The following is a 72089-nucleotide window of genomic DNA, read 5'->3' as shown; positions in this document are numbered from 1 at the left end:
CTTAAAGCGGGGGACCACCAACAAGGACTGGGAAGAAGAGCAAAGCTCTCGAGTGGGGATATACTCCCTGATCATGGAAGAAATAAAGGCGGGAGCAGAGCCCCGCCGTGAATGAAAAACCATGCAACCCAACTTAAACAAGGCCCTCTCTTTAACCGGCAACCAATGAAGTGCCTTCAGAAGAGGAGTGCAATGATGCGAGCGAGAAAGGCCATGAATAAGTCGGGCTGCCTGGTTTTGAACCAACTGGAGTTTCCGTAGGCTGTACGCTGGAATGCCATTGTACAGGGCATTTGCGTAGTCCAGCCGGGAGACAACAAGAGCGGACATAATCAGCTTGAGTGCCAGAGGAGAAAAAAAGCGAGAAACAGTGCGAATAGTGCGGAGAGTGAGAAAACAAGAGGAAACAACATGACTGACTTGAGAATGAAGAGTGAGTTGATTATTGAGTTTGACACCTAATGTCTTGACTGAGGCAGAAGGAGAAGGAGGGGGCCCAAAAGAAGGCCAAAATAAAGAATTCCAGGGACTGGAGCAACCACCCGTAAGAACCAGCTCGGTCTTATCCAGGTTCAACTTTAGGTGGTTGTGATTCATCCAGTCCCTGATGAAAACCATAACTGACTGAAAATTAGAAATAGAATGAGGAGAGGAAGAGAGATTAAAGATAAGCTGGAGGTCATCCGCATAGTTAAAAACTGTGACCTCCAGCTGCTGGAGAGCAAAAATCAAAGGACAGATGTAGAGATTAAACAAAAGAGGAGAAAAAGAAGAACCCTGAGGAACACCACAAGTGACAGGTAATGAGGCAGCCGAAAAGTCTCCCAGCCGGACCGCCTGGGTGCGGTCCCTTAAAAAGGAGGAGAGCCAGACCAAGGCCGAGCCCCCGATTCCCGCCGCTCCGACACGGGACAACAAGATGGAATGGTCCACCGTGTCGAAGGCGGCGGAGAGATCGAGGAGCACCAAGGCCTGATGATGGTTTTGGTCTGCTCCCTCCCTAAGGTTGTTGAGGACCGACACCACAACGGACTCCGTGGAGTGTCTTGGCCGAAATCCTGCTTGTCGGGGTGCTAAGCCCCCATTCTCCTCAATGAAGGAGCTGAAAACCGTTGTTACATGCCGCTCCAGCACCTTGCCCAAATAGGGCAGCAGCAAAATTGGACGATAATTGGCTGGAGCGGAAGGGTCAGCCCCCGCTTTCTTGCGGATAGGCACTATAGTAGCGGACTTTAGGGAAGGAGTCACCACCCCTTGTGTAAGGGAATTATTAAGAAAAATAAGGGGGGGCAAAGGACAGGCAGTGTAAATGTGTTTGAGGATGCGGGCTGGACAAACATCCATCGGGGAACCCGACTTAACTTTTGGGAGAATGGCCAGAAACACATCCTCAGTGAGCAGTGGAATAGAAGTGAGGGAGGAACGGGCAGTAGGGGGAAAGGGATCGACAAAAGCCGGGGAAGGGAAAGGAATATTTAGTTTAATATTGGTTATTTTATCCAACAAATAAGAGTTAAGGGAATCACATAGATGCTGAGTGGGCAGGGGTTTAGGGGATGCCCTGTCCGAGTAGGCCAGATGCTGGACTATGGAGAAAATCTCTCTGGGTTTATTTTCTGCCACCAAAATTTTGGCGGAAAGATAAGCAGTCTTTACGTCGAGTATAGCTCTCTTATACTCGCCCAGGAGGGTGGTGTATCTAACTTTCAGTGTAGGGCAGTAGTCCCTTCTCCACAGCCTCTCCGCTCGCCTAAGAGCAAGCTTCTTCTCCTTTAACTCCTCGTTAAACCAACGATTGGATTCGTTGGGGCGTCTGGTTGATATCCGACGTAAGGGAGCTACCAAGTCGCATCCCCTGGCGAGCCAGGTGTTAAGGGTGGCGGCTTGGGATGAGGAGGAAAGGCCTGCCAACTTAGGCGAGGAGTCCAGCAGGGAGGATGACAAGGACTGGAGGTCGACACGGCCCCAGTTACGTGCCCAGGTGTTTTTGGCTAATGGAACTTTCACCGCTGACCTGTAATTAAGAGAACAGGTGACTAAGAAGTGATCCGACCACGGACATGGGGAAACAGAGATGGATGAAATAGAGCAATTGAGGACCAGACCTGGTCCAACACATGACCATGTTTGTGTGTAGGAACCTGGACATGGGAAACCAAGTTCAAGGCCAAAAGAAGTTCAGAGAACTGTTTAGAAGAGGTACATTCGTGGGCGTCAGTAGGCCAATAGTTAAAGTCCCCAAGTACAAGGACCGAGGCATAATTGACCACTAAAGTGGCCAAAAGATCCTGTATGGCGGGCAAAAATAAAGGTGACAGCTGGGGCGGACGATATACCAATAAACAGGTAAGAGGAGGAGATAGAGTAGGGAAGGAAACTACAAGATGGTCTATGGGCGCAATCGGGGGTGATGGGAGTAGTTGCATATTAAGGTCAGACCGGGCAATAATAGCCACTCCACCCCCCGCCTTGCTAGCCGGGCGATCTGAGCGTAGGGCAACATAGGATGGGGGAAGGGTAGCCAATAAAGAGGGCAGGGACGATTCGCTAAACCAAGTCTCGGTCAGAAATAATATATCTGGCTTCTGTACCTCAAGCAGGACAAACAAGTCCTGACAATGCCTAACCACCGACCTAGTATTAAGTAAAAAAATTGATAAAGGGCAGGGTAGCGAGGCAGTAAGGCCAGAATGCAGCTGAATCGAACAACTAGTAGAAGGGGCCAGGTGGGCAGGGACTACCTCGTAAGTAGAGGGGCCTAAACCAAGAGAAGCGATATAAGCAATGGTAGCATCCGCCAGGGGCCACTGGCCCTGTAATGCCACGAGGTCATTAGCTGAATAGATGAATCGGCGGGCATAAGGACGCGCCCCTAGCCCCGTCTGGCCGCGGACAGGCGCAGACGGGCTTGCCTTAGGCGCGCCTTTGGCGCGCCACTGGCGCGCCCGCTACGCTTCCGAAAACACATTGCCAATTGTAGGCTTTCACACGCGAGCACTGGACCGCTAACTCCGGCCAGGCTCATGGGACACCCCTCCCCAAGATGGCGGCTGGCCCTCACCTCTCGGCCCCGAGAGACCGGCTGGGATTCACGAGGGAGGGCAATGGAGGAGCGGGGGTGTTAGTGGGACCCTGCACAACAAAAAGCAGGTTAGTGCAGTTTAAAATAGCAATTTCGGCAAATTCGCCGCTTTTCTAAAAATACAGTGAAGTAAAATCACACACTCCCAACACGTAACAGCTCTCCAACACAATGACCGGGACCCTCCAAACCGACCCCAGGCGCTGCCACCAGCCTGAGAGTCAGCTCGGAGCCCCTGGTCAGTTGGTCCAATTGAAGGCTTTCCCACGCGAGCCCTGGACCGCTAACTCCGGCCAGGCTCGTGGGACACCCTTCCCCAAGATGGCGGCTCGCCCTCACCTCTCGGCCCCGAGAGACCGGCTGGGATTCACGAGGGAGGGCAATGGAGGAGCGGGGGTGTTAGTGGGACCCTGCACAACAAAAAGCAGGTTAGTGCAGTTTAAAATAGCAATTTCGGCAAATTCGCCGCTTTTCTAAAAATACAGTGAAGTAAAATCACACACTCCCAACACGTAACAGCTCTCCAACACAATGACCAGGACCCTCCAAACCGACCCCAGGCGCTGCCACCAGCCTGAGAGTCAGCTCGGAGCCCCTGGTCAGTTGGTCCAATTGAAGGCTTTCCCACGCGAGCACTGGACCGCTAACTCCGGCCAGGCTCGTGGGACACCCCTCCCCAAGATGGCGGCTCGCCCTCACCTCTCGGCCCCGAGAGACCAGCTGGGATTCACGAGGGAGGGCAATGGAGGAGCGGGGGTGTTAGTGGGACCCTGCACAACAAAAAGCAGGTTAGTGCAGTTTAAAATAGCAATTTCGGCAAATTCGCCCCTTTTCTAAAAATACAGTGAATTAAAATCCCTTGTAGGGATTGTTGTATCCTGTTTTGCTTAGCTATACACATTTCTCTGATTATTTCTTCAAAGTCATCCCACAACATGCTCATGTGTTCAACAGTCTCAAAGTATTCTACAATTTCTGGTTTGATTTCACCCATAAAGGCTGCATCTAAAAGAAATTCAGGGTTTAGCCCACATCGGGATCTCACTGTAATGTCTCCTGGGATCTCAGGACATAGGAGAACCAGGGCGTGATCTGAAAGGGTGTGCTGAGAGCTTTACATAATACTTCCAAGGCCTGACATCCCTGGACACAAGCCAATAGTCCTACCTATGACCACATTCCATGCACAGTAAAGTTTAAATGTGTCCTCCCACCCAATGGTGTCTATGTCTTCTTATGTCCAAGAGGTTATGGTCTTCAATCACCTTCAAATGAACAGCAGTTAATGGAACTGCTTCCCACTTACAGCGTGATGGGATCTATCCATCTGCTTGTGTACTGGTCAAATATAGTAGTTTTCCCATATTAGACATACAAGAAAACATTCCGGATTGCCAGTGTTTGTGCCATAACAGTTGACAACAGTAAACTGGATCTCATCTACCCTTCCTCAAAGTATATTATATCTCCTATTTCATCACAAATGCAGTCCATTGCTTTACATGATGTGCCTTCTTTAACTAAGATCGCCGCCTCATAAGCATATGAGAAGTAAGATGAAGTCACACTCCAGGAAGCCCATCTACCAGCCAAAATGCAGCCTGTTCTCTGAGTGAGATGTGTCTTTTGCAGAAGCGCCACCTGGACATGGTGTCTGTCTCGGTATCTAGTACCAGTCTAATATTTGAGAAGTTATTTAGGCATCATACATTCCATATGAGGCATGTCAAGGTCAAAGAAGAGTGCAGTCTAGTCATGTGCCTTATGCACAAGAAACTTGCTGGTCATTGGTGTGCATCTGTGCAGTTCCAAAGGCTATAGTTCCTCCCTCAATTACATATCAAGGGTGCCTTGTGGTACTAGTAAGGTATCCAATGTCTCTTCAGCATAATTATCTAAATACCAATAGATGAGATCAATAAAAGAAATAGCTATGGAGTTAATCCATGGGGGTACAACAGAGGCCTGTGAAATTCCTTCTCACTATGGTAGAGTGTGTTGGAGGATCAGTGTCATTGGCACAGTCACATTAGAAAGGTACCATATCCAAGGAGATAGAAACAAGTGCTCCGTTTGCTTGCCGCTTTGAAAGCAATGTAGCATAATGTTGGACTGTGTTACATACTCCCCTCGATGGTCAATAACATGTTGAGGACAAAGACAGTGTTGGTTTATGTGACATGTATGCAGAGAGGTGTGAGTTTAGCTTTTATGGGCCTTTATTCTTCATCCTGATTGCATTGTGTTTGGCCCATCGGCGAGAAATTAAGGAGGAATTCAGATGCTTGTTGTGACGTCTGAAAGATGTATTATTTTCCTTAGTAGTGTACCATACAGCCGTGGCCGGCAGTGGGAGGAAATGCAGGGCGGTGACGTGGGGAGGGGGAGGGGAAGGTTGGGGGGTAGTAATGTATGGATTACGGAGTTTTACAGGTAAGTAAATATTTAAATAAATAAAACAAATTTCGTTGCGCGCACTGCATCGTATTTTGGGATTCAGTGTGCGCAACATGCGCTTTTCTCGTGAGAAAGGCGCATGCGCGGGCGGCCGCGCATGCGCATTAGTGTCCGAGACGGCAGCGCGATTACGAGAGGGAGCCCCGGGGACTCAGCCGACAAGGTAAGTGGTTTTTATTCTTTTTAAAAACGGTATTTAAGTATTTAGGGGGGGAGGGAGGGAGGCGGGTGGCGGGCAACTTCGCTACGCCCACGGAGTGGGCGTAGTGTTGCCTGCTACGCCTACTTTGCAAATGGCGAAGTAGGCAACACTACGCCCACTCCGTGGGCGTAGCGAAGTACTACGCCCAGGGTTAGCTAGTACCACAGACAAGCAGGTTATTGTCAGAACACAAATACCTGATTAGGCTTGCTGACTCTTGCACAGGAACAGAGATGCTTGAACCCAAATCCCTCTCAGCAATTCTGGTAGGTCTTTATTCAGAACCTCCCATCATTACCTTAAGGGACGGGGGAATTGGATAAAATAAAAAACAGAGAAGAGACTCGTCCAGCGCTGCTTCCTTCAGTCCGCTACTCTTGGGTGAACTTGTTTATGGAAACCTAAAACAACAACACAACATTACAGTTTGCCCTTATATTATCTATCTAGATCTATTCTACTATTTTCTCTTTATCTTCTCTCACCCACCCATGCGCTGCTGGACCTTAGCTCCTCTTCTGACTTTTGCTTATGATTCTCTTCACCTCTAATTAGTTGTCACTATGTAAAAGAATAAACAGAAATATTAATTTCTTTTCTAGTGGGCTAAATGCTAGTTTTATCTATGGGCTTAGAAAGTGCACATACTTCACTAATTAGCGGGCCTGCTTCTGAATGGGTTTCTGTTATTTTTTTGTATTTCCAATCTGCTCTTTAGAGGGTCTAACTCATGCCTTTACTTGTCTTTTGCAGGCAGGTGAACCATTCCCTCTTTAGTCGTTTCTTAGTGAGAATTACACATGTACTTTGCATTTACTTCCTTGCATGACTGAGAACTTTTCTACTGTTTCCTCTTAGAAAGCCTTTGACCTTTCTTTTCTTTTTTACAGGATACTGCAACTCTAGGTATCTCCTTCAAGACAGGTAAGTAACCGTGAAACTTTTATTCTGTAACTACAAACGTTCACTTAGCTTAAGTCTTCTCTATGTCTGTGTTCCAGCGCTTTACATTACTCCTCAGATAGCTCTTAAGACTCCTCCTCTTCGACCTCCTCATTGTGGATCCTATTGCTCCTCTTCTCCGACTCCCAACTCAAACGATAAAGTATTTTGAATAACGGTAATATTTATCAGGGAACTCGCGCTTGACTTCGTGCGCCGAGTTTCCCGAGTTGAATACTGCCGCTGCAAGAATACAAGACAAGCGGGTGCTCCGCTTATAATTTCTAGGATTACTTCAGGTAATTCGTGTCGCACGGGGAAATGAACCACTTCAGGCCAGGTTCTTCAGTGAAGTGCGCAGTTCCCCGGGCTCTCGCGCTCCACATCGAATTTTCAGCAGTTGCGGTCAGAAAGACTGGAACGCCTACTGCCCTCTGCTCTGGCAACGACGGCGGCCATCTTAAGTCTCCAAGACCGTACCTGATCAGTCCAAGCGTCCTCAATAGGTCTTAATCCAGACTGCACCGTAGTTGGATAGGAAAGAATGGAACCTAGGATTCGGGTCCTGACAGTACCCCCCAACAAGTAAGATTCCTTCTTTCCTGGCTTGGTAGGAAATCGTTGATGAAAGGATTTAATTAATCTTGGTGCATGAACATCCTTCTCTTGTTCCCAAGATCGTTCTTCTGGGCCATAGCCTTTCCAGTCTATTAAATAGTACAACTTTCCTCTGGATCTTTTAGAGTCCAAAATTTCTTTTACTACGTACTCAGTTCCTGTTTCCAACTGAATTGGCTTCGGGGGTGATTGATTTCTCAGGTTAGCAGAAGCCTTCTTTAACAGTGATACATGGAAAACTGGGTGTATCTTTAACTTAGGTGGCAGTTTTAGTCGATAGGTAACCTGATTGATCTGTTCCTCAATAGGATAAGGGCCAATAAATCTGGGTTGAAACTTTCTGTTTCCTTTTAGTCTCAAATTCCTGGTGCTTAGCCAGACCTGATCTCCATTAGTCAAGGCTGGCCCTGCTCGTCTCTTCCGGTCAGCATATTTCTTGTACTTTTCTTTTGCTACTTGTAGATTGTCTTTAGTCTTTTGTTGAATTTGAAGCAGGTGCGACATGACTTCCTTAACTGCTGGAACCGCCGTTTCCATTTGTCGAATGGTAGCATTCGGATTTCTGCCATAGTTGACAAAGAAAGGGGAAAACCCTGTCGAGCTGTTCTTTGCATTATTGTGAGCAAATTTCGCTGTCCACAAATAATCTGACCAATTCCCCTCTTCTTTTAAAAGGAACAACCGCAAATATTGTTCCAATTCTTGGTTTACCCTCTCCGTCTGCCCATCGGTCGGGGTGGTAACTAGTGGAGAATCTAACTTCTGTTCCCGACCCTTTCATAAAGGCCTTCCAAAAATGGGACACAAATTGGGAACCCCTATCAGAAATGACAATTTTAGGAATTCCATGTATTTTCACAATCTGGGAGCTGAAGTGGGCAGCTAACTGTTTGGCTGAAGGTACCCCCTTCAAAGCTGTAAAGTGGGCCATTTTTGAAAGGGCATCCTCTACCACCAGGATGGTGTTGTATCCTTGACTGGTAGGTAAATCTGTGATAAGATCTAATGTAACTGTGTGCCATGGATGGGGAGGTGTGGGTAGAGGTTGCAATAACCCTTTTGGAGCCTGCCGTTCTGACTTCCCCTGCGCGCAAATCTCACAAGACTTAACATACTTCTCAATATCTGACGCCATCTTAGGCCACCAATAATGTCTCTTGATCATCTCCTCCGTCTTGACTTCTCCTTTGTGACCAGCTAATTTATCATCATGACACTCTTGCATTACTTGTTGCTGCAATTCCGTTGTTGGTAGATACAAGGTATTCCGATGGTAGGGCATTTCTTGAATTATCCTTCTGTCAGCATCCTCCTCCGCCCGACTCTGCATAGCCTCGGAACTCATAACGTCTGCTATCGACTCCTGTAGTCGAACGGCTGTTGTGGCTCCTATGATCTTGTCACTGGGGATGATTGGCTGAATGTCTGTAATGTTTCTTTGAAACTCTGTGCCGATCCTGGATAATGCATCCGCTTACCCATTTTGAGCTCCAGGGCGAAACGTGATCACGAAGTCATAGTCTGCAAAATACAGAGACCACCTCAGTTGTCGTGGTGTAAGAGTTCTGTCCGTTTTCAAGAACTTTAAGTTGCGATGATCCGTGAACACAGTTACTTGATGTCGGGCTCCCATCAAATAGTGTCGCCACTCCTTAAAGGCGTCCTTAATCGCCAACAGCTCCTTCTCGGTGATCGTATAGTTTACTTCCGCTTGAGATAACTTTCTTGATCGATAGGCGACCGGATGCAGTTGGCCTGTGGTCCTGTGTCGCTGCGATAACACTCCTCCCACTGCTTGGTCTGACGCATCGGTCTCTACGTAGAAAGGCTCCGAGGGATCAGCATGCAACAAGACTGGCGCCGTGGTGAAGTCTTTTTTTAAAGATTGAAAGGCCTCCTCCGCTTCCTTTGACCACTCAAACTTGGTTCCTTTTCTCAGTAATTTGGTAAGGGGGAGAATCTTTCTGGAGAATTCGCTGATAAATCTCCGATAAAAGTTCGCGAAACCAATGAAGCTTTGGACTTCCTTCACGCTCCTCGGAGATTCCCAGTTCATCACCGCTTCCACCATGCGTTGATCCATCAAAATTCCGGAAGGTGATAGAACGAAGCCCAAAAACTCCACACGTGAGACATCAAAAGCGCATTTCTCTAGCTTCACGAACAGTTTATTCTCCTGTAACTTCTGCAACACTCCTTTCACTTGTTCATGATGTTTTGCCATGTCAGAGGAATAAATTAGAATATCGTCAATGTACACAATCGCACACTGGTCAATAAATTCCTTCAGGATGTCGTTAATGAAGTGCTGGAAGGCTGCTGGGGCATTGCACAATCCATAGGGCATCACCTGATATTCGAAAAGCCCAAATCTAGTCCGAAATGCCGTCTTCCACTCATCTCCTTCACGCATTCTAACTAGATGGTAGGCCCCCCTTAAGTCGAGCTTGGTGTAGATTTGAGCCCCCTTCACTTGGTCCAGGAGCACCGAAATCAAGGGTAAAGGATACCGGTTTTTCTTAGTTATTTTGTTGATGGCTCTGTAGTCGATGCACGTCCGCAAATCTCCCTCCTTCTTCAGTACGAAAAATAAGGGAGAAGAAACGGGTGACTGGGACGGCCGGATGAACCCATTGGCGAGATATTTATCTAAGTTCTCTTTTAGGTGTTGGTGCTCCTTCTCTGTCAAGGCATAGAGTCGGCTGCATGGCAAAGTTGACCCCGGCTCTAATTCAATCTTGCAGTCATAAACTCGATGTGGTGGTAGGTGTTCAGCTTCCACTTCATTGAACACATCCATAAATTCCTTATATTCTTCAGGAACTTCCTGAACGTTGATCACGCACATGGAGTGCCCAATGGTACACAAGGTCTGTGCCGGATTGTTCTTTACTAATCTGGTCTCAGAATTAAAACAATTCTCGTGACAATAACTCGACTTCATTATAATGGTTCTGGAACTCCAGTCGATCGTGGGGTTGTGCTCCGTAAGCCACGGGAGACCAAGGATTAGTTGGAACTGGGGGGCATCGATTAAATTAAACTGAAGTTTCTCTTGATGTCCCTCGCTGGTCGTCAATTGGATAATTTCCGTGTGGCTCACGATTGGCCCTGAAGATAGATTTGTCCCATCCACTGCTCGAACAGGCTCGCTCTTTGCCTTTCGGATGGCCTGTATTCCAGCTTGGGCGGCAAATTTTAGATCGCAGAAATTCCCTGTGGCTCCCGAATCAATCATAACTGATACTTCTGTTAGGGTAGTCTGTCCGAATTTCACTTCCATAGTTAGAACTAAATGCGGAGCCGCTGATTGTAGCGTATTCGCCACTTGATGTTCATGTGGAGTTATCTCTTGAATCGCACTCACCCGCTCAACTCCTCCCACAGGTGGTGCCATTAGTTTTCCTTCGGCTTGAAAGGGCCCTTAGGTTTCTTCGGACAATCTCGGACAAAGTGACTTCCGGATCCACAATACATACATTGGTTATTTGCTCTTCTTTTCTCCTTTTCTTCCTTGGTCAGAGGGCCTCTTATTGCTCCAATCTGCATTGGTTCGGCTCCTGCGTGAGTCTCTGAGGTTCTTGCGCCATCTGACCGAGCCCGGTCAAATTGCGGAGGTATCACCTTAAGGTCTTTCTTCTTTTCTCCACGCCTCTCTCCCTGACGGAAATCTATCTCTAACACCAAGTCTATAAGTGCTGAAATCTCGGTGGGGCGATTGGGAATCTGAGCCAAAGTGTCCTTTAATTCGTCTCTCAACCCCGAATAAAATACTGCAGCTCTCTTGCTCTCCGGCCAATCGGTTTCCACCACCAACTTATTGAATTGGGCCAGATATGCAATTAAGTCTCGATTTCCCTGCCGTAAATCTAGCAGTTCGTTATCCACCACTTGAGATATTCTCCGTCGGTCGAATATTCGTAAAAACTCTTGTTTGAAATCTTCAAAGTTCCTCAATAAAGGGTCATCTCGTGTGACTAAGGGCATGGACCACGAAGCTGCATCCCCACTTAGATATGAGAGTATGAAAGCCACTCTAGACTGCGCGTCTGGGAAGATAGAAGGGCGGCACATGAAGTGTAATGAGCACTGAGAGAGGAATATCTGCGCCTTCTGTGGATCCCCATTAAATCTCTTGGGCGCTGCCAATGGTATGACTGGTGAGAGGGAATGTATCACTTGTGTGGTAGATCTATTGGTAGTTTCTAATACTGGATTCATGGCTTCCCTCTCCAAACTACTAGGTTGGCGCAATCTTAACGTTAATTCAGAAGTTTCCTTTCTGGCACTAATTACTTCTTGTCTTAGGTTTCGATTTTCCTCCCTAACCGCTCCCAATTCCTTCTGTATTGCATCTAGAATGGTTCCTAAGGATTGGACATCAATTCCTTCCGCCATCTCTGTTCGGGTGCGAAGGCAACTTGGGAACTTCACTCTGTCAGAACACAAATACCTGATTAGGCTTGCTGACTCTTGCACAGGAACAGAGATGCTTGAACCCAAATCCCTCTCAGCAATGCTGGTAGGTCTTTATTCAGAACCTCCCATCATTACCTTAAGGGACGGGGGAATTGGATAAAAAAAAACACAGAGAAGAGACTCGTCCAGCGCTGCTTCCCTCAGTCTGCTACTCTTGGGTGAACTTGTTTATGGAAACCTAAAACAACAACACAACATTACAGTTTGCCCTTATATTATCTATCTAGATCTATTCTACTATTTTCTCTTTATCTTCTCTCACCCACCCATGCGCTGCTGGACCTTAGCTCCTCTTCTGACTTTTGGTTATGATTCTCTTCACCTCTAATTAGTTGTCACTATGTAAAAGAATAAACAGAAATATTAATTTCTTTTCTAGTGGGCTAAAAGCTAGTTTTATCTATGGGCTAAGAAAGTGCACTTACTTCACTAATTAGCGGGCCTGCTTCTGAATGGGTTTCTGTTATTTTTTTGTATTTCAAATCTGCTCTTCAGAGGGTCTAACTCATGCCTTTACTTGTCTTTTGCAGGCAGGTGAACCATTGCCTCTTTAGTCGTTTCTTAGTGAGTATTACACATGTACTTTGCATTTACTTCCTTGCATGACTGAGAACTTTTCTACTGTTTCCTCTTAGAAAGTCTTTGACCTGTCTTTTCTTTTTTACAGGATACTGCAACTCTAGGTATCTCCTTCAAGACAGGTAAGTAACCGTGAAACTTTTATTCTGTAACTACAAACGTTCACTTAGCTTAAGTCTTCTCTATGTCTGTGTTCCAGCGCTTTACTTTACTCCTCAGATAGCTCTTTAGACTCCTCCTCTTCGACCTCCTCACTGTGGATCCTATTGCTCCTCTTCTCCGACTCCCAACTCAAACGATAAAGTCTTTTGAATAACGGTAATATTTATCAGGGAACTCGCGCTTGACTTTGTGCGCCGAGTTTCCCGAGTTGAATACTGCCGCTGCAAGAATACAAGACAAGCGGGTGCTCCGCTTATAATTTCTAGGATTACTTCAGGTAATTCGTATCGCACGGGGAAATGAACCACTTCAGGCCAGGTTCTTCAGTGAAGTGCGCAGTTCCCCGGGCTCTCGCGCTCCAAATCGAATTTTCAGCAGTTGCGGTCAGAAAGGCTGGAACGCCTACTGCCCTCTGCTCTGGCAAAGACGGCGGCCATCTTACGTCTCCAAGACCGTACCTGATCAATCCAAGTGTCCTCAGTAGGTCTTAATCCAGACTGCACCGTAGTTGGATAGGAAAGAATGGGACCTAGGATTCAGGTCCTGACAGTTATTCTATGGCATAATGAATGTTAGCTTTATTCAGAAGTTGTTTAATGGGTGCAAACCTGCATCCAGCTTCTTAGACTATGATAGTAAAATCTGGGAAAAGTGATATGGCATTTGCCTCAAACTTCATATTGTTCTACCCCCATGCATAGTGCAGCACAGAATCTCTATCTAAAAAATGTAGGCAGTATGTGATGATGGGCCTTACCACTTTACCCGATGAAAGTCTTGCCGCAAGTGATATGTGTGTACTCTCTTCTACTGGTAGCCAGGAAATTGCTTCAGCTTCGAATTATGTCTGTAGTAGGCATTTTACATAGTCTTTCAGTCCGTTGTGGTGGAGTCAGGTACATCTAGTAGGCATGCATTGTTGCAACAAGACCGCACTTCTAAATCTTCATTCTTTGCTGTAATACCTTTTCCATTAAATAGACTTTCACTCTTTGCGGCAATATTGTTCTCGGATATCCTCTTTTCTGCTTCAGTCAACTGGCCTTCGTGTTTCTTGAGCTTCCCTGGAATTGAGTCCATCCTTGTATTTAAGGTACCCATCTTGTCAAGAAACGACTCAAAGCTTTCTTTCATGGCTTTCAAAAGAGATTTCATATGCTAGCCTCCATTATCTTGATGCTGCGATGAGTCGTGCCTGTTTGCAGAGTCATGATCAGTCACATTCAGTCTTGTACCACGCCTGGATTCACATGTTTGTTTAGAGTGCTTCCAATCCAGTTTTCCCATTGCTCATAAATCAAACAAACGGTGTTTGGATGTCCAGGAAATTCTCTTTTCTAGATAGGTGATGGTTAAGCTCCTCCCTACATGTCTTGCAGACAAGTTCACTTGTAGTGTGTGCATCCATCACATGTCTATCAGCTGAGGTCCCGTCAAATCTCTGTGAGACCAATATGTGTATTGTCCAGATGTTTATATTTTGTGCGGGGCATGAGCAGACCTGGGTCTCCAGGATATCATCACTATGCAACCAATTGCTACAGCTGGTGATTAGTGTTACATTTCTAGTCCGCCAAGCAAGGGCCAAGACGCACTAGTTAATAGCAGTGTGCTGGCAGAAACCAGTGCTCCCCCTGTCAGCACACAAGTCCAACAGTGTGGTTTTTCAAATATTTTTGGCATGATTAAAACGAATATACCTCAATATCCCGCATTCTTTTACACCGCATGGAATCACAACGTGATTCCGCATACCTTTACTCCGCAAGTCGGAACAACGACTTGCGGAGGGGGGTGCTGGAAGTTGGAATAGTATAATTTACTATTCCAACTCCAGTTAGTGCGGACAATAGGGAAGGTGTTGGATTTTAAATCCAACACCTCGCCCCGCAAGTCGTTGTTCTGACTTGCGGAGTAAAGGTATGCGGAATCACAACGCAGTTGTTATAACGACCGCGTTGTGATTTTCATGCAGTGTAAAAGATTTGTTGTAAACGTACATCACCGATTAAAAAGTATGTTCAAACAGTGAACTCGCTAGCTATCAGCTCTTCAATAAAGATACCACCTCTCCCCCTTGTTATTGCCTTTATCAATGATTAACTTATAGGAGGGCACGAGCAGACCTACATTCACAGGGCATCACCATCTGGACACGTATCTTAAATGTAATTCCATACCTGACCCTTCAGCTGGAGGCCCGCCAATTCAGTTACATGAGTCTAATCAGTAAGCAAATAGGGGTTTTGTTACCTAGGCTTATAAAAGGCCAAATCTAATATGGACAAGAGTATGCTGATCGCAGGAGAAGAGGGGCCTATTCAGCGTGCCCCTGTCTAATCCAGTAACATCTTGGAGTTTGATACAAATGCTATCTCCCCAGGAGCCAAGCCCCAGCCTCTCCCCAGCCATTCTCCTGTAGCCAGCGAGTACAGCTCTTGTTGTTCCTACTTTGCAGCATGTCTATGTGCATCCCCTGCTCACCTGGGTCTCCAGCATAACCTTCTATTTCTTTACCATGCAGTCCGCCTTCTCTGCCTCACAGGGTCAACCAAAGTCAGTTCCTCGATCTGGGCTGTCTGAAGAGTGATGGATGCAGTAACTCTCTTGCAGTGGGACCCACACTGGGTACTGACACTCCATGGACCGCTAGCTCAGCCCACAGCGGTACAAAGCAGGCTAATTTGGCCTGAAACCAATCAGCTTCAAACTGCACTGGCATACATTTTGTCATATGTGTCATTCAACATGTTTTGGTCTGCAGCCACTTTAGAAGGGGCATTGGTCGCAGGAAGATGTACCCTGTGGATGAAGCTATGTTACCTGGATGCAGGTTAGAGGAGTATTATCCCATGTGTACAGCTTCTGGGTACCCTAACATTTTGGCCTACAGCTGGATGAAATGGTACACTAGTCAACTGATGAGACAAAGACAGTTCAGCCTTTTACATTTTCCCAGGTAAAAAATGTTTTTTACAAAACATACTTTTTAAGAGCATAAGTGCTGCTTTTATGGCAAGGCAGGAGATCAGGGAGCTGCGTTTCAAAGCAAATCCTCACTTCAACCTACCCAACCTCAAGACCAAAAGTCAAAGGTCTAACTATATGGTTGTAGGGCAAGAATAAGGGGCCGATTATGAGTTTGGCGGTGCTGGAGTGGGCCGCCATGTCACCGCCCGCTCCCACAGTGCCAAACAGGACCACCATTTGCCGGCCAGATTATGAGTTATTTCGTGGTCTGGCCGGTGGGGGCATGGAGGTCCTGTAGTGGTGCAGTACTAAGGCTCACATGTGAGCATTAGAACTGTACCACCGTAGGCCCCCAGTGCACTTTCCTGCACAGCATGGACTGTGCAGCCCATGCCATGCAGGAACAGGGGTGTATGCACACAGCAGGGCACAACATGGGCCACCCCTGCATGCACCCCATGCACAGAGGCAAGAAGGGGGCCCTGTAGGATTCCCTTTATTTCCTCACTGCCCGAGGTTTCATGATATGAGGTCCCTCATGAGACTGCTGGCAGTGAGGAAACTCCTAATATGCTTGGCAGTGCTGCAGCGGCTCCACCAACCATATTGAGCCCCCAAGACTGCAATGCCACTGGCAGGGATCACAGCACTGCCACTGTGGGTTTTGTAGTCCCATGGACTGCCAAACGAGTAATTAGGACATACATATTTTCCTCCTTCAATGGTCAATGAAGATCCAAGAAAAAGAAAGGAAGGATACTTTTTAGAGCTGAAAAATCAACCAGGATTTTTTCTTTCAACTCCTATGCCAAAGGAAAGTTGCAAGAGGGAAGCAGTGTTTCCAAAAATAGCAGTAGCCCTAGTATCCTTTGATCATAGGGGGCAAGGACCTTATTCCATTTTATTCCTAGTCCTAAAGAAAATAGGCAACCTCGGCCCTGTTTTGCATCTGAAGTTTTTGACAAGTTTGTCATCTGTAAGCCTTTCAGACTGATTTGCCTGCAGTCGGTAATATACAGTTTGGCAATTCCTGGTGGGACCTCTTTGTCTCTCCTCTGAATGGAAGCCAGGCTGTAAGAGATTGAGAAGGTTGTTAGACATAAGATATAACGTGAATCAGTTAAAACTAGGTGCCCCAGTATCTTAGAGGAGAAAGGAAGGAGCAAAACTGAATGATAGATCAATGGAGATGGAGGGTCTGGAGTGGATATTTTAGTAAATGTAAAACTAAAGTTTTTACACCGCAGGCCACAGCAGCAGGCAGTCCTCTGAGAGTCCTTCTGCAGGTCCTGAACGTGAACTGTAGAGTGGGTCTGAAGGTCATATTTTTATACCTGGCGCCTTTTTAATGTGGTGGAAGTTTCTAAAGGTTTCTCAGTGAAGTGCCTGGAAATCCTGACTACCCTGCCTTGACTCCATGCTGGCTGCAGGAACAATACATTGGTGTCAAGTCCTTTGTATAAAGGCAGAGCACAGCCTAGTCAGTTGTAAGTGGGGCTGTATCTTTCTGCCTCAGATGGCCCATTCAAGGACACCTAATCATTCTATTGTCTGACTGTCTGGGAGGAATTCATAAAGTCTAACTGCCAGTTACACCCAGTCAGATGATCTAAGGCAGGCTTCAGGCACCAAAAGGCTGAAGGTTGGAAATTGCCAACTTTCTAAAAATGTCATTTACAAAATTGCAAAAACTCGACTTTACAATTAAAGAGGTGTTTTTACTACAATTTTATAGATACCAAACACGAAATGCTTGTCTGTTGCCACTTAAAAATACGCATTTATTAAATGTAATAAGGCAACCCAATGTTACCCTATGGGACAGATAGACCTTACAAAAGTGAAAAACGAATTTAGGAGTGTTTCACTACCACGACATGTGAAACTTACCATTCTACAAGGGACGTATAACTAAATTAAATATGTCAATCCGATGTAAAACTGTTGTACCATGTTTAGGGAAGTGAGCACAAGCACTTTAGCACTGGTTAGTAGTGGTAAAGTGCACAAAAACAAATTTGAGCAAAAATGGAGGGACACAGGCAAACAGTTTGGAGGAAGACCACCCTAAGGCAGACAGGTCTAACAGTTCCATTCTCTAGTTTAGGAGAAATTTGTTTTACAAAAAGGTGTCAGGTTGGCTCTTGGCCACTATTTCAGGGACACTGCATGCAAAGTACTTGATGATTTGATTTCAGTTGTGTCATCTGTGACATCAAGTGCGAGGTACAGGACATTGGGTTGAGCCACTATTACCCAAAAGTTATGAATTTCAGTATTTTTACAACTAACTATTATAACGAAGACATCGCTTTACCTCTAAGTTTGTCAGTTACTTAAAAAAAAAAAAACCCCAACTGCTTATATATTAAGAGCAACACTTACCATAACACTCTATTGCCAAACAAAATATATTAAAAACATAAAATGGACAACTTAATTAGGGTAGCAAAATCACTTATTCGCAAACTTTCATGATGACCGTCAATCCAGTTAAGTACGGCTCACAGCAAAATTTTAAAGTAATTTTCTTCACCTACAATGTATATATTTGCAGTATCTTGCATTCCTATCAGTGATACATAGGTTGATGTTTACTGCTACAGTTATGTGGCTTATGGGAACAAGCAATAGTCTGTTCCTTTTCAATGAGATGCTCACATGCATTTGTCAAACTATCAAATTTATCAACTATGCCAAATTTGGATTTGGAAATATATCTTACCCATAATCACACACCACACTGCAGCCATCTTGAAAGTGTAAAGCAGCAGATTGTGAATGCAGACTTTCCCCTCTACTGACGTTGCCAAAGCCAGTGCATTTTAAAAGCATCCAGCATTGGCCAAACTGATTTAGGTGGCCGGCATGGAGCAGGAAAGGTGCGGTGTGAGAAGGGTGGCAAGAGAGGGGTGTTGAGAGAAGCGCAGGGAGGAAGGGAAATCAATTGAGAGGTAAGAGAGAGCCAGAGGATTGGGGGGACCAGATACCTTCATGTCACCAGAACAGCAATTTTCCAGTCCTTGGACTTATTTAGCCAATGTGTCCATTCTGGATTGCAGTTGATTAGTTTCAGTTCATTGAGCCACCTGTACCAACACAACTAAAATTAATTATGACTGGTCAAATGAATGGACACTCGGGACACTCGGGACACTGGAGCAGGACGATAGGTCGCAGGAGCACGCTGATCGGGAATACCGGTCTTCTCTCACTCCCTGCCAAGTGACCCATGAGGCTTTAACAGCAAGTAGCAAGTTAAAGTAGAGGGAATCCCCCTCTTACACGTACGGCACCTTAGCGAGTGCAACACTTTTTCACCATACACTATCACTTAATATAGTTAATCATCACTTACACATACTCATTGGTCCTGAGGAAAGCCAGTTTTAATCAAAAGGCCTGGCTGAAACATGTAGACCACATGGACGTAGGAGCTCTTAATACACTCCATATCGTCCACAGCCTTTTTATCTTGCTAACAGGGGCCCAGGTATTAAATTTACCTTTACCCTCGGGAACTGGGACCACCTGTATAGCTTTTAACCTTTCACCCTCATTCTCACCAGCACTGCACACTCAGCAAGAATACCAGCTCCTCAGTAATCTGGAGTCGCAGCACACCCGGGACACATTCGGTGTCACTGTGGTGGGCCCGATGATGAAGCATGACACCAACTAGGTTGGTGTGTGAGGGCTTCATGTCCAAACCTAAGGGTTTGCCCGCAGATATACCTTCTGAGTTCCACTAAATACAACGTAGCTAGTCCTATATTGATATTCCTGGTCAAATGAATGCACATGACTAAAACTGGTGTCTGGTGACATGGAGTCATCTGGTTCCCCCATGGAGAAGAAAACAGAGAGGCAGACCAGGAGCATAACATCGATTCACAGATACTTTAAAGGACTGGTGGAGAGTAGCTGAGACATGGGTTGGGGAGTTTGGGGAAGTGAGAGAAAGAGCACAAGTACACTCTGGGAACATGCGAAGCCAGAGAAAGGAGCAGGACCCACACTCCCTCTACCCAAAGAAATGTTCCATGACATCATTGGCAGAAGGATATGAGTAAGCCAACCAAAAGCGAGGTAAATAAGAAATGCTCTAGGAACTGTACAAACTAAAGAACACATAAATAAACCAATCCAATAAAGAACAGGGATCTGTGAAGGACAAGGAAGCCATTCAATCATGAGCAAGAAGCTAAGTGTTACACCTAACAGCCTTAGGGTGATCTTACCCCCAACTCTTTGCCTACCTCCTCCACTTTTCCTGACCTCCTTTTCACTGGATTGAGGACTCTGTGCCCTTTACCACTCCTAACCACTACTAAATTGCATGTGCTCCCTCCCCTAAACATGGTAATATTGGCTTAGCCCCAATTGGCATATTTAATTTACTTATAGGTCCCTATTAAAGTGTTCTACATGTGCCCAGGACCAGTACATTCTATGCTACTAGTGGGCCTGCAGCACACAATGTTACACCCACTTAAGCAGCCCTCTAAGCATGACTGAGACCTGCCATTGCAGAGCCTGTATGTGCAGTTTTACACCACTATTTTGATCTGGCAACATAACCCACTTGCAAGGCCACAATATTTCCTTTATATACACATAAGTCACTTCTAAGGTAGACCCCAGACAACCCAGAGGGTAGAGTGCAATGTATTTAAATGGCAAGACATGTATGTCTAAAGTTTACATCTCTTGGTAGTGAAAAACTCTCACATTTGTTTTTCAATACTGCAAGGCCTATCTCGCACATAGGAAAACATTGGGATTACCTTATTACATATTTAGTGTAATTCTCATTTGTGAAGAGATAGACTTTTTATGTCTGGTGTCTCTGGACTCCTAATTAGGCCTGGGCGAGGTACTCAAAGTTTCAGTTACCAAAAAGTCAGCTAAATTCCACTGATTTCCGTGAGCGGGGGGAGTGGATGTGCTATAATAAACAGATTGTTTAATGCTAGGTGAAGGAACATTAAAGAACCTCGCATTAATGAAACTCACAACTAGATGGCACAGGAGACATACATATGCAATATAAAGTATAAATACAAATGACGTTTTAGATTGTTACAGATACAATTAATATTCATATTCAAATACGGAAAATAAACCGAATGGCACACATACCGATTGCCTCCAAAAAGTGGCAAAATCAGGGACACGCCAGGATTATACTTGGGCTAGGGTTGAGTGCAGTATTGGAAAGAATAAAGTAAAGGAGCTCATCTCATCTGTGAAATGCACCTAATCAGCTTTTTTCCTGGTGTTGGCCCTAGACGACGCATTGTTCCTCCCTAAACAAAGGTGCAACATAGGCAACAATATTTCATTCTGCTAATGTGGATGTGGAACACTCGCCCTAACCTTTGCGTTTTCCATCACCGATATTTGAGATAGGGACCCTCTACAACAGACAAGTGACCAAATCCTCCGAACACGACAGGTAAAGTGAGTGACCCCCTTCTAGTCGAGCAGCAGGCACCGGAGAGGGAGAGGCAAGACCTACCCTGCTGAAGTATGGGCTGTGCTGCTTCCCCACCTCTGCTTTCTCCGAATAGTAGCAGGGGAGCAAAGACAGCTGGGGCAAAACAGCATCAAATTAAAAATAGTATACTCACTGCCTTGTGCAGGGTCTGAGGCCAGCAGGACACAGAGCAGCGCGACCCCCAGGCCTGCATTGTCCTTGAAGTGCACGGAGCCCCGGCCTAGCTGTCTTCCTACTCTGCACACTGCAGTCTGCTCTTCCCCTGCTGCTGCCCCCAGAGCCAGCACATCCTAGCCCTGTTCCTGCATGGAGGAGGTGGAGTCGAACTCCGGCCTTGACCGTAAGTTTGCATACACATGAAAAAAATTACCGGGTGGGAGGCAAGCGTTTCAGTTTCACTTTTCCTGTCATAACTCGATAAACATATGCTAAAAAAAAGAGAACAAAGATTTGGCTTCCCAGACATGAGCAGCACATGCCAGTTCTGCTACTAGATACTACTGCACCCATTTGCTGCTGCTGTTGTCTTGAGCCCCGTCCACAGAGGGCAGCGCCTTGGGTAAACTCCCGGTGTTAGGCAGAGTTTTTGCTTATCTCCGTGCTCCAAGCGGAGCGTGGAGTTGCAAAACCCCTGTGAATTCCACCGGTGGAGTTGGGTTTACCCCCAGGCTTACTCTTAATTTAAAATCCTGACTTAGGGTGAAGTTGGATTTCAAATTAAAGTTCAGTAAATGACACTTTTTTTTGTTCTTTGAATTAACTGAATGTAGTATCTAGATGTAGTTCCCCTACCCAGGTGAATAGATGAACAATTCAAACAGACGATTACTATGTACATTAGCGATCTCAAAATTAAAAGGTCTATATGAGATGCATAGCTCAGGTGATAGCTCGATAATTAACTTTTCCCATTCTGGAAAATTGATTGATTGATTGTCGAAAAGATTTAATCTTGAGACCAATTTGAACGCCTAGATAAATTGACATTACTGCCCTGTCAATCATCAAATGAGGTATATCAGAAATATATTCTAGACCTTATATGCATATAGAGCATAAATACTTTACACATTGCTCCTGAGTTAAGCCTGACTGACTTGTGCCAAGCTACCGGAGGGTTAAGCACAGGCTTATTTAGTGACTGTTATGGTTCACTCTGACAGGCATTGTGTTTTTTTATTTGAGTTGTGCTTTACCCACTGTCAACTAATAATCCATTTTCTTAAAAAAATTGAAGATGCATATTCTGATTAATTTTGGAAGAAATTAATGTTTGATCATCTACGTGAGGAGTTTTATTGGGTTGAAGTTGGCTTTTATTTTTATGAAACTAATCCAGATCCCAGGAATATATTAAAAATAATCTTTTGAGGCAGAAAAGTAAGGCATTATTTTACAGTTCAGCACCTCATCAGCGACTTTTAATGATGTAACCTGGGCCTAGGTAAAAATGGGGCATCACTACAATCTAAAGTCAGGTATGCAGGAAGGAGAGAGATTGTGGCTGCATTACTTTAACTGATCACTGAATGAGAGTGAAAATACTCCTCATTATTGAATACTGCCAACCGCACTCATGAGGAGGAACAGATAATTCTCAAGCATGTTAACTCTACTGAATAGCTTGATGTGACCGTGTGCAATGATTCTTCACTACTTGTTTTGCGCTCCATATTTTACAATATGCAGGCTATTTTTAACTTACCCAGGTATTCTTCCAGGCATTTTAAATTTTACCAATAGTTCCTCCATGATCTGAGGAGTCTTTTTTCTGGCATTGCCAAGACGGTGGTAAAAATGTGATCAAGAATCAAATGACCTATTTAAGACATTATTTTAAAAAGGATCCACAAGTATTAAATATTATATGTATCATACTACATTATTTAATTCTTTGAACGTATCTATGGCAGATTTGTTTTCATACGGTCAAAAAGTAGTGTCTGATTGTCTGATTTCAAGTTTAAGAAGATGAAAATTGCTTATCCAAACACTAAATGTGATTTTCTTTTTTAAATACATTTAAGGCATATTTTGTGTACATATTGTCGAAAGGTGTTATCTGTTTTTGGGTTTGAGAGGATAAAAAATGAATTAACCAAATATTAAATGATGTTTAATTAAAAAAATATATTAACATCAGATTTTATTTACATATTGCTAAAAAGATGTGTCTGGTTCCCGGTTTTACAAGATGAAGACTGACAGCCAAACAGCTGTTTGTCTGGCAGTGCTTGAAATTGAAAAGTGTCAGCCTGCTGGTGAAGTATTTTGAAGTGTGATTTACACATCTTTCTGATGTATTTCATTTAATTCATGTGGATTTTCCGGGCTTGTAAACATTTACAGATTGGATTACAGACAAAATATTTTCACTGAAGGAAATATCTCCATGCGAACACCTCCAGCGTTTAAATAAGACAATACCTAACAACTCTGCCCAAGCAAGTTAGTCCCTGGCAGGGGAGATTCACACAGAAAACAATGAATATAGGCCTGAAATAAGTGCTATATTAAAGCTGACCAGACCGGACCGACAGAAAACTCCAATGCAACATATATAACAAAGACACAAATGAACAGAAATTCACAAAAAAAGTCTCAGCCAAGACAAAAAATGCTTGTAACTTGTATAAAGAAATGCAACAAGCACACAATATGTAGAGACACTGTTACACATCAGTAATTAATTCAATTGCATTTTCAGTGCATATAAGGTCAACAACGTTTCGATCCCATAGAAACAATATTGGGTTCGTCATCAGGACGTAAAAATTACATGCCTGAGGGATTTTTTTTTAACAATAGATTTTATTGATTTTCAACATACCACAAGGGCGAAGCCCAGTGAGCAAAGTACAATCGGAATGCAGAATGGAGAGTCCCAGGGTACTGTATAACTCCCACCCCAACAGTCTGCAGAACATCAGACCACACGAAACACCCATCCCCTCACCCCCGTGAGCGCAAATACATATTTGTTTTAGCTTTTTATGCACAAACCAAAGGATGTACCGTTTACATCTTTTTAGCACTAATACTTTAAACATGTAAATCATTCACCACAAGTCATTCAATAGGGTCCCTGGTGAGTGTCGGTGACATTAAGGACAGATCTATACCCCTATATTTGGCCCACCGAGACCAGATCTTCCCATGCTTCTGGGGACACCCCCTCACCTGGAACACAGCAATCTCTGCTGACATGCACCTATCCAGGACCTTTTTCCAATTGATTATACGTGGCGGGGACATATCCTTTCTAGTGCCGTGCTTTGTCCAGCTTAGCGAATGTGAGCCCCAAAAATAAAAGGTGTATTTTATACCTGTTCCCCCTGAAGTCTTCTGTACTGTGTAGGAGTGCCAATCTATGGTCTGTCGGGACCTCCCACGCTAGAATCCGCCCATGTAAGACAACACACTAGACCATAAGAGCTGTAATGCCCCACAGCTCCACACCGTGTGTAGGAACGACCCCTCGTCTGTGCCCCATCGGAAACAGATAGGGGACTGAATTGCCCCCATTTTCCAAAGGCAGAGACGCATGTAATATACCCTGTGGAGGTATTTAAATTGGATAAGTCTGTATTCTAGCGCGATGAGACCTATGGGTGGTATATGCTCCTAACAAATAACAATAACAATATGTGGTAGAAACGGCGGCGTACTGAGGGCTAGCCAATGCCTCGGGCCAATCGTCGTCTCTCAGAGATGGCAAGCCAGCCTCCCAAGCCAAAGGGGGAATGGTGAATAGTTGTCTAAGCGTGTGTAGTGAGGGTTTGGTAAATTTGTTGGATTCTGTGGGCCCCCAAATCTCCCATCAGTAAGCAACCTTGAAGCAGGTGGAACATCTGGTAGCGACTCTAGCCACCGAATCAGGGGGGTCAGTGAGTGTCAGAGCTGCAGATAGTAGTGGAACTGTGATTTATGTACAAAATCGTCCTGTAGTCTTTGAAAGAATTTGAGAATGGTCCCCTGCATTATGTCTCCGAGTGTGGATATACCGATATCATCCCATCTAGGAAACCCCACCAGCGACGAGATCGGCCGAAGATACATTCCCTGCCAAAGGGGAGTGGTGCGTGTCAATGTACCCCACCAATCCGTGGACCTAACCACCTGTCTCCATGTCTGAATACCTACCCTGCAAGCGCTACTGTGTAGGAGACAGAAAAACGAAGTACCCGCTATTGCCGACCGCTCCACAGCGTAGGCCGGGTCCATCTGAAAGCCATACAACCACTCATTGATCACCAGGAGATGTGAAGCCCAATAGTATGCACGGACATCTGCCGCTGCAATACCACCACAGTACGTGGACTGAGTGCACGTCGTGAGTGCCACATGAATCGCATCCCATTGCCAGAGGAACCTATTTAGGAGTGCTTTAAGTTGGCAAAACCACGACGGAGGGGTAGAGAATGGGTAGTTCTGGAGCCTGTATAACAGGCACTGCAAATTCACCATCTTAAAAATTGTGCTCCTGCCATATAACGATAGAGGCAGTTGGTGCCAGATCGTCTTTTCATCCCGGACGGTTGGGAGCAGTGGTGCTATGTTGTGCATCCAGGCATCGCCAGGAGACCGTGTTATGTAGACCCCTAGGTACTTAAGGCCTTCGCCCCCAATAATCAATGGCGATGCCCAGGCCTGACTTCGCTGTTCACCATAGATAGGGAACAGTGTAGATTTGGATGGATTGGCGCAGAGGCCAGAGGTCTCCCTGAAGACTCGAAGAATTGTGGACATGAGGCCCGGAGGCCCAGGGGTCAGACATGAAGAACAGGACGTAGTTGGTGTAAATTGCGACTCTGTCAGAGTACTGCGTTTTCCAGTCTAGCCGCCTAAGGAGCGAGTCCAGGTGCACCCACACAGCTAAGGGCTCGATCCCTAAGGCAAATAAGAGAGGGGCCTCGTGCCCAATGTGAATCGGAAAGGGGGCCAAGCAGCAACCAGCTGCGCGAACCAAGGTGGTGAGATACGTATACAGTAGTTTCACATATGCCAGGAACCTGGGTCCCAGGTTAACAGCTTTTAGGAGTTTAAAAAGGTAGGTCCAACTCCGAGAGTCAAACACCTTGTCGATGTCTGCCAGCAGCGTCGACACGGAGGGGCCCAAGCGAGGGGCCTCCGCTACGGCGTTGTGAACCCACCTGATATTGTGCCTGTGGAGCGCTGTGACATAAAGCCTGACTGATCCCGATTCACCAGGTCCTGAATGCAGGTGAGGAGGCGGTTGGCTAGGACCTTACCCAGCAGTTTGGGCTCAAAATTCAGCAAAAAGATGGGGCGATACGCGCCAGAATCTTCCGGAGGGTGACTGGTTTTAAGAAAAAGCACAATTTTGGTGTGCCGCCAGTCCGGAGGCAGAATCCACTGCTTCAAGGCTTCGTGTAATGCCACAAGCAGGTGAGGCCGCAGGGTCGCCATATGCGGGTGCAAAAACTCACAGGGAAACCCGTTTGGTGCATATATATATATAAATATATATATATATATATATATATATATATATATATATATATATATATATTACCTACTGGCGGTCGCCAGTAGGTATATATAGTTAGGATTTTTTCTCTATGGGTTTTTTGAAAATTCTATGTCTAATAACTTTGGCGTTTGTGGACGGAATTGGCTGAAATTTTCAGGAAAATGGCACATTTTGTTTCTGAGCAGCCCCTGAAAATTTTGGGGGGGTTCGTCAAGGGGGGGCCGAGAAAAAAGGGGGGTCCCAAAACGCGTTTTTCCCATGTTAATTTCCATAGGGCGGTTGGCCTCACTTTTAGCCCGAACGGCTGAATGGATTTGCACGAAACTTGGCAAAATTGTAGGGACTGGTAGCCCGATGTGCCTTTTGTAGGTCTCAATATATGTGCTCAAGTGGATTTTGAGAAATTAACGTTTAAAAAAAGATATATATCTGTAACAGCGGACCGGGCAGCGCTCTGGTTCGCGGACTTTTCGCGCAACGGAGCTTTGTGAAGCGAAGCTGATTGGTTCTCCGGCGTCTGTCAACATTCCAAACAGTCCGTAGCGGCCGCCATCTTGTCTCTCGGTAGGATCGAGAGACAAGAGGAGGTCAAAACAAAGGGGGAAATAACTATAAGGGGGCATAGTAGATCCTCGCTGACCCCCTAGGTTTGATGTGGAGGTTTTAAAAGGGCCCCGCGGGGCAAAAAAAAATAATAATAATAATAATCGAACGGCTGAATGGATTTGCACGAAACTTGGCAAAATATTAGGGACTGGTAGCCCGATGTGCCTTTGCTAGGTCTCAATATATGTGCTCCAGTGGATTTTGAGAAATTAACGTTCAAAAAAAGATATATATCTGTAACAGCGCTCCGCTTCGCGTAACGGAGGTTTGCGAAGCTGATTGGTCATTCTGTCACTGGGCTATAGTTGGGCTACATCTGGCTGATATTTGGGCTACATTTGTTTTTTTGTGTGTCTGGCGGCCATCTTTGGGCTACATTGGGCTACATTGGGCTTCATTGGGCTACATTCGGCTAATTAGCAAATAGCTCATCGCAAACTAGGAATGGTAAAGAATCGCTATTTATTCCTTAAAGTTCGCTATTTAGGAAATGCAAAAAACTTTGATGATACATATGGCGGTTCATCTCTAACAAGATAAGAAGCATAGGGATACATTTATGATGACTGGCGCATCACCAGGGATGTGTTAGTCATTCTGTGCCGCTGTTCCGTCACCTATGGTGTGCTGCATTTACAATGCGGCGCATCATGGGGCAAAAACAGCACAGATGCGTGATGTATCTGTGCCGTAAAGGTGGCGCATTGCTGGAGTTGTATCGCAAGTGTGATGAAGCTCCAGCAAGGGTCGGGGGTGCCCCTGTCGCAGGGTTTCTGTTCTCACACAGAACTGTGGACAGAGGATTGGAACCTCGGCGAATGCATTGCTGGAGTTGTATCGCAAGTGTGATGAAGCTCCAGCAAGGGTCGGGGGTGCCCCTGTCGCAGGGTTTCTGTTCTCACACAGAACTGTGGACAGAGGATTGGAACCTCGGCGAATTAGGGTGTCCCAAAACTCACGTTAGTAATCAAAAACTCCTTAGCAAGCTAGGTACAGTGTCACATTGGATATAACAAACTCTCAATGTTTAGACAATCCAGAATATGAACTTATAGTACCTCAGGATACGTGGAACTCATGAACAGTCGGTCGTTATAGATTTCTTAGAAACCAGAACATGGAGTTAAGAAGAACAGATGTGTATTTGAAATGTTTATTTACTAATGCCGTCTTCTCAGGCGTAGTACCTTAGATAATAAAAGTACACATATTATCAGTAGCAAAATTACCAGCATAGTTACTAGTACATAAAAAGTGAATGGTGATAGTATGTTAACATGCTGTAAATGAATAAGAGTTAGCAACACTTATAAGCAGCCGCGGGCCGTGGAGGGAGTTACGGTGAGGCAGGGAGGCGGGGAGGGGGAGAAGCAGGGTGGAGAATACAAGTACACATATTATCAGTAGCAAAATTACCAGCATAGTTACTAGTACATAAAAAGCGAATGGTGACAGTATGTTAACATGCTGTAAATGAATAAGAGTTAGCAACACTTATAAGCAGCCGCGGGCCGTGGAGGGAGTTACGGTGGGGCAGGGAGGCGGGGAGGGGGAGGGGCAAGGTAGAGAGGGCTCCACCCTGCTTCTCCCCCTCCCCGCCTCCCTGCCCCATCGTAACTCCCTCCACGGCCTGCGGCTGCTTATATCTCACCCTCCCTAATACACATATTATATTATTTGCTAAGAAGGTCTCTTTGTGTTGGTTTAGGGCGTGCCCATACTTTAGTGTCTTAGATTTGAAGGAATCACATCAGCATACACCAGCTCTCTCTTCATGTGAACCGCATCAACTGTTGTGTATGTGTGTTCGGCAAAGCAATATAAAACCCGCCTCATGCCCAGAATTGGCAGAAGTTGCACTTATGTTATGAGTATGAAGTCGTGGAGATCAGACCTCATAACAATTCTGTATCGTGTTGTTCTTGAAACTTTAGCACTCGCTGTACAGATATAGTTTAACAAGTAAAGCAGATAGTAGACCAATAACATATTATTCTCATGTAAACCACGATGAACTACTAGGTGGAAAGCTAAAGCAACAACTAAGTGTCGTGTGCAGAAGTTGCAAAAAAGGAAAAATGGCGTTTAAACCGGTAATGAGCCCATACTAACTTAACACGGTGTAAAGATATCCAGGACCTAGATGACACCTCCTCATGATCCGGAAACGAACTGAATAAGATAATAGAAGTGCCATCTCATGAGAGCAGATTGCAAGTTTATATGTGGACGGTCCGCAAGGTAAAGCATTAAAAACTAGGAAAATTTAATGCTAAAGAAAAATAAAACAGCCAAGTACTTTATCGAGTCTTAAGCCAATAGGCAAGGTAAATAATAAAAACTTGACAAATAAGTCAATGAATTGTCAATGAAATGCTAGTACTCAGCATATCAAACATGAAAAAGGTCTATGACATAACTGTGTATGCAAAATAAGCTGCAACAGCCTCCAATAGGAAGTCACCGTCTTCATCCGAAAACAGTTCAGCCATCCAATTTAAAAGCGGAAAAGAACATACGTGCTCTCCCAGCACCGGATCCTCTATCACCATCAGAGGACAGCTCGGTGGGTTTTCAAGAAAGCTCTGTTCCAAGAAAGACTGTGCTGCCGCCAGTAAATTCCAGGGACCAAGTAGTCCATGCATCAATGCCACAGCCATAATCCTTTCGCCAGGACAAACCAACTCGTGAGTAATGATAGGAGTCATCAGCTGATTAAAGTCGACGTCAGGAGAAACCGGTCCGCAGAGACACAAATCAATGGCCCAATCGAAATCACAGGTCAGGCAGTGAAATACAGGCTGGACACAGGTGAAGTAGGAGAATCGAAAAGATAATCCATATGCCGTGCTTAATATCGCCAACGGCATTGTGCCATAATATTCTAGCATGCGATTGCGGAACAGTGTCAGCAGCTGCAGGGTGGGAGGTTGCATAGGAGGGACATCCATATTTAAAAATGTAAAAAAGCACAAGAGCGTCCGCTGGTAATGCAAGTAAAAATGCCAATCCACGAACCAGAGTGCAGAAAATAGAATGAAAGGAAGCAGGGATGACTCCAAAGATTTTCTCAAATGAAGTCACGAGACCACTGGTAACAACTTTAAAAAAGTGCGCCAGGGACTTTGTGGAGGATGCGTTAAAGATAGTCGGAAACATGTTGCTGAAATTGAAAGGCAAATCTTAATTGAAAAGGGTGTGCACCTCTGTACGGGTGTTCGCTATGTGAAGTACGAAAGTTTCACGGGCCGAACTCAAGGCCACCTCTCTCTGAGACAAAAGAGCTCTTATTCTTGCCATGCCGTTGAAACGTGTCCCAAGGTTGGTATTTGTGGCCAAATTGAAAACTCCCTATGTTCATGTGTCGGAGGAAATAGAACATTTCTGCAGCAAATAACCAGTTCACTTACTGTTACGATAAAAGGAATACTTTTAATTAACTCAGAACAATCTTCATTATTGAGCATCAGATAACTACCATTTTCCAACAACTTGAACGTGGGGATGATAGCAGGAACTGGCGTGCCTTGCAACACGCAAGCCATATTTGGTCGGTGTTTGTTGCATGAACCGTGTAACTGTATGTGCCTACACATTAGTGAATGATCTGGCGTCTCAGTGCATTCCTCTCCATTCAGATAAACTTCTTGATCATCTTTGAAACATCTGTATGTGTATGGAAGCGACCAGACCTCATGAAGAAAAGCACTACCTAAAGGTTCATAACGACCTATTGGTATATATTTCATACAATTTGAAAACTTATATAAAGCAAAAGGCAGCGTTATTAAACCGTGGATAAGGCATGTTGCCAAAAAACCCGCAATCCTCTGCTGATGATGTCACTGAGCATGTCATGAATGATGTAATATGTGACATCATCAGCAGTGGATTACGGGTAATAGTATCTCTAGTTTACTCCCCTATAGCTGTCTTTCTTTTAACATAAGTGTCTGTTTCCTTCCCTTATACTTACTGTTTTTGGTTCGCTTCCGGTTCGCGTACCGGGGAGCGAACTGGGAAGCGAACTAAGAGAAATAGAGGTTGGAACAGTTCCAAATATTGTACCAATTTTTTAATAACGGGGAGGTAGTTCTGAAAAGAACTTTTTTTTTTATTTTTCTGAACATTTTTTTACTGTTTTTGAATTTTTCGGAACAGTTTTATATTTTTTTGGGTTTTTCTTGGAGGGGGCAATGAAAACGATTCATTGTAAAGGGCTCAACAGGAGCAACAAAACAAAAAAAAGATGTATTTATTATTTTGGGCGTTTCGGACAAACTTGCATATGATAGTCAATAGCTCTGTTGATCAGAGTGATGCTTTTTTCTCCGTAGGAAATGAATCCATCGCAAAATGCGCAGATGTGTTTTACATCACCAAATCTCATTTGTATATTTGGCACCATCTCCCTGCCCTCTGGTCCCGTTACTTCCGGTACAACAGATCTTCTGGCCATAATAGGGAGATTATCTAGGTCGTTCCGAAACTGTGCAGCACTGTAGTTGTTAGGATGCCACCTAGTCATATGGCGATGCATTGTGTAGTTTCCGAAACTGTATTTTTTGTCGGTCCCTCTGGACAGTCTATCTTGACATATAAGGCAAGTTACGTATCTTGCATTTACTTTTTTCTGACCTTTGGGAATTTTAAAAAATTGCCAAATGAAGTTTTCTTTCCGGTGAGACGTCCTGGGCTGCTCAGGCAAAAACTGCCTCTCTTCGTGCTCGTCCTCCTGTTCCTCTTCTTCTTCTTCTTGTTGAATTATAACTTGAGCAGGTGGTCCACTCTTCCTTGGATGTGGTGGAGGTGGTGGGGAAGCACCAGCTGAAGCTACTAAAGAAGCCATTGCTCAGTGATCACAAAGGGTCTTTCTCTCACAATGATGAAAGTCAGAGTGAGGAAAGAAGGAGGGATTTTCATCATTTGGGAAAAACAAGAGTTCTCAACCAATCAAAAGTGTTCATTTTAGATTATATGACCTAGTCTTACATCATTAGGAAACCAAAAGTGAAATGAACCAATGAAAAGTGTTATTACCAAGTCACATGACTTGCTGTGTTTACGTTAAGTGCTTTGCAGGGCCTCCCGGTTTGCTTCCAGAAACCTGCGCTTTGCGACTCGCTTCGCGTACCAGTTCGCTAACGTAGTACGTCATATGACGTATCACGCGACAACGTGAAACGTCATGCGGACGGGAGGCGTCACGATGTTGTTTTGTAACGCGGCACTTGCGGTAAAGAAACGTTTACCGGCTCGCGGTCTATTTCGCAGAATCAAGGTCAGCTAACGGGAAGCTTCCCGATTTGCGAAGCGGGAACGAAGAAAAAAAAATATTTTAAAAAAAAATTATTCATAAACATATAAAATATATTTTTGGATTTAAAGAAGAATACATTTTACAGCTACAGATATTAGCTGTTAAAAAACCAATGAAATTCACAGAAAAAACCATAGGTTATGGACCATATATAGTTAGGAATTAGCATTTACAAAACCTTGAAAATTCACTGAAAAAACCATAGGTTATAGACCATATATAGTTAGGAATTAGCATTTACAAAACCTTGAAAATTCACTGAAAAAACCATAGGTTATAGACCATATATAGTTAGGAATTAGCATTTAAAAAACCTTATTTTACTCACACAAAACCATTGAAATCCCATATATAGTTAGTTGCACTAACTATATATCGCGCACCCGCAATCCACTGCTGATCATGTCACATATTACATCATTCATGACATGGTCAGTGACATCACTGATGACATCACTGATGACATCTCAAATGACATCACTGATGACATCACTGATGACATCTCATTTGACATCATTCTTGTGCTAATACGATAAACCTCTTCAGACTCTAATATAACCTTAGATACACTCAGTGTATACAGACACTCACACACTGCCACTCATCCATGGAGTTACTCACACACCCAGTCAGTCATGCAAAGAAACAATCTCACCTCCATTTCTTCAACTATACAGTTAAACACACCTTACTTATTGAAACATATACTAACACATATTTACTCTCTTATACAATCCCTGATACAAGTTCACAATGATCGATACAACCACTCACTCATTCAGTGGCTCTCATGCACAGTTATTTATATATGCCAACTCTCACATGTACTGTGTTTTACATATGTACTTACTATGACATGTAGCATTGAGATATCCATTCACTCATCAATACACTCATGCACACAGTCAACTGCCCATGTAGCTGTTTCCACATGCACTCTTGAACTCATACACCTAGTGAATAAACTGCTCACATATCTATGCATAGAGTCACACACCTTCCAGCCACCCCCACACAAACTCAATCTCCCATAGAAATACTTGGGCAACCAATTAATAACACATATAGCCTCTCGTATAGCTAATGATCAACACATGCAGCAGTTTACAGAACAACAGACATAATGATGCACAAATTAAGACAGTTTAGTCACTAACCCATGCATTCAGTGAGACACATTTAATCACTCACTCATACAGTCAGTCATGCACCTACTAAATCCTTCATCCAGACACTTATACATCCACTCAAGACATATTTTAACTTTACAGAAAAATACAGTCACTGGATGTTGTCATCAGTGATGTCATCAGTGATGTCATTTGAGATGTCATCAGTGATGTCATCAGTGATGTCACTGACCATGTCATGAATGATGTAATATGTGACATGATCAGCAGTGGATTGCGGGTGCGCGATATATAGTTAGTGCAACTAACTATATATGGAATTTCAATGGTTTTGTGTGAGTAAAATAAGGTTTTTTAAATGCTAATTCCTAACTATATATGGTCTATAACCTATGGTTTTTTCAGTGAATTTTCAAGGTTTTGTAAATGCTAATTCCTAACTATATATGGTCTATAACCTATGGTTTTTTCAGTGAATATATATATATATATATATATATATATATATATATATATATATATATATATATATATATATATATATATATATATATTACCTACTGGCGATAGCCAGTAGGTATATATAGTTAGGATTTTTTTCCTATGGGATTTTTGAAAATTCTATGTCGAATAACTTTAGCGTTTGAGGACAGAATTGGCTGAAATTTTCAGGAAAATGGAACATTTTGTTTCTGAGCAGCCCCTTCGTCAAGGGGGGGCCGAGAAAAAAGGGGGGTCCCAAAACTTGTTTTTCCCATGCAATTTTCCATAGGGTGGTTGGCCTCACTTTTAGCCTGAACGGCTGAATGGATTTACACCAAACTTGGCAAAATTGTAGGGACTGGTAGCCCGATGTGCCTTTGCTATGTCTCAAGATATAGGCTCCAGTGGTTTTTACGAAAATTAACTTTGAAAAATATATATTGGGCTACATTGGGCTATATATATGTTGGAGCCCAAATGTAGCCCAATGTAGCCCAATGTAGCCCAATGTAGCCCAAAGATGGCCACCAGAGACAAAAAAAAACAAATGTAGCCCAAATATCAGCCAGATGTAGCCCAACTATAGCCCAATGACAGAATGTCCCAGAGTGTTCTAAAGAACAACTAGAGTGCTAACAGTCCTACTTATTACAAAGGTATGGCACACCTGAAGCCATCTTGATTGGAATAAAGTGGTAACTCTTAAAACATTTAATTTAAAAAGGAACAAAATGAGGGGGTTCATTTTGCCATAGAAAGTATGATTAGCGAATATATGACGAAATCCCGCATACCATCAGTCCGCAAAAAAAATCCTGCATGTACTATTAGGCCGCAAATTAAAATAACGAAAACTTTTAGAACGAATATGCCTTTAGCATACACTAAACAACTAAACTACCCTAAACCCTAAAACACTACCCCCAGCATGACCCTACACTACACAAACAGTACAACACTACCCTAAACCCTAAAACACTACCCCCAGCATGACCCTACACTACGCAAACACTACAACACTACCCAAAACCCTAAAACACTACACCCCAGCATGACCCTACAATACGCAAACAGTACAACACTACCCTAAACCCTAAAACACTACCCCCAGCATGACCCTACACTACGCAAACACTACAACACTACCCAAAACCCTAAAACACTACCCCCAGCATGACCCTACACTACGCAAACACTACAACACAACCCTAAACCCTAAAACACTACCCCCAGCATGACCCTACACTACGCAAACACTACAACACTACCCAAAACCCTAAAACACTACACCCCAGCATGACCCTACACTACGCAAACACTACAACACTACCCTAAACCCTAAAACACTACCCCCAGCATGACCCTACACAACGCAAACACTACAACACTACCCTAAACCCTAAAACACTACCCCCAGCATGACCCTACACTACGCAAACACTACAACACTACCCAAAACCCTAAAACACTACACCCCAGCATGACCCTACACTACGCAAACACTACAACACTACCCTAAACCCTAAAACACTACCCCCAGCATGACCCTACACTACGCAAACACTACAACACTACCCTAAACCCTAAAACACTACCCCCAGCATAACCCTACACTACGCAAACACTACAACACTACCCTAAACCCTAAAACACTACCCCCAGCATGACCCTACACTACGCAAACACTACAACACTACCCTAAACCCTAAAACACTACCCCCAGCATGACCCTACACTACGCAAACACTACAACACTACCCAAAACCCTAAAACACTACCCCCAGCATGACCCTACACTACGCAAACACTACAACACTACCCAAAACCCTAAAACACTACACCCCAGCATGACCCTACACTACGCAAACACTACAACACTACCCAAAACCCTAAAACACTACCCCCAGCATGACCCTACACTACGCAAACACTACAACACTACCCAAAACCCTAAAACACTACCCCCAGCATGACCCTACACTACGCAAACACTACAACACTACCCTAAACCCTAAAATACTACACCCCAGCGTGACCCTACACTACGCAAACACTACAACACTACCCAAAACCCTAAAACACTACCCCCAGCATGACCCTACACTACGCAAACACTACAACACTATCCTAAACCCTAAAACACTACGCCCAGCATGACCCTACACTACGCAAACACTACAACACTACCCTAAACCCTAAAACACTAGCCCCAGCATGACCCTACACTACGCAAACACTACAACACAACCCTAAACCCTAAAACACTACCCCCAGCATGACCCTACACTACGCAAACACTACAACACTACCCTAAACCCTAAAACACTACCCCCAGCATGACCCTACACTACGCAAACACTACAACACAACCCTAAACCCTAAAACACTACCCCCAGCATGACCCTACACTAAACAACCACCACAACTCTACACTACACTAACACAACACTACACTACACAACACTACACTACACTACACAATCACTAACCCACGAAAAAATTAACACAAACCCACTTACCTCTCTCGTCATCGTGGTTTTCACAACGCAAATGCATTTACCATACATGCCTTTAAAACGTAATTCTTTGTAAAGGCATGCGCGATAAATGCACATGCGTTTTGAAAAAATGCGGGATAATGGTATGCGAGGTCAATGACCTTGCGGGATAATGGTATGCGGACTGAAAGTCTGCGGGATAAAAAATGCGGGAAAATGGCTGCAAACCATGATTAGCAGCAGACTTCCCTGGTGAGCACTAGCTTTACTACAGTGATCTAATGAGCAACTAGAGTGCTAACATTCAGAATTTATGGCAAATTTGTGACACATCTGAATGCCTTCTTGATAGAACCAAAGTAAACAAGCATTGAAAATGCAATAGATCTCGCCCTCGTTTAAGTTAAAGCCATTCTGTTTGTAATGAGGTGGCTTTTTAGCTTTGCTTTTATTAGTGTTTTTAAAACATTCATGTAAATAACATGCATATGTATGCATATATGTATATGTATGCATGCATTTATATTTATATAGATATGCAGATTATATATGTTTATATATGTATATTACCTACTAGCGATAGCCAGTGGGTATATATAGTTAGGATTTTTTCTCTATGGGATTTCTAAAAATTCTATGTCTAATAACTTTGGCGTTTGTGGACGGAATTGGCTGAAAGTTTCAGGAAAATGGCACATTTTGTTTCTGAGCAGGCCCTGAAAATTTGGGGGGGTTTCGTCAAGGGGGGGCCGAGAAAAAAGGGGGGGTCCCAAAACGCGTTTTTCCCATTCATTTTTCCATAGGGCGGTTGGACTCACTTTTAGCTCGAACGGCTGAATAGATTTACATGAAACTTGGCAAAATTGTAGATATGGTTTGCCCGACGTGCCTTTGCTATGTCTCAATATATGTGCTCCAGTGGATTTTGAAAAATTAACGTTTAAAAAAAAATATATATCTGTGACAGCGCTCCGGTTAGCGCCCCGGTTCGCGTACCTGACGCGTAATGGAACTTTGCGAAGCGAAGCTGATTGGCTCTCCGGTGTCTGTCAACATTCTAAACAGTCCAGAGCGGCCGCCATCTTGTCTCTCGGTACGATCGAGAGACAAGATGTGGTGAAAAACGAAGGGGGAAATGAAGGAAAGGGGGCAAGGTAGACCACTCCTGACCCCCTAGGATTGATGAGGGGGATATTAAAGTGCCCCGCGGGGCAAAAAAAAAATAAACCAGGGCAGCTAACCGGCAGCGTAGCTTTCAACATTGTAAACAGTCCGGAGCGGCCGCCATCTTGTCTCTCGGTAGGTTCGAGAGACAAGATGTGGTGAAAAAAGAAGGGGGAAATGAAGGAAAGGGGGCAAGGTAAACCCCTCCTGACCCCCTAGGATTGATGAGGGGGATATTAAAGTCCCCCGCGATTTTTCACGGTAGAGGCGCTTCCCGGTACGCAAACCGGGCAGCTAACCGGCAGCGTAACGGGAGTCCGCCATCTTGTGTTTTTGGAGTGTCCGGTTCGCGTACCGGGTAGCGTCCCGGTAAGCGTAACAAGGGGAAAACCAAGAGAAACAGTAAAAAAAAATTAAGGGAATAGATTTCCAGCAAACTTGGCAAAATTGTAGGGACTGTTTGTTTGATGTGCCTTTGCAAGGCCTCAAGATATGTGCACGTGTGGATTTTGTCTAATTAAGGTTAAAAAAAATATATATATCTGTAAGCGTGCTCCGGCACGCTTACGTTACGGGTTTTGTTTGCGCTGCAGAGCCGATACGTCACGGTTATGCGACGCGTCATGAGGCGTCTCACGTGGCTACGTGATACGTCACGTAATAAAGAATATATTTTACAGCTATAGATATTAGCTTTTAAAAAACCAATGAAATTCACTGAAAAAACCATAGGTTATAGACCATATATAGTTAGGAATTTGCATTTACAAAACCTTGAACATTCACTGAAAAAACCATAGGTTAGAGACCATATATAGTTAGCTGGACATTTTATTGACATAAAACCAATGAAATTCCATATATAGTTAGTTGCACTAACTATATATCGCGCACCCGCAATCCACTGCTGATGATGTCACATATTACATCATTCATGACATGGTCAGTGACATCACTGATGACATCACTAATGACATCATGACACACCAATACCAGTTACTACATACGCACTCACTGATTCCTACGTCTACACACACATTCACTCATTCACCCATACAATCACTCATACATACAGTCACTCATTATTACAACACTATCATATGCACTCATACACCTATGCAGACACTCACACACTGCCACTCATCCATGCAGTTACTCACACACCTAGTCAGTCCTGTAAAGAATCAATCACACTTCCATTTCCTCATCTATACAGTTAAACACAGAACACCATACTTCAGTGACATCACTGATGACATCACTGATGACATCTCAAATGACATCACTGATGACATCTCAAATGACATCACTGATGACATCATGACACACCAATACCAGTTACTACATACGCACTCACTGATTCCTACGTCTACACACACATTCACTCATTCACCCATACAATCACTCATACATACAGTCACTCATTATTACAACACTATCATATGCACTCATACACCTAGTCAGTCCTGTGAAGAATCAATCACACTTCGATTTCCTCATCTATACAGTTAAACACAGAACACCATACTTTTCACACATATACTAACACATACCTACTCTCTTATACAATCACTGATACAAGTACACATTGATATGCACAGAGTCACACACCTCCCAGCCAGCCACACACACACTCAGTCTTCCATACATCCACTCATTCTTCAATATGTAAAACATATTTAAACTTTACAAAAACACACAGACACTAGATGATGTCATCAGTGATGTCATTTGAGATGTCATCAGTGATGTCATCAGTGATGTCATTTGAGATGTCATCAGTGATGTCATCAGTGATGTCACTGACCATGTCATGAATGATGTAATATGTGACATCATCAGCAGTGGATTGCGGGTGCGCGATATATAGTTAGTGCAACTAACTATATATGGAATTTCATTGGTTTTATGTCAATAAAATGTCCAGCTAACTATATATGGTCTCTAACCTATGGTTTTTTCAGTGAATATATATATATATATATATATATATATATATATATATATATATATATATATATATATATATATATATGCACCACCAAGCTTACACGATCCAGTAAGCACGAGCCACACCGATCCAAGGTTTAAATTTGAAAGTTTATTCTGGGCAGAAACAGACGCGTTTCGAGCTAAACAGCTCTTGGTCATATGACCTTTATCTTGAGTTCACTTTTTTTATAACCACAACTCGCGTCACACACGACGCACAACATGAAAGAAAGACTGTGTTATTACCCAACTTCCCAAGTCATAATCGTGTTCAAATGATAAATTATACAAATGAATTGAATAAACGTAAAATGATACATTTAAGTTCATGCGTTTTTGCAAAATACAACTAATTCATTTCTAAAGATATTAATCTCTTCATATTCAAACTGCTTCTAGTTCATTACAAAGACCACTGTTTTCAATATATAGTTCGACAACCATAATTTATATATCATCAGTCTGAATTATCATGGGTATACTACCCATCAATCAAATACTCCTTTGCATTTTTGTCTTTGTAAATTAAATTGAATATTGCATAATTGAATATAGTCTTTCTCAGACCCATTAAATACTAAACATACATTTCTGGTATAGTACCCATATTAACTTAATCACCCGGTTCAAAGTTAGAAAGAGTTCCACTGGATCTTACACCCCAATCATACCTATAAAGAGAGAGCAGTTGTTTAGAAAATCATCTGGTTCCCCGTGCTCATAGTTTCTATGATTAGCTGTGAAGGAGGTGGACAGTAAAGTCCATAGTGGATCTGTAAAGAACAATCGATAATTCAATTAATGATAGATTATAGGACAATTTATGCAACATTATAGATATTTGTGGTCACGATTTTCCAGAAATGATTATTATATTTAAACTATTAGTGATAAAAAAACATTCAGTTTTCCAGCAATCTTGGGTCATTTTTTTTCAAGAGGTTGTCACATCCTTGTATAATTCCATTTATTAAAGGATAATCAGTTTGCAAGACACATAGCATAGGGGATACAAAACAAAAAAGTAAGGGGTTTTACAGTGGATATTTACAATGTGTTTTTTTTAAAACTATACATGAAATGTAAACTCCAGTTCCTGAATAGGTAATTTATAGAGCGGGCAGAATTACAGATGCACATGCACCTCCCCTCGTTATTCATTCCAAATGGAAAAACACTCCGTGCTTGGCTGTATAATGTGAAGGGTATTGTTGCACCTTTATCTTTTCTGCCCAGCCCTGGTGATCCTGTTTTAGAGTGGATGCAATGGAATGATGGTTTTAAAGCTTATTTAGAAGCTATAGGAGGTGATGTATATACTGATACATGCAAACAAGCTATTTTGAAACATTGTTTAGGTGTGGAGCGGTGACCTGTTTTAAGTCACTTGCTACCTATTGTTATGTATGAAGAGGATGATGAAGATGGTGATGTCGACATATATGAAACTGTCATTTTTTATATTCTCCATATCAAGAAAGTTAATTTGGTGGTTGCTAGACACAACTTTCTAAGTAAGAGTCAATTCCCCAATAAATCCATTGATTCCTTTTTACCAATCTGAGTATTTTGGCAGCTAAATGTAAATATGATTACTTTCATGACTAGGGGCCATATGTAGGTAATCTACATTTACCGATTCTAAAATACCGAATTTTACCGATTCGGTATTTCAGAATCGGTAAATGGTATGTAGATAAAAATTCGGTAAATATTACTGAATCTGTAATGTTCGGTATTTAAGAATCGGTATTTACCGATTTGGTAATTCCCATTCATTCAATGGGAAGCCATTCACTATTACCGATTCGGTAAATACCGAATCGGTAATAGGGGGAACATTTGAAGGGTGGCAGGGTGTCACATTGACACCCTGTTGCACCCCTGAATAGTGCATGGGTGCACATGTGGCACACATACATGCCCTAAGGCATAATTGCTTTTTGAAAGGTATTCAGTATTTACCACCAACTTGCAGCTGGTGATAAATAACGAATCCTTAAATAAAAAATGCACTCACTTGAGTGCTCCCCACATTAAGGATTCGGTAATTTACCAAATCGGTATTTAAATTACCGTTCAGTAAATTATCGAATGCTTAAACGTGCCTCCTACATCTCAAACCCTAAATACCGGTCGGTAACGGCTGAAATTCAGTAATTTCTGCCGTTACCAGCCAGTATTGGGCTACCTACATCTGGCCCTAGATATTAAGGGATCCATTAGTTCACAAAAGTGGTGATGCAAAATTGCAAGAGAAAGTATTAGCTGTAGAAGATCTAACAGAGAAAGCTATAGATATTTGTCATAGATTTGAGGAAATGAAGTTAGGAATGGAGGAATTAGCTATAAAACCAACTACTGTACAGGTAGTAAGAAGGCTGCGGGTAATAGTAAAGCACCAAGTGAAATTGGTAAAAGTAGAACTAGGTTGTTTACAGAAAGTGTAGGAAAAAAATAAGTTTGTTTTAAATGTGGCCTATCAGGACACTTAGCAAATGACAAGTAATGTCAACTGTAGGACAAAACTCCAGGTATTGTGAAAGTAAGGAAAACAATGCCCAAATGTGTAGGTTTTAGAAGCGAGGACAGGTACAAAGTTGCCAAAGTCAAATCAATCAAGAATCTAATGACATACCTAAGGAATTTGTCCTTAGTATTTATGGGGTCAATGAAACAAGTAGTGATGCTCCATTTTGTGTTATTAACATTGATGGTAACGATGTAAAAGTTATTGCTCATTTGAGATTTCAGCATCAGATCAGTGGTTGAAGCAATTTACAGATACATGATTTATACCTTCTGACATTAAGCTGGTTGGATATGGTAATAAATTCAATGATGTTTTACGGTACTTTACTCCCAACATTAGTTTCAAAGGCAAGACTATAGTGGCAAAAGTTTATGTCGCAAAAGAGGGGTCTTCTTTGTTGGGGTGGCCGTAGCAGAGGGATTTGTTAATTATTCTTAATCCTAATCATCCTGAACAGGTTTTAGGATATAATGGCCTACTATCTCAGGTTACTGAATATAAAGCTGTAGATTGGGAGAGTTTATTTCCTAAAGGGTTTTCAACCACCATGGAATTATTAGAGGATTTCGTACATAAGATTGTATTAAAACAAGATGCTCTACCTAAAGTACACAAAGTTAACAACATTCCCTTATCCATGAGAGAGGCTTTAAGAGAAGAACTGGATAGACTGTGCAGTCAGGACATATTTGTAGAGATCGCATCTTCAGAATGGTTGTCACCTTTTGTAGTGGTACACAGACCCAATGGAAAAATTAGACTGTGTGTTGATCTGAGAGATCTGAATGAATGTGCATGGGTGGATCGGCACCTTTTACCAAATATTGGGAAAATTATTTTGGCATTGAGGGGAGGTAGTGTTTTCAATATTGGATTTATCCAATGCTTAGCACCAAATTGCTCTGCATGAGGACAGCAAACCTTACACTTAATTTATCACTAAAAAGAGACATTTAGATACATAAACATGCCTTAATTTCAGCCTCAGCAGTGTTCCAGAGAGTCATACATAAGTTATGCACGAATGTAAAGAGCGCTCTGTAATTTCAAGATGACATATTTGTTTTGATAACTCTAAGCAAGATCATGCAGAAACTCTATGTATGGTCCCGAGTATATTACAAAGTCATGGCATGGCCTTAACCAAAGAAACATTTTAATTTGAAGTTGAATCTGTGGACTATTTGGGTCAAAACATTGGCAAACATGGTATTTTACTAAAACTGAGCTTGATCAATGCAATAGAGGACGCTCAAGACCCTCAAATAAGTAACAGATTATATCACTTTTTGGCCTAGTGGAATATTATGTCAAGTTAATTCCATTGTTTGCAGATAAAACAAACAACATGAGAGGTCTAACGAAAAAATAATTTTTATTTTGAATGAAGAATGTTCGTCTGAATTTGTCACATTAAAGAAAGAAATTTCCTTAGCTACTCCATTGGCTACCTTTAACGCTCAGTACAACTCAATTATTGTTACAGATGCCAGTAATATTGGTCTTGGCACTGTTCTAATGCAAAACCATGCGGGCAAGTTAGTAATAATTGCATTTGCATCAAGACAATCAAGAGATGCAGAAACCAAGTATTGCACTCTAGAATTGAGTATTTTTGAAAATATGTACATGGTACTCAATTTAAAGTAAGACTGGATCATTGTCCATTGGTGGACTTATTTACCACTAAAGGTTGTGGAAAGGATGTGCCTGGAATTGCCAAATGGCAATACAAATTGCAGAAGTTTTATTTCAATATTGATTACATTCCTGGTGCCAGACACATTCGAGCAAATTGTTAGTCCAGGTTAGCGGTAAAGGAGGATGGGGTCATGGTTATTATTAGTGATGATTTTGAGAAAGTTGTGTCCATCTGTGAATTGTAAAGTGGCTGCATTAAACATGATCAATGGAAGGAATCATGAAACCATGATGAGGAAATTCAGGAGGTTATAAAATATAATAAGTCAAAATGGCTGGCAAAGAGGTTTTTGAACAAAAATTTGTTACCATAATTTTACATTGCAAATGATTTATCAGAATTAGATGATCTTTATTTCGTGGAGAACAGTTAGTGGTACAGCAGAGTTTACGGCAAGTTGTGTTAGACATGTCTCATAAAGGTCATCCTGGCATTAAAAGAAGAATTCACAATTTGGTTTAGTGGTCGGCCATTGATAGATGTATTGAAGCCAAAGTTGGATCATGCATTGAATGTGCAGAAGCCAAAGTTAGATCATGCATTGAATGTGCAGTCAGTGACAAAACACAAATGAAAATCAACTATGAGAAAGTCCCAATTTCTAGACCTGATTTGATATGGTAAAGGGGTTTTCTTGACATTACAGGTCCCATGTGTTTGTCCAGCAGTCACGTTTTTGCCATTGTTCTTAGTGATCAGTTATCTCAATGGCCACAATGGCCAAAGGTTAAATTGGTTCATCAGGTTGATTTACAGGCAGTGATACAGTTTCTTAAGGAAGTATTTGAGAAGGAAGGTTTTCCTAAGTGTTTGGTCACAGAGAACGGTGTACAGTTGACATCCTCGGAAATGAAAGACGTTTTGGAATAACAGGGTATTAGTTACATACGCACTTCTGTGGACTACACTCAAAGTAATGTCATCATAGAAAGAAAGATAAGGGACTTGAAGGAAGGGCTACAGTTGGCACTCTCAAATGGAAAAAAACTGTCATCAAGCTCTTAAAGACGTATTATGGAATTAAGGGGCACAACCAAATTGTTGGGAGATATGTTGCCATTTGAAAAAATGAGAGGTAGAAAGGCAGTGTGTAATTTAAACCAGATGTGGATGATGGATATAAGGACACATGTAGATGATAGTTTGGTGTGTGGGACTGATCATAGATGGATGACTAAAGACAAAGTTGAGTCCAAATGTGTGCAAATGGGTCATATACCATGATTCAAGGTTGGTGAATTAATAAAAAAAGGAAAGTTGGTTAGATCTGGAGAATCTAAGTTTTCAATTCCTATGTAAATAATCAGGGTGGGACATGAGTGAGTGGAACTGACTGATGGGAATGTGTGGAGTATGGGTACGGATTTTAGGGTACCAAAATGTTTGTGTCCTAAAGAAAGTAATGGTAATGATAGTGCTTCAGAAGATAGCTGTCAATGAGATGTATGTTTAAATGGAGATGCTTTAAATAGGGGGCTTGAAAAAAGGTTAAAGACAAAGCCCGTATGGTGCAAATATCACTATATGCCACACTAGTGCTAACAATTGCAAGAAGGCTGATTCTGTTCAAATATATCACTATAAGGATAGCTTATGTAACTATGCAGTTTGTACAGTGGTGTTGACATTTAGGGACCTATTATGATGGCGGGCAGATCGTCACTGCCGGGCCGGCGGTGGCAACCCACTCGCCAAATGTTCCTGGTTCTCCCCCTGCCATATAATTATGATGGGGGCACCATGGCGGATGGAAAAACTGTCTGCCGCTTTTCAGCCGGTCGAGTGGTCGACCGGATGGAAAAGGGGCACAACATGGTGGCGGTGTCTGCAAGACACTGCCATCCATATTATGATGATGGCGGAAATTGGCCTTTTCATGGCGGCAATGCCACCATGGAAAGGCATGCGGTGCTTGTTGTTGGGGGCCTGTTGCGGGCCTCCATGATGTCGGGGGTGGTGACGGTGCACATGAGGGGTACCTATGCATCCCCCCTCATTGCAATGCACTACGTGCCATGTTGTGCATGGCAATGCTGTGAACACTCCTTTTACATTGCTAGCGGGTCTGCAGCCAGCAGATCGCCCCGCAATGTGTATGGGCCAGGATGCGGCCACCAATGTGGCGGGCATATCCTAATTTGAATGGCGGGACCGCCACAAAATCGGCAGTCGGTCCCGTACTCCGATCCTTGTCCGCCCCCCATCGTAATAGGCACCTAAGTTTGCAATTCTTTTTGGTTGTGTTTATTATTGGTCAATATTGTTAACAATGGGGTATGTGTTTTATCCTGGCCAATGAGGATGGATGACATCTTGTATGTGGAACCATGGTGTCCAGACTCCATACAACAACAGTTGTCTCAGGCTTTCCAGTGAGAGACCGCTCATCTCATCATCTCCAATAAACTTAACATACCAAAATATCCATGTGTGACGTGAGACTTTTGAGGACTTTTTTACAAGTAACTTTTGGTATAACTAATTCTGTAACTATTTTGTGAGGTGAATTATTATACAAACTGAAAGCAGAGTAGGGCATAGATCAGGACCGGCACCTTGCACTTGGAACCAGTGCATCACACTCAGAATCATAGCAACCTCTGCTGCAGGAGCAGTAGCAGGGCATCACACTTAGAACTGATGGATCACTGCTGTTGCTTGTAGAAAATCCACTGCGTGGATCAACACTGATGCATTATTTCGGCTGTACCCGGCTTCTTCTTTGACGACGACGCAACCCAGATCAAAGCACTTTTGTTCAGTGGGCCTGATTGGTACCTGTATCCTGCCCATGCTCCATCATGTTGGGCCTGAAGTTTTGACTTTTCCCGGTTTGGCGTGTCCAGAAAAAACACATAATTGTTACTGCTTCTAAGCACTATTTTACAGTACTGTGAAAAGGAAGTTCGTAGAGCCCAGGCAGGTAAGAGATAAGGGACGTAAGATCACAGGTGCCACGTGAGATGGGGTTCACACTCATTTTCAGCAGCCCTACAAACATCATATCTTTATTTAAGGGATACACAGGGCCGGTCATGGAAGAAGATCTGGCTTATTGGCCAAAGTTGCCTACTTTGGAGTGGGCCCGAGTGAACAAAGTACCTTTCCTGGCCAACTTTACTGCTGCACCCAGGTAGATGCTTCAGTTATGTTACACAAAGGCAGGTGATGCATCGAAATCCATGTTGCAAGTATCTGGGCTGCTTCCAGTGAGCCAGGCACAGGAGCAGGGGTAGCGACTTTGATATAACTGAGTTTCAAGCAACAGGAGGCAAGCCAACAAGCCCTTGGAGACCACTTGGAGGGAAGGCAGAGCCCAGCTCTCCTTCAGCAGAGTCAAAGAGCAGCAGAGAGCAGAGCAACACAGGAGAAGATCAGGCTTCCAAGTCTGAAGTATGAAGATGAGTCCTTTAAGCAGCACAGTAGTAATTCTGACAGAGGTTCAGTTGAAGATCCAGAAATGTCTGATTTTAGGGGATGAGAGACCAGGAACTAATACCCAAAAGTGGCTTTAATATGGAGAGTGACTTAAAAGAAGCTCTCTGATGTGTCCAAAGATCCCTGTCAATCCAGTCCTGTCTGCCAGGCTATTTGTGGGGGTAATCATTACTTTGTGTGTGGACAGGACACAGCCTATTCAAATGAAGTGTTAGATTATCCCTTCCCTCCTGCCCAGGCAATGCCAGTAGAATGCAGATGTTAAAGATGGAAACTCAAACACACCTATCCTTCCTTTGTTGTGACTGTCTAGAGGGAATGCACACAGTGTAGCTGTCATCCACCCTAGACATGTATTGGAGACAGGCACATAGAGAATAAGAGCAAAGAAATGCCCACTTTCTAATAGTGGCATTTATAAAATAGTAATTTTAAATCCAGCTTTACCATTAAAGAGGATTTATCATCACCATTCCAAAGATATAAAACATGATGAAGCTTCTCCTTTCTGATCAGTAATTACAGCTTAAAAATGTATAAACAAATTCCCAATGCTAGCCCAGTAGTGAAAACATAATTTAGCTGTTTTTCCCTACCAGGACGAATCACTGACAAAATATCGAAGGTCACAATATCGACGTACAAAAATATCACAGCACAAATATCGAAGTCAAGAATATCAACATCCTATCAACATTAGGGTAAGTACAAAAATATCCGAAAAAAATATCGATGTCAAAAATATTGTTAAAAATATCGTTTTTTATTTAAGTTAAAAAATATTGCAAAATAATGTAAATAATTCATATATTTAAAATAAATATAGTTAAAAAATGTAAATGCTTACAAATTATAAGTAATATATATAATTAAAAGATACATTAAACATATACATATAATATACAATATATGTATTTACCTATTAATATGTTTTAAAATGTATTTTAATAACTTATAAATTGTTTAATACTTTTTATCAAGTATAAATACATCTATACACATAGAACAATAATATAAATAAACATTAAATAAATATATGTACCACATCTTTTTAAAATTAATTATACACTACATTAGCTAAAATAATACAAAAAATATTAGATAGCGGAGTAAATAAAATTACTATTCCAACTCCAGTGACTGCAACAGTAGGCAAAGTGTTGGATAGCGTTGGGGTTAAAATTACTATTCCCACTCCAGTGAGTGCAACAGTAGGGAAAGTGTTGGATACCCCAGGGGTAAAAATTACTGTTCCCACTCCAGTGAGTGCAACAGTAGGGAAAGTGCTGGATAGCATAAGGGTAACAACTTACTATTCCCACTCCAGTGAGTGCAACAGTAGGGGAAAGTGTTGGATAGCGGAGGGGTAAAAATTATTATTCACACTCCACTGAGTCCAATAGTAGGGAAAGTGTTGGATAGCATTGGGGTTAAACTTACCATTCCCACTCCAATGAGTGAAAGAGTAGAGAAAGTGTTCGATAGTATAGGGGTAAAGATTACTGTTCCCACTCCAGTGAGTGAAACAATAGGGAAAGTGTTGGGTAGCGTTTGGGTCAAAATTAGTATTCCCACTCCAGTGAGTGCAACAGTAGGGAAAGTGTTGGAAAGCGTAGGGGAAGAAACATACTATTCCCACTCCAGTGAGTGCAACAGTAGGGAAAGTGTTGGATAGCGCAGAGGTAAAAACATACTATTACCACTCCAGTGAGTGCAACAGTAGGGGAAAGTGTTGGATAGCGGAGGGGTAAAAATTACTATTCCCACTCTAGTGAGTGCAACAGTAGGGAATGTGCTGGATAACGTACGGGTAAACATTTGTATTCCCACTCCAGTGAGTGCAACAGTAGGGAAAGTGTTGGATAGTGTAGAGGTAAAAATTACTATTCCCACTCCAGTGAGTGCAACAGTAGGGAAAGTTTTCGATAGCGGAGGGGTAAAAATGACTATTTGCACTCCAGTGAGTGCTACAGTAGGGTAAAATGTTGGATAGCAGAGGGGTAAAAATTACTATTCCCACTCCAGTGAGTGCTACAGTAGGGTAAAATGTTGGATAGCAGAGGGGTTAAATGAACACACTTATTAATTAAATATTTTTTTATAAAATAAATAACATTAATAATTATTTATGAAAGAAATACCTATTAAATTACATTAATATTTACTTAAACAACATTAAATTACTACCCTATTCCCCTATAAACACATAACGTGCTACACATAAAAAACAACATAATTAACCGCGCAATAAAGAATTTTACTTACTAAAAAAAACACAATTAATGTAATTATCAATTAATAACAATTAATTACCAATTAATAATTAACAATAAATTAATAGGCAATGACAATAAATAAAAACATATTAATTAATTATTTTTAAATTACTTCCCTTCCTATTCCCCTATAAACCCACAACCTGCTACACATTAAAAATAACATAATAGTTGAATTATCAATTAATCAATTAATGAAAAATAATGACCAATTAATAATAAATATACAACACATTAATTAACAATAACAATAAATAAAAAATAATATAAATTAATTATAATTAATATAATTATAAATTAACCAATAATACAAATGAATTATCCATAATAAATAATTAACAAAAAATTAACGATAAATAAAAATATATTAATTGATTAATTATAATTAAATTACTTCCCACCCTATTCCCCTATGAACCCACAGCCCGCTCTGATACTAAAACGCAAAATTTATTTTTAAAAAATACATATATTTTAAATGTATAAAAAAACATTAACAAACATATTAAACATACATATAAAATAAATACTAATATACCTAGCACTAAAAAAAAGTGAAAATATTTACAATAATATTGCTAACGATATTATTTACTTTCATATTACTTACTTCGATATTACTTATCTTGCAGTCAATATTCTGATCAACGATATTCATGACTTCGATATTCTGTCCCTACGATATTAAAAACTCGATATTAGTGTGGGTCGATATTAAAAATTCTATACTTTGACTGCTCACCGCCAGGACATGTAAAACTTAAATGTATCCAGCACCCTGCCATTAGGGTTACTTAGAGCCTACCTTTGGGGTGACTTATACATAATAAAAGAGGAGTTTGAGGCTTGGCAAGTAGTTTTAAATGCCAAGTGGAAGTGGCACCAAACTGCACACACAGGCCCTGCAGTGGCAGGCCTGAGACAGGTTTGGAAGGCTACTTATGTGGGTGGTACAATTAGTGTGGCGGGTACACTAGTAGCATTTGAAGTACGGGCCCTGGATATATGGCATACCACTATATAATGGACTCACCAGTACATCAAATATGGAAATCAGGCCAAAAAACCCAATGTCATCATGTTTAGGGGGAAACATATGAACTTTGCAGTATGCAGTAATAAAGTGCTCAGAGTCCTAAGGCCAACAAAATGAATCACCCAAAGTGGAGGCAAAAGGCAAAATCTGGGGAAAGACCAACCTAAGGATGACAGGTCTATCACCCCACCTTCTCCTCACCTACAGGAAGTTCCACGGAAAGGAATGGGGTTCCTCCCCTTCTAAATCCACTATGGACACCCTTTTCGACACCCTGTTAGGGGACCTCAGAGCCTTGTCATGAAGGGGTGGGAGGAATCTACCAGGAAACTGCCCCATGATGAGGTCAACTACATGCTGGCCCAGTGCAACCAGATGCACTGCTTCTGAAGAAAGGTGAAAGGTAACCTAGAGGTCGGTCAAGAAGTCATGAAACTCTGCTACTACCAAAAGACCACACTGGAGTAGTTTTAGCGTGGCCAGAAGTTGTGGGTCATGGAACCAGTAGATCTTCAAGTCCGCTGAACTGGCCCAAACGAAGTCAAGAAGCATTAGGGGGAGACCACCTACTTGGTGAATCTTCAGACCCCAAATAGCTCCCTAAGTCTGCTCCATGTCAACAGATTAACTTTGAGAGGTCCGAAGTGAACCTGCTCTTTGTGACAGATTATGGAGTGGAAGAAAAGAGTGAACCTCTCTCTTACCTCCTCCCTGCACAGGAAAACGATGGGTTAGTGGAAGTTGTCAACCTTTCTTCTACCCGGAACCATCAAATGAAGGAGGGACTGTTGTTAGTTGCTGGGGCAGTTTGCCCTACTGTTCTCACTCACACATGAACTCATGAACTCACACATCTGTGCATCCATGACGCTGACTCTGGGGACATCTCCCCTGTAAAGAACAACATTTACACGTTGTCTGACAGGGTGAGAGCCGGCATCAAGGAAGAAGTCTCCGAGATGTTACTGTTTGGGATGATTGAGCCTTCTAATAGTCCCTGGTCCAGTCGTATGGTATTTATACCGATGACTGCACCACTGGGCCCCACACCAGAATTCTAGTTCAGCGTGGACTGCCGAGAACTCAACTCCTTCACAAAGACTGATTCACAGCCCATACCCTGAGCTGATGAGATCATTGACAGGCTGGGCACTGATTTAACATCAGATAGCACTGACTGAGGGGTCCAAAGAGATATCTGCATACCCAGACGAAGGTCCCTCGCTCCCTGTGCTACTGGAAACAAGCTAGCTTGGCTGATGAGGGGTGATACCCCAACACCGGTTGCAGGATTCTGGTTTACATTCCAGGGAAGACCTGACCTTGCAATTCAGACTCAACTGTTCCAATGAGAAGCAGGGTCAAGACTGATTTGCAGATGGCTGGGTCCAAACTGGGGTGGCATGGTGAGAAAAAGAATGATGGATTAAACCCAGATCTCTTGAATGGGAGTGAGAGGTTAAAAAGTGTCAGTCCTGCATCCATCATCTTGTTGTGTTTGCTATGTTCACCCTAAGTGGCAAAGGGTATGCCCGGATGTAGGTCCCTTGATTGCTATGCCACTGGATTCCAGCTAGCCTGACTGATGAGGCGTGAAACCCAAAACTGGTCCCAGGATGCTTGCTTCTGGTCCAGTGAGGAACCAGCTTGGCAGTTCGGGCTGGACTGTTCCCATGAGGAGCAAGGTCAAGATTGATTTGCATATGATTGGCTCAAAAGTCACGTAGTGAACAGAAGAACAATGGATTTAACCCAGATCTCTTGACTGGGGGGTGAATGTTTGATTTACTATCATTTGCTGCTGCAGCACTTTTTGAAAGTTGAAATGTTCTTACTTTAGCCATTTGATGTCTGCAGCCTGTCTCTGATCAGTCTGAGGGAAGAGACAGATGGGAATTGTGTAGTTCTCATGGACAGCCACACCACACACAAAATGTGAGCTTAGATTTGACTTGATGGGCCTTGATTGCTCATACAGACATGGGGGAAGGGAGGAGCAGCTAGAGTTATCATGTGTAGAGATGTGTTTTTAGCTTCTTCCTGAAGTCGGCTTCAGACAATTCTAGATGAAAGTCCAAGGGTAAGGCGTTCCAGCCCTTCGCCACCAAGTAGCGAAAGGATCTGCCTCCCATGCGAGCCTTTCTTGTCCTAGGGACCTTTAGTAACCCACCATGGGAGGAACGCAGCGCTCGCGTAGGTTCATATCTGGAGACCAGACTCTGGAGTGGTGCTGGTGCCCTCCCATTAAGGATACGGTGGCAGGTACAGAGGGCCTTAAACTCGACCCTGCTCTTCACTGGGAGCCAGTGAAGAGTCTGAAGGGCTACTTTGGAGGCCGATCTTTTAGGAAGCTTCAGAATGAGGCGAGCTGCCGCATTCTGAAGTACCTGGAGACGATTTAATACCTTACTGGTTGCTCCTAGGTACAGTAGGTTGCCGTAGTCCATGCGCGATGTGACGAGGGCATGTACCAGCGTCCTGCGGGCAGACATGGGAAGTAGATCTAAGACCTTCCGCAAACTTTTTAGGACGCTGAAACAGACACCCACCACACGGCCTATCTGAGGTCCAAAGGACAGATCAGCATCAAGCCAAACTCCAAGATTCTTGGCTTCCCGACAGGGGGTTAGAACCTCGCCTAGGCAAGAGGGCCACCATGCCGACGACCACACAGATGGACTCTCCCCCACCACGAGCACCTCGGTCGTATTGCCATTCAATTTGAGGCAATTGGTGGACATCCAGGTTGCCACCTCCTGCATACAGGTTCTGAATTGGTCCACCGCAAGACCGGGTGCGCGCAATAGGGAGATAGCCAGCTGCGTATCGTCAGCGTAGGATACTATGTGCAGGCCATGACCCTCCACTATAGAGGCCACTGGGGAGACAAATAGATTAAACAGGGTGGGGCTCAGGGACGAGCCCTGGGGCACGCCCTGTCCCAAACAGATCTCCCCGGAATAGCATTCACCCTGGCGGACCTGGAAGCCTTTCCCCGTCAGGAAGGACTGGAACCATCTAAATGCAGTACCCGATATTCCTCCATTATTCAGACACTGTAGCAAGGTGGTATGTGCTACAGTGTCGAATGCCGCACTTAGGTCCAGTAGGATTAGGGCCATGGTCTGCCCTTCATCCACCCACTGGCGTAGGGTCTCCACTGCCATCAGGAGCGCTGATTCAGTAGAGTGGCGGGGACGGAAACCAAACTGGGTGTCATGCAGGAGGACAGCCTCCTCCACGAAATCCATTGCTTTGCTGAGCTGCACTGCTGCCTTCTGTTCTCCTGACTGGGTGAGAAGGACTTGACCAGCATCATTGAGCCCAGACTGACTACAAGGGCTTGTTGGCTTGCCTCTTGTTCTAAGTCTCCGGTATTATCAACTACCTGTATCAGAATCTGGACTCTACAAGCTGTGAATCTGCCTTGCCAAGTGGTACCACCCCAGTCCATGGCCCTTGGAAGTGAGTCTTAAGGTGCTTCTACAACAGAACCCAGGCATCCTCATTGGAACCACTGTACCTTTGCCTTTGGGTGGGTTGGAACCGGTGCATCTTTGTCTTTGCATGGACCAGAACCGGAGCATCCTCATGAAAGCATGGACTTGAGCATTGCACTCGCAAACAGAGGATCGCCTTTGGAATCGATGCACTGCCTACTGCAGGAGCAGTAGCTGCACATCCTCTTCATAAACTAGCAACTCACACTTAGAACTAATGCAAGGAGAATCTCGATGCATCTCCACCACTGTGTGGCACAAAATCAAAGCATCGCTTTGGCTGCACCACAGATCTTCTTCTGGCGATGATGCATCCTGGATCAAGGTACTTTGGTTCAGCAGGTCATAGGGGGTTCTTGTATTCAGCACTCACTCCATCACGGTCAGCCTGAGCATTTGACTTTGTCCAGGTCTAGCGAGACCAGATATCCGATTTGAGAACCTATTGTGTCTAAGCGCTATTTCACATTTATTCTTTAAAAATTAACAGCCTGACTTCTGCTTGTTGGATTTTTGCCGTTTTGGTTTTATTTTATTTATAAAATGTAGTTCTATTTTTCTAACCTGGGGTAGAGTATTTTTTTGTGATGTTTTCACTGTGTTACTGTTTGAAGTGTGCAAACATACTTTACACATTGCCTCTTAAGTTTAGCCTACCTCCTCTGCTCAAAACTACCAGAGAGTGAGCACAGGATTATTTAGGGTGTGTTTGTGCCTTACCCTGACTAGGGTTTTAGTTCCTGGTTGGACAGGGTGCATACCTCTGCCATCCAGAAATCCAATTTCTAACAGACACATTTTTCATGCACTATTAGTGTATATATAATAGGGCTTGGAAAGTCAGTGAAAATACACAATCAAACTGAAAAAGATTAACTTTTGCAGTAATATGCATTATAGAAAGGCTACTTTTTTCAGTTAAAACAATATAATCCGATAAAACCCCACCCACAGAAATATTTGTTTTTCACTGGAAATTGGAAAAACATAATGTTGCCGCACTAATACTGCTTTGGGCAATGTACAGTGCAATTGTGGTTCCTATCTCTAAGAACTTTCTAGAATGACTGCTCCTGCTGTTCCAACTCAGAACCCAAGACAAGTCATCCAGTGTGCCTTTGTGACTGTACCCAACAGCCATGTCTTTGTTTCTGCCATTTTGAGAGCATGCCTCACTTTATCTGGCTTCTGCTCATTGTTTTCCTCATGATGATGTCTCACATTTAAAGATAGCATATCTAGCTGTGCTTGTTCCTTTATTACAAGTTGGAAAATGCCTCAGAACAATGCATGCAAGACAACAGCTGCAAAGAACACAATGAAAGATTAGCTTATGTAATTCACAAATTTCCCACAAAAAGTAATGGGCCTGCATTATTTTTACACATACATAGGTCCAGATACCTTGTGGATGTCAATGCTCAGTAGTCCTTGCACTAACTCCCAAAGAAACATAAGATCTCCTAAGCACTGTCGAAAAATGGAAAATAAATAATGCACAATAGGGGAAGAAAAATGTAATGAAAGTACACAGTGCTTGCATTGTGGTCCTACTGCTTTGAGCAGTTCACCTCCTATTTCTCAATCATTTATTTTATTTACAGTGTAAAAGAAACCAGAAAATGACGCAAAGGCCCTGTTAAATGACATTTTTACTACCCCAGCCGATTCTCATACAGCAGCAATAGTTCATTGTTGCAAAGTTTCGTGTAGGTAACAGTATACATAATAATTTCTTAGCGTCCTCCTAAATACAACCTCTGGGAAACATGGTGGCTGGCTAGTAAGTCCAGTCGGGAGCACCTGAAGATGTCTAGGCAGGCATGTAGAAGTAGGAGAGCGTACCCCTGTAGATGGAAAGGCAAACCTCTGAGTAGCATAAGCAAAAAAATGAGAATGTACTAACCTGCTTAGTCTGAAAGTAGCTGGAGCTTTGGGAGTTTCACCCATGCGGGATTGGGAGAGGGCAGTTCCGCATTGTGGGAGTCAAGGAATCCTTCCGACACAGAGAGGTTGTGGTGTCAGCGTGTAGACGGCGGCAGCCTCAGGACTATACTGGAGTCGGTGGGCGGCTGCTAGGGTTTACAACCGGGTCTTTTTGAGGTCAAAGGAGTTATGGGACCTGTGAGATGGATTTGGGGATTTCGGCGGTCTGCCTCTGTGGGGTAGGAACGTACAAGCCTTTCTCCACATTGAAGACACCAGTAAGTAACCGGGGAGGGGGCAGGAAAAATGCTCACGTCCCCTCTGCTATGTCCAGTGACCCCAAGGATAATAAAGAGAAGAAAAGAAGATGTAATACACCTATAAGGGAGACTAACAAGGGCTGTACTGGGAAGCAGGGAATTAGTTACAGTTTAAGGAATAGGAAGTTTGTGGCTAATAATCCTACAGCAGAAAGCTTGAGAAAAAGCTCAATTATAGTTCCTACATTAATTAAGCAATTTCTACCCACAGAACCACCTCTGGCAAAACAAGGTAAACAAGCAGGTACGATATTAAAAATTACACCTTCTGTGCGCTCCTTTTTTAAGGTACAAGCTTAGCAAGACTTAACAAGCACAACAGCTAGTGAAACTAAGGTAGACTTGGAGGCTAGACCCAAGGTAGGTGTAGAGATGCAGACAAGCAATGAAGGTCTTAGAGGAGAAGAGCTTGCTGTCAGCAACAGGATTCAAATATTAGCCCTGGAAGGGCTGAAGGAAGAAATACCTTTACATGCGGTAACCCCTCAGATGGATCTGAGTGATGTAACCCAACAACCACTACCACAGACCCAAAAACAAAAAGAACAGCGTAAATGGGGAAATTGACGTAAACCCTAATTACTGAGGTGAGAGTAAACTTTGCCAACTCGAAGAGGACCCAGAAAGAAATACAGGAGACGTTCGAGGCCCTTGAGGCGAAGTTAAACACCCTCATGGAGAGAGTACTGGAGGTAGAAACCACCCTTGATAAACTGGGGAAAAAAGTGGAAGTCAACCAGGGCAAGATACAGAGCTTAAGAACTAGTGAGAAGATCAAGACATTAAAAAACAATGCAAGAAGGAACAATCTCAGGGTTTTGAATGTTCTGGAAGGAATAGAAGGAGAAGACCTTACGGACTTTGTGATCAAGCTTCTGAAATATTTCATCCCGGAATTACAAGGGTTAGGTCTAGAAGAAGACATTTAGAGAGTACATTGAGATCCTTTTAAAAAGGGAAAAATTTGAAAAACCCACAGAATATCCTTGAAGGAAAACATTCTTGCTGAGGCTATGAAAGTTGGCACCGTTTCTAGAGGGGACAGTATAACATGCATCCGCTCAGACATTTCAAGAGCAACGCAAGACAGGAATTGGGAACTGGGCCAATATATACAGGAACGTAGGCCTTTGGGGGCCACAGCTTAGATGCGTTTCCCTGCCTTTCTGAAAATAATGTGGCGGAACCAAATGTATAACATAAGAGAGCCCAAAAAAGTGGGGGGCTCATAGACCAAATGAAAGCTCAGCAGTAACAGTAACAGAAATAAGGGGGGAAATACGACATGTAAATAGTGATGCCTATGGAGAAAGGTAGTCGAAAGGGCAATTATGGTTTGCCCAAAGAAGGAAGGGAGGCTTTCCAAAGGAGGGATTGAGGGGAGGAAGGTGGGTCACATTTAACTTAATGATGGTCATTTTTTCACAAGGTGTGGGAGCATATAGGAGAAAAAGAAGCAATGTGTATGTCCTCTTTGCAGTTGTTCAGGCAGGATGGGGTCCCTAGTTTCGAGTAAGACAACGTTCGGTAGGCTGGTCAGGGAGAGGGAGCATGGCTAACTACACAGTAATTAATATAATGCCGTGGAACGTAAACTGCTTAAGAGTTAAAAATAGAAGACAAAAGATATTGGAATACATAAAAGTAGCAAGATGTGAGATAATAATCCTCCAGAAAACACATTTATTGAGGAAGGAATGGGGGGAGATCATGAACAAACAAAAATGGGTGGATAATTGTGTTTGCACCAACCAGTTGCTTTGTATTAAAGACGTGGCTATTCTGTTTAAAAAAACAGCGAAGGCATTGATTGTTGAGTCCACCACACATCCGAAGGGAAGATGGGTGGTAGTCAAGGTGAAATGTATGCCCTAGCAGGGTTATATGACTCAAACCTAGATGACCCCAAACCACTTCAGGCCCTATATAATCAGTTGCTAGATATCAGGGTCCCCGTAATTTTTGATGGGGATTTTAACTTATTAATAGATCTCTAAAAAGACAGATTCCCAGTGATCAAAACCTCTAGTGTACCAAGAATGAGGATGTGGTTAAAAATATTTAAAGTGGATCTAGGGCTGGTGGATATTTGGGAAAGAAAAGGGGACAAGGGGAATAGGTTTACTTATAGGAATGAAAAAATGGTCATGCTTCCAGAATATACTTCTTTATAGTGTATAATGGGTTAAGTAAAAAAGTTAATAAAGTGGAACATATACCAGCCCATTTGTCCGACCGCTCAGCAGTTTGTTTAATGTTAAAAGTAGGGAATGCTCAGACAATCCCAAGACTGATGGTAGATCAAACCCTTCTTTTAGAGCAGCAAATGGTGGACAAGTTGAGATCAGATACAGAGGAATACTAATCAAGAATTGAAAATGCTGCCCTATTTCAGATAGTTTGGGATGCATACAAGGCAGTAATTAGGGGGGATCTGTCTAGTTTGGCCTTCTCTAAGAATAGAAATACTAGGAACATAATTGGTCAGTAAGAGAGCAAAAATTCAGAAGCTATATAGGTCATAGGAGGGTGTAGATTCCTGTTCAGTACAGGAGAAAATAGAAGGAAACATAAAGGAAGAGAAGATTGATCTACAAAACATCTTAAAGAACAGAATTAGAACTAAATGGGAAGCTAGTAAGTTATTGCCTTATGAATATGGAGAAGGCAGCGGGAAAATCTGAGCCTGGAAACTAAAGACTGAACAAAACAGAAATAAGATTTTAGTGATTCAAAGGGAACATCAGAAGAATGTCACCACAGATAACCTGGTGATGGAGGGAGATTTTACCAACTTCTGCAGATTTCAGAAGAAAAAAATATTTGCTACTTGAAGAAAGTAGAATTTCAAACGCTACAGGATGAACAGATCAATCCCAAATTAGCTGAATATGGCACTATCGGAAGTTCTCACTCCCAAATTAACCAATGCCCTGAAACAATTTTCCTAGAGGGACAGGTTTTACCAAAATCTTGGAATGAGGCCATAATTAGCATAATACTAAAGATAGGAAAGGATCCGAAGTGCTGTGAATTCTAAAGGCCTATTTCACTACTCAATAGTGATTACAAAATGTATACGCAAATACTGGCCAAATGACTAGGTAAGGTTATAACGACCAGAAAGGATTCATAAGAGCTACATGAATTGAACCATGAATTCATTGGAGCAATAGACCTAGCTATGCAAGGGAAAATTCCCCTCTCTATACTTACCTTAAATGCAGCTAATGCTTTTGATCAAGTTAACTGGATGTTCCTGCATACAGTTCTCAATTATTATGTGTTAGAAGAAAGATTTTCAAAAGTAGTGTGTTTTATATACAAAAACCCGACAGCAAAAATGTTAGTAAATGGGAATATAACAAAAGAGATATGCGTTAATAGAGGCACATGGCGGGATGTCCACTTTCACCACTGCTTTTAAATGTATATATAGGGTGTGCAAACAGAATATTGATTTTAAAATATTGAGTTACACAAATATCGAGTCAGAAATATCATGGTTCAGAAATCGACAGCAAGAATATCGTGGTCGAGAATATCGAATTAAGGTAAGTAATATTGATTTTCAATATATCGGTGTTTAATATCATTTGAAAAAATACAGTTGTTAAAAAATAAATATTTTAATTAGTGTTAGGTATTTAAGAATATGTTTTAAATGTAGGAGATGTATCTTTTGTATAAGAATTGTTTGTATTTTTAATATATGTGTTACATTTTTTGTAGTTATTAATGTATTTATTTTTCCGTAGCGGGTTGTTGGTTTATAGGGGAATAGGGTGGGAAGTAATTTAATTATACTAAATTAATTGATTATTTTTATTTATTAATATTTGTTTAATTGAGATGTTATACTGTTACCTGTGTAAAGTAATTTATTACTAATTAATTAATAATTTGCTGTTAATAATTAATAATTATTTAATATGTAATTAATTACGGTAAATGTGTAATTAATTGTAGGTGTGCGTTTTGGTGTGTATAGGTGTTAAGGTTGGGAAGTAATTTATTTTTAATTGATGAGTTAATAATTGGTTGTTAATTATTTGTATCAATTAATTGATAATTAATATGGTAATTGTGTAATAGATTTTAGGCGTGTGTTTTGGGGTTTATAGGGGTAATGGGCCTTAAAGTAGTATATTTTATTTTTTTAAATAATTATTTGTTAATTGATATTAATTAAAACAATAACACATGTATTATGGTAATTGAGTACTTAATTTTAGGTGTGTTTTGTGGTGTTTAGAGGGATAACGGATGGGAAGTAATTTGTGTTTAATTAATTAACAAATATTTGTTAATTAATGTTATTTGATTTTTAGTTTGGGTGATTGTTTATTTTTGGTTGTGTTGCTTTTCCTTTTAAATGGGTAAAGGGTGGGTAATAAATAGATTTTAATTGCTTTATAATAAGTTGTTAATAGCAATAGTTTTTAATTTAAAAATATGTTTTAATTGTGCTTCATTATTTTATAGTTTGATTTAGGTTTGTTTTGTGGACATAGTGTTAAAGTGTGTTTAGTTAATTAATGTTTATTAGTTTTTTTTATATTATTTTTTTAATTCATTATTAATTATGGTAATTATGGAAGTACATTGAATTTAAAATGTTGAAGTGTGTTGTTGTTGGTGTGGCGTTATAGGGTAGGAAATGAAATAAATACATTTATGTTTTAATTAATGATTTTTTTAAATGTATTATAATGTATTTTACATAATATTTGTAGGTGTTTGCTGTATGTAATTAATATTGTAATAGGTTTTCTTTTAAAATATTTAATATATTTTGTTATCAATTTTTAAAATTGTATTTATTTATTTTTATAATTTTTCTTAATTTTTAATATTTTTTATTTATTTTTAACTGTTTGAACAGTAATTTCTGCCCCTCCATTATCCAACACTTTCCCTACGGTTGCACTTACAGGAGTGGGCATAGTAATTTTTACCCCTCCGCTATCCAACACTTTCCCTATTATGGCACTCACTGGAGTGGGAATAGTTATTTTTACCCCTCCGCAATCCAACACTTTCCCTATTGTTGCACTCACTGGAATAGATATTATTACCCCTCCACTATCCAACACTTTTCCTACTATTGCACTGACTGTATTGTGAAATTTAAGTTTAAATATTTTTTGATAGTTTAATGTTTTAATTTATTATAGATTTGTTTTTTTTAATATTTTAAATCATTGATATATATTTTTATTTTTTTATAATTTTAAACTTTTAACAAATTAAATATTACAGTTTATCAATTATATATTTATACATAATTATGTTTGTGTGTATCTTTTTTAATACGTTTATTTGTTATATTTTATTACTTTTTATATTACATTTATTTTATTATTACATTTATTTTTAAGTTTATTATATATTTATATAAAAGTCTATATTTTATACATCTATATGTTTTACATCGATATTTTTTAGTAAATATTTTTGTACTTACCTATTTCAGTACAGTAGTCGATAATTTTGTTGTCTGTATTTTTAGCCTCAAGGATGGCAGAAAAAAGTGGCACAATATGCTGACAACCTAATGACTTTTACAAGCAAGTTAGCGACAGCGCTGCCAAAATTCACAGACATTTTGGTAAGATGTGGGGAAGTTTCAGGATACCAAACTAACCATAAAAAACAGAATGAATGGAGTGGAACTCCCCATTTCATAATCCTCAATCAAAGGATAAAAGAAGATATTTGGGAGTATTATTGACGAAAAACATAGAGGAAGAGAAGTTAAAAACTTGCGCGAGTCTACCATTATCTTTCATAGGGAGATGTAAATCGATAAAGATGACAATACTCCACACATTTACCTATATCTATAACACCATAACAATAACATTTAAAGTGGCCTGGATTAATAAACTACAGGGTGAACTGAATAGTTTCAATTGTGCAGCTAGGGGGATGAGAATAGCTTGGTGAAAATTGAAAAGGACAACATAAACAAGGAGGAATTGCAAGTCCGGACCTACTAGAGTATAGACGGGCATTTCATTTAAAAAATATTAGATCACTTCTTAAGGCACACCTTACTTATCCATTACTCCAGCAAGCAATAATAGCAGAAAGCTTTTTTCTTTATAAATGTGGGCACCCTAAATACTTAAGACCTGGCTGAAGACGTTGAAATCAGCTTGCACGCTGTGGTACCAAATCAGAGGCTCTGTTAAGATCCTATATTAAAGAACCCATGCCCCAATTTGGTAATCCCCAGGAACTCCAGCATGTTTGGAAGATAAGTTATCAATTCCCTTGAAAAAGTCAGGGATTGTGAAGTGGGGACAGTTGATTGAAGAAGGAGCTATGAGAGGGTGGGAAACTGTCAGTAAGTAGCAGAGGAAATCTGTCAGAGTTTAAATATTATCAATTGACAAGTTGGTGTTGTAATAATCCAGTCAAATTAATGGAAAAAGAGTCTTGGTTTATTAGCAGAACGAATGGCATCCATCAATAATCAAGTTCAGCTTGTACTGATTTGTGAAGGACTTGAGAAAAGAAGGGGCGGGAAACAAAAAATTAAAGGAGGAGCTTCAGAGAGGTCCACTAAAGAAAGAAGTGTCCAAGTGGTACTGGTCTATGATCCAAGATGGGGAGGAAGATTTCACACTGCCCATGGAACTATGGAAGAGAGTCCTGCCAAAGTGCGATGCACAACATTTATGGCACGTATCAATGGCTACATTCTGGTATACAGTAAAATCTGCACCGCTCAAAAAGAATCATCTCTTCATATTACTTAGAGCGTATTGGACTCCGAAAAAGTTATCCAAGATGAAAAGGCGGGAGGTAAAGGTGTGTCAAAAATGTAGAGAAGAGAGAGCAGATGACATCCATATGTTCTGGCAGTATCTTCAACTCCAGCGCTTCTGGTCCAATGAGGGTAAGGTCCTAAATAAGGTGATAAGAGAAGACATTGAGGTAAGTGCAGAACTAATTTTCTTTGGGGCCACTACAGAATGAACTGTGGGTGCTAGGCTAGCATATTTGAACACCAGACAAAAATACTGCTATTTGTACTATTTCTGCTTGCCAGGACAGAGATATGTATACATTGAATACACAATGATCTTCCAAAGCAGCATGATTGGCTACTATCACTACGGAGGATTACAAATTTAGATTAATGTAGGGGGCAAAGTAAAAGAACAGGCTTTTGGGATATATGGAATTGTAATAAAGTTAAGGAACTAACCAGTTAAGGAGAAGTTATGAGGTGGGTGGGAAGCCTAATGATTATGCACCTTGGCAATAAGGCATAATACAGGGAAGCCGTTAAGGACTTACTTTGAGCAGAACCTCCTGTTGGATTGGGAAAATAATAAGAAAGTCGGGCCCTCACGGGAAGGTGGGGCTTCACCGCTACTCTCCTATGTTGAGAGTAGCTTGGTAAAATTCACGAAGGAGGGATCAGACGATCTTCTTACCCGCTTATTGCACAAGGTGGACAAAAAAAATAATATTAATAATAATAATTTCTTAGCAGACTTCTCCCCTATGTTGAGGAAGAGGAGGAAAACGCCCAGTCGGATCAGAGAGTAGTAAAGCATTTATTAGCAGATTCCTTTCTTGGTATTTTGATACTTGGAACAGAGCAATGGTAGCACTGGCTTGAAATAGCAGAGCACTGCACAGGCTGCAACATATATCTTAGTAGAAAATCTCCTTTCGGCTGATCATTGCCATTTGACTTTTCAATAAATAGAAAGTAAAAACGTGAAAGCTGAATTATGTATTCATTTTACATATGCATCACTTAGCAAAAAGTTGTAACTCAGACAGACGCATAAACATAGTTGCACAAACTTAAGAATTGGCACTTGGTAGTATGTTATGGCACCAAACATAATGCGTTTAACGTTTAAATATCTGTTATGCAGTTTTACATCTGCACATAGCAATCTCAAGACTTTAAAACTAAATGATCACATAACGCTTTTTTCCAGCATGGAAGAAGACTTAAAGCATCATTTAAAGTTTTATCAGAGGGGATGTCATTCACCTGGATGAAGAGATAAAACAGGGGAGGATCAAGATCTCCCACATTCAGAGGTGGCCACTAGACTGCATTGATTATTCATCTGAGCTGACCTCCACTGATAATATGGGAGCTGCTTCTTGGGAGAAAATCTGTGGGAACAAATCCACCAAGTCTATTCAGCATGGTGGGATGACCCCCAATGTGTGCGGGCAACCCACACTACTTTAGAAGGTGGGACGGACAATTGGGAACTGTAAGCAAGAAGAGACACAACTCGACCAGGGGGGCATTTGAAAAAGGAAAAACCCCCGAAACGCGTCATGCCCATGGTCTGATGAGAAAATAAAAGGTGGATGTTTCACAAGCCCCGTGTGCTGCCTGTTTCTTTCTGCTGGAGGAGACGTCTTGGGCAATATATATATATATATATATATATATATATATATATATATATATATATATATATATATATATATATATATTTATTTATTTATTTTTGGACATTTGTAGAGCGCCTGGTTATGCGCACCGGCGTGTCCCCGCGCTATGGTAAGTGGAAATAGAAGCCCCAACCACCCACAAAACGTCTACCTGCTGTACAAGTGACGTTTTAGCCTTTTTCTGAACAAGGTCTCGGACGGTTCCAGCCGTAGATCCAGAGGTAAGGCATTCCAATGCTTAGGCGCAAGGTTCAGGGTTCAGGTGATGACTTTCACACTCCTCTCCCCCTTCCTCGCACTTCCGTCTGTCCTGGATAAGGAAAAGCCAATGAAGTAGGGGCGTAGCTCCATGCAAGTATGGACTGTATTCACAGCATTGTCCATTACAGGCTTGATGCGAGGTAGTCAGAGGGTCTTCCTTTTTGCGACCCCCATTAGACACTTGCGGGGGGTGCACACCTTGCGTGTGGTTCAGCACGAGTGCTAAACACTTGCAACACGCTGAATATTGCCCAAGACGTCTCCTCCAGCAGAAAGAAACAGGCAGCACACAGGGCTTGTGAAACATCCACCTTTTATTTTCTCATCAGACCATGGGCATGACGCGTTTCGGGGGGTTTTCCTTTTTCAAATGCCCCCCTGGTCGAGTTGTGTCTCTTCTTGCTTACAGTTCCCAATTGTCGGTCCCACCTTCTAAAGTAGTGTGGGTTGCCTGACAAACACGGCATGGAGTCGCCTCTGCCTTGGGTAGTAAACTGCATTTCCCAGCATGCAGTATTATGTGCATGCCGGTGGCGATACCAATTACCGGCTCAATTTCTTTGTTCAGTCCGCAGCCGGTGTGCCATGTCGTCTGGTGGGAGCCGTGGCGCTTGTTCAGGGTTCAGGTGATGACTTTCACACTCCTCTCCCCCTTCCTCGCACTTCCGTCTGTCCTGGATAAGGAAATGCCAATGAAGTAGGGGCGTAGCTCCATGCAAGTATGGACTGTATTCACAGCATTGTCCATTACAGGCTTGATGCGAGGTAGTCAGAGGGTCTTCCTTTTTGCGACCCCCATTAGACACTTGCGGGGGGTGCACACCTTGCGTGTGGTTCAGCACGAGTGCTAAACACTTGCAATACGCTGAATATTGCCCAAGACGTCTCCTCCAGCAGAAAGAAACAGGCAGCACACGGGGCTTGTGAAACATCCACCTTTTATTTTCTCATCAGACCATGGGCATGACGCGTTTCGGGGGTTTTTCCTTTTTCAAATGCCCCCCTGGTCGAGTTGTGTCTCTTCTTGCTTACAGTTCCCAATTGTCCGTCCCACCTTCTAAAGTAGTGTGGGTTGCCTGACAAACACGGCATGGAGTCGCCTCTGCCTTGGGTAGTAAACTGCATTTCCCAGCATGCAGTATTATGTGCATGCCGGCGGCGATACCAATTACCGGCTCAATTTCTTTGTTCAGTCCGCAGCCGGTGTGCAATGTCGTCTGGTGGGAGCCGTGGCGCTTGTTCAGGGTTCAGGTGATGACTTTCACACTCCTCTCCCCCTTCCTCGCACTTCCTTCTGTCCTGGATAAGGAAACGCCAATGAAGTAGGGGCGTAGCTCCATGCAAGTATGGACTGTATTCACAGCATTGTCCATTACAGGCTTGATGCGAGGTAGTCAGAGGGTCTTCCTTTTTGCGACCCCCATTAGACACTTGCGGGGGGTGCACACCGTGCGTGTGGTTCAGCACGAGTGCTAAACACTTGCAACACGCTGAATATTGCCCAAGACGTCTCCTCCAGCAGAAAGAAACAGGCAGCACACGGGGCTTGTGAAACATCCACCTTTTATTTTCTCATCAGACCATGGGCATGACGCGTTTCGGGGGTTTTTCCTTTTTCAAATGCCCCCCTGGTCGAGTTGTGTCTCTTCTTGCTTACAGTTCCCAATTGTCGGTCCCACCTTCTAAAGTAGTGTGGGTTGCCTGACAAACACGGCATGGAGTCGCCTCTGCCTTGGGTAGTAAACTGCATTTCCCAGCATGGAGTATTATGTGCATGCCGGCGGCGATACCAATTACCGGCTCAATTTCTTTGTTCAGTCCGCAGCCGGTGTGCCATGTCGTCTGGTGGGAGCCGTGGCGCTTGTTCAGGGTTCAGGTGATGACTTTCACACTCCTCTCCCCCTTCCTCGCACTTCCGTCTGTCCTGGATAAAGAAACGCCAATGAAGTAGGCGTTTTTATATTTATCTATCTATCTATATATATATATATATATATTAACTATTACCCAGCACAGCAGCTTCTGTGCGAATGCACTCCCAAATCCAGCCTCGTCACAAATCTGAGTCTTCAAAGCGCTTGTGCTCAGTTTAAAGTTTTATTACGGTTCCAGCATGTTAAACGGAATCATCCAACAAACCCAACGCGTTTCGGCGAAAAACACTCGCCTTGGTCACGGGTGGCTCATATGTTCACAAACAACTCATCAAATAAAGTTGCCATTTTTTTTAAAGTGCCCATGTGATTAACTCAATGTAACATGAAACACAAACAAAGGACATGGAACCAATTTATTGGCAGACATCTTACAGTGGAGTGGAGTATAGGTAAACTCTGTGCTGTGGTATATATGCAGTCACTATATATAAACGTTTTCTTCTTAATTATGAGTCTCAATATGAAACGTATACTGTAACCATCCCAGTGGGGTATATTTCTATTTACAGCAAAAACAGGCTAGTAGATTATTTCCAATTTTGGCCAAATCATAAAACATAAATACTCTTCCCTCCGGAATGAGATCATATCGATATCGAGGCCACAATTATGGTTCCCTCATCTTGTGTCAATATATATATATATAACCACAGCGTATTGAGATACTATGAACTGATTTAATAAAATCGAGTTCATTAAGATTAACTGAGCAATCATATTGTTGAATGAAACGATTAATCGCTAGTGCATCTTATATCTTAAATAAACCTCAAATGAGATAAGAATCACTCAGTAACTAATAGTCATAGAGAAGCATAATAATGTTGTGCGTCAAATTAATACAAGTATCATCCTACTTCCCAAGTGGGAATAAACAGTCTCACGCAGGGTATCAGTACTGCCAATAAGAAAGGATGCCACCTCAGGATATGCTTCTCCGCAACCCTGTACACAAGTGGAGAGAGAAAAAAGAAAATAGTACCCGTCAGAGTTAATTGCCTGATTCCACTCATTTCAAGTCACAGAGCTAGTTCCATGAAAGTGCCCCAACTCAAACAATGTGATAAACTAAGAAAGTTAAAAACATTTAAAAACAATACTGTTTATCTCGCAGGTGACTGGATTATTAATCAGAGTTCATTATCAAAGTCACAATACATATGAACATTAATGGACAATCCCACATGTAGATCTTAATCTCTGTGATACATCTGAAATCATTCCCCAAGGTGCCATACCATTTCCTCCTCAGAATTAAGGCCACCAGGGATCCAGGTGTCAAGGTCTACAATATACCGGTTTTCTAGCTGTCGCAATTTGCGAATCTTATCACCCCCTCTCTTCATGGGAGGCAATTTGTCTATTACGAAAAATTTGAGGAGGTTACGGTTGCTACTGTGATATTCCTCAAAATGACGGGCCACAGGTGAGGTTTGATCTTTATTTTGAATTGCCCTCATGTGTTGTAGGAATCTTGTTTTGGCAGGGAACATTGTGCTTCCTACATATTTCTTTGAGCAGGGACAGCTTAAAACGTATACACAATATTCTGACAGGCATGTTAGATGTTTCCCAATACTCTTATCTTTGTCTTCTATTGGGTAATGTACCTTCTTCACATTAGTACTGTGTCTGGACGCTTTATATTTCATACATGTAAAGAAACCTTGGATATCGCTGGTTTGGGGTTTAATCATACTGACCTCATTCCGGCTGATTTTATTCCTAAGTGTGTCGGCTCTTTGATATGTTATACTTGGCCTGTCACCCAAGACTTCCGTTATAGTCGGTTCAGTTCTAAGAACCTTCCAGTGTTTGTTAAAGCTTTTTTGGACTTTCCAGGATTTCGAATGGAATGTGGAAATAAATGTGATTGTTTCCTTTCCATCGCTCGCTCCCTTCTGTTCTGGGTTCAATAGTGAGGCATGGCTGATTTTACTTACCTTTAAAAAAGCCTCATCTATGATAGTCTGATGATAGCCTCTCTCGCGGAAGCGTTCCTTCATGCATTCACCATCTTTGAGAAAGTCTTGATCCCGGCTGCAGTTGCTCCGAGCCCGGAGGAACTCGCCGAAGGGGATACTGCGGATCAATGCCCTTGGGTGACCACTCTCTGCATGAAGAAGTGTATTTCCTGCAGTTGATTTCCGGAACAACCTCATTACCTACTTGCATTCATAGACTTCAACTGATAGGTCAAGGAATACTGCTTTGGATTCACTGGTCTTCCCTTCCAGGGATAGATTAAGTTCATTCCCGTTCAAATCCTGAATGAATAGTTTAGCGAGGTCGCCAGGACCATCCCAGATGATAAATAGGTCGTCTATGTACCGCAACCATACTCTCACATGGCTGCGGTACAGAGCATTGGTCCTGGCCACTTGCTGCTCCCAGTCCGCCATGAAAAGATTGGCGAAGCTGGGAGCAAAACAAGTTCTCATCGCCGTCCACTGTGTCTGTCAAAAATAGGCTTAATTGAAGACAAAGTAGTTATGTTCAAGACAGAATGTCATCATTTGGGTAATCATTTCTGTATGTTCCATATAAGAGATGGATCTCCTCTTAAGAAACATACGACAAGCCTCAATTCCATCTTTATGTCTAATTGACGTGTACAAACTACACACGTCAAGCTTAATGATCAGATAACTTTCCTGCCACCTAAAATTCTCAAGTTTGTTGATAAAATCCCTACTATCTTTCAAATAAGAGGGGACTTGTTCAACAAAAGGATGCAAAAAATAATCGATGTACCTCGATGTGTTCTGTAATAGGAAGAGGCAGAGGCAGAGGAAATCCAGGAGAAAACGGAACCAAACCCAGCCACAAATCAGGCGGGCCGGAGGCTGCAAAAGGAAATTCAACCCCCATGGGAGTGGAAACACAGAGTCAGAAAAGAAGAGGAAAATGAATCAGAAAAACGTGATCAATTTATCTTCTCGACCTCTCTCAAAAAGTGAGCATGATGTTTTACATTTTGGTCTTTCCTTTGGCCCTACCTCTAACTTTTGTTACTCACAAGAACGTGTTGACCTTGTTAGATTTACAAGGAAACTGCGTTTATACAAATGGAATAAACTTAAGATAAAGGGTATTACCACCCCTTCACCCACTGTCAAACTTGCCAATGAAAACATAAATGAAGTAGAATCATTGATTGCATTAAGATGTTTGGAGTTTGGAACCCCTGAAAATGACTCTATTGATGCTAAGACCTTGGGTTTCACTACTAATCTTAACTGTCCAAATCCCTTGAGTTTGAGTTTGAGTTTGAGTTTAAAATTATTTGTAAAAGCGCGCATACACCAGGGGTTTCTTGGCGCTACAACTAACAAAAGTCCAGGGCGAGAATAGAACCAGGGGGGCCGCAAGGGGTTTTATTCAAAGGACTTCCTGAATAGGTGGGCTTTAAGTTGTTTCCGAAATTGTGGGTACAAGGTGAGGGATCTAATTTCCAGGGGAAGAGAGTTCCACAGGGACGGGGCAAGGGTGGCAAATTTGGAGCCTCCCCACTTCTTTCTTCGGAAGCGTGGAATCGTGAGAAGGGACTGGGAAGACGAACGAAGCTCTCTACACGGCACATAAGGGGTGATCTCAGATGAGATGAATGCTGGAGCTGAACCTAGGCGAGCCAAGAAGGTGATGGAAGCGATCTTAAATTGGACCCGGGCTCGTACAGGCAGCCAGTGTAGAGACTTCAGGAGGGGAGTAGAGTGGTGAAATTTCGGGAGATTGAAAACCAGGCGGGCCGCCTGGTTTTGTATGAGTTGCAAGCGCCGTAAGCTATATGCAGGAATACCCGCATATAGGGCGTTGCCGTAATCCAGGCGGGACACCACCATGGCAAGGATGATAAGTTTGAGGGCAGAAAAAGAAAAAAAACGGGACACCCTGCGTATAGTACGCAGTGAGAGAAAAGAAGAAGAAACCACAGAGCTAACCTGGGATTGAAGGGAAAGTTGAGAATTGATTTTTATGCCCAGGGTTTTGACTGAGGTAGCGGGGACAGGAGGGGGACCGAGAGAGGGGGGCCAGAAAAGAGGAGTCCAGGGGCTGGATGAACCACCCGTCAACACCAACTCGGTCTTGTCGGGTTGAGTTTTAGATGGTTGTGGTTCATCCAGTCCCGGATGTGAAGCATGATAGATTGAAAGTTAAGGACAGAAGAGGAAGAAGAAGACAGGTCAAAAACAAGCTGGAGATCGTCCGCGTAATTAAACACGGTGACCTCCATTTGTTGCAGAGAGAAGATGAGGGGGGCAATATAAAGATTAAATAAAAGGGGAGAAAGGGACGAGCCTTGGGGGACCCCGCACTGAACTTTCCGGACGTCCGCTGTAAAGTCACCCAGGCGGACAGCCTGGGTGCGGTCACTCAGGAAGGAGGAAAGCCAGACCAAAGCGGTCCCCCCGATCCCCGCCGCCCTGACACGGGAGAGTAAGATGGTGTGATCCACCGTGTCAAAAGCGGCTGAGAGGTCGAGGAGCACCAGGGCCTGGCGTTGGTTGGTGTCCATGCCCTCCCTGAGGTTGTCCAAGACCGAGATGACAACGGACTCCGTAGAGTGTGCGGGGCGAAAGCCGGCCTGGCGGGGGGCAAGGGCTCCATGCATCTCCACAAAGGAGCTCAGAGCGCAGGTGACATGGCGCTCGAGCACCTTTGCCAGAAATGGCAAGAGGGAGATGGGGCGGAAGTTAGCAGGAACAGAGGGGTCCGCACCGGGTTTTTTCAGGATAGGCACGATAACCGCAGATTTCAAAGGGTTCGGTACCACACCTTGAGCAAGCGAGCTGTTTAGGAGATGAAGGGGAGGGTCAGGGCAGGAGGTGAAAATGTGACGGAGAACATGGGCGGGACAGGGATCCTGTGGAGAGCCGGACTTGACCAAGGGAACTAAGGTGGTCAGGGTTTCCCTAGTTATGGGGGGGAAGGAGGTGAGTTCACCCTTGGGAAGGGGACATTGGGGGTCAACAAAGGAGGAGGAGGGAGGGGGGATATTAGCCTTGATGGTCGTAATTTTATGAATAAAATAATTGT

Source organism: Lissotriton helveticus, chromosome 3_1, assembly GCF_964261635.1.
Source record: "Lissotriton helveticus chromosome 3_1, aLisHel1.1, whole genome shotgun sequence".
NCBI lineage: Eukaryota > Metazoa > Chordata > Amphibia > Caudata > Salamandridae > Lissotriton > Lissotriton helveticus.
Note: the sequence above shows the minus strand (reverse complement) of the source record.